Source organism: Mercenaria mercenaria, chromosome 7 (genome assembly GCF_021730395.1).
Source record: "Mercenaria mercenaria strain notata chromosome 7, MADL_Memer_1, whole genome shotgun sequence".
Classification (NCBI taxonomy): domain Eukaryota; kingdom Metazoa; phylum Mollusca; class Bivalvia; order Venerida; family Veneridae; genus Mercenaria; species Mercenaria mercenaria.
The window spans coordinates 37,460,168-37,531,790 of NC_069367.1; the positions used below are offsets into that span (position 1 = coordinate 37,460,168).

General features: G+C 34.1%; 1 protein-coding gene across 1 annotated transcript; it reads right to left on the reverse strand.

The window, feature by feature from the left end:
- Window positions 1–4,212: 4,212 nt before the first annotated feature.
- LOC123555487 (uncharacterized) lies at window positions 4,213–43,318 on the reverse strand. Its single transcript, XM_045346094.2, has 4 exons — window positions 42,947–43,318; window positions 19,254–19,375; window positions 17,886–18,105; window positions 4,213–6,247 (listed from the first exon to the last, which is right to left on the reverse strand). The coding sequence occupies exons 1-4, from the start codon at window positions 43,241–43,243 to the stop codon at window positions 6,113–6,115; spliced, it is 774 nt and encodes a 257-aa protein (XP_045202029.2). The 5' UTR covers window positions 43,244–43,318; the 3' UTR covers window positions 4,213–6,112.
- Window positions 43,319–71,623: the final 28,305 nt, after the last annotated feature.

Sequence of the window (71,623 nt, forward strand, 5' to 3'; positions counted from 1 at the left end):
TAATTTTTTCCATGAAAATCGCTCTTCAAACGGACGAATTGTGCGAAAATCACGAAACGTTGCATGGTACATGTAGAACATATATTTGTGAAGCTCACTCCTAAAACAAGTTTTCATGTTCTTTATCTCTGCTTAGCCCGTCCGCTTAGCTCAGTAGGGAGAGCGTTGGACTATGGATCGCGGGGTTTCGAGTTCGATCCCCGGGCTGGGCATATGTTCTCCGTGACGATTTGATAAAAGACATTGTGTCTGAAATCATTCGTCCTCCACCTCTGATAATTCATGTGGGGAAGTTGGCAGTTACTTGTGGAGAACAGGTTTGTACTGGTACAGAATCCAGGAACACTGGTTAGGTTAACTGCCTGCCGTTGCATGACTAAAATACTGTTGAAAAACGGCGTTAAACCCAAAACAAACAAAATATCTCTGCTTAACTCGATGTATTGGCTTCAAATTTTAAACTTTCCCTCATGAAGAATTCATATCATATGATTCAAATGCCTTAACTCTTGTATCAATATTTCATGAAATATGCACCCCCTGTTACTTAAATGTTCAGGCTAATGTTTTGATGCACTTCTACTAATATCTGTTATAACTCTATGGATTTGATTCAAATTTAAAACAGATGTTCTACATAATCACATTACTGATATTAGACAAGTTCTATAACAGTTGCGTCAGCATTTCATGAACTATGTACCTTTTATTTAGAATTTCACGTTAAAGTTTTGATGTCTTTCACCTTATCAATGTTACTAGTATTACTTAATGGATTGAAATACAAACTTAAAATTAAGTTTGTTCATAATTATTTCCCACATCATATGATACAATTACATAACTTTGGCTTGAATATTCCATGCATTATGATCCTGTGTACAGATTTAGACGCATTTTCACTGTATCTCTGTTATTACTGAATACTTTTGATTCAACCGTCAAATAAATGTTCCACATCTTCACACACATAGGACACAAGGTCCGGTGAAGTGCAGATATGCATGATGAACAAATGTTAGGGGCAACCATACCTTAGTCCCTACTTTAAATAAACATGTACAGTAGTGAAAATCTATGCAGATAAAATATATACATCTGTTATACATGTAAATGTGAAAATCAATGCAAATCTTTGTATATAATTTATCAGATGTAAAGCTGAAATAAATCATTCCAAATTGGCTAGTTTGCTCTTACTTAAAAGTGACAATACGATGGCAAAATTCAACAACAACACGTGAATATTTATCTTTTATCAACGTTTCGGCGCTTACGCCTTCATCAGGATAAATACATAATAAAACAACGGACGTGACGTCATGAAGTAAACGTTACGTTGAATGGCGGAAAAACGTATACTGTTTTTTTAAAATATTACATAAATTAATGTGAATAACAGATAGCAAGTTTAGTACATTACGGATATAAGAATACAGGATTTCCTATAGCAGTATATATAAAAAAAAACATAAATAGGAAAAAACGCAATAGTACTAAACAAACACATATACATGTAAAATTCATTACACATTAAACAATGTTTTTGAATTAAGTCCATCAGGATTGAGTGTTTTTAACTTTTGAATCCAGAATGTTTCCTTGCATAACCGGTTAATTTGATTATTTACCACATCAATAGGCATAAATGTGAAGTCATCAATACTATGGTCATCTTGATTAAAATGACCAGCAACCAACGTGGAATATGCAGGATCTGTAAAATTAGATATGTCAAATTTATGGCTATTCATACGCCGTGAAACCTGTTGCATAGTCTGCCCAACATATTGCATATTGCATCTTTTACACGTTATTAAGTATACAACATCTTTAGATTGACAGTTTGTATCATATCGTAAAGAAAATGTTTCTCCTGTAACTGTACTGCTAAATGAGGATCCAGAGTTGATTCGTAGACAGTGGGAACATCGTTTCCTGTTACATTTCTGCGTGATGTATGTTTCAGTGTTCAATTTGAAGTCGGAACTTACTAAGTAGTCGCTTAAATTTGTACGTCTGTACGCCACTATATGTTTGTATTCGTCATGAACAAATTTAACATTTGTATTCTTTGCAATGTTCAGAAGATCCCAATACTTGTGAATTGTTCCACCTATATTTGGTAATGATGGATTATATTCTACGGTGAATGGAATAACACTTGTTTTATTTTTATCTGAAGGCGTCAGGGCTTCGTTTTGTGACGACCTCGACACCTTATTGAATACACTGTCTATCACAGAAGCCGGAAAATTTCTATCTTTGAAGTAGCTCCGTAAATCATTAAGAGATGAGTTGAATTGTTCGTCATTAGAAATAATTCTCCTGTACCGCTTTGCCTGACTGTATGGGATTCCATCTTTTCATTGTTTCGGATGACAAGTGGTGTAATCTGGGTATTGATGGGTATTTGTTTCTTTCACGTAAATATCAGTGTCAATTCCTAGCGATTTGTTTTTGGATACTTGTACATCTAAGAACGAAACAGGACTTTCTGATATTGTAGTAGTAAATTTGATATTTGGATGAAATTTGTTAAGATCGTCGATAAAGGACTCTAACTCTTCTAACGAGTGGTTCCAAATCATAAAAATGTCATCTAGGAACCGTAACCACAGAGATGGCTTAACTCCCCTTGAGTGAAGGAAATCCTGTTCGAGTTTTCCCATGAAGAGAGATGCATATGATGGTGCCATGGAACTCCCCATTACTGTACCCATCTTTTGTAAATAAAACTGTTCACAGAATTTGAAGTAGTTATTTTCAAGTACAAGTCTTATTAAACGGGCGATTTCATCAGTTGATAAATTTCTACCATGTATATTTTGTTGTAAAAATGACTTACAGGCGTTTATACCGTCATCATGAGGGATGTTTGTATAAAGTGATGTTACGTCAAGCGTTACTAAATATGATTTAGTTTCAAGTTTAATATCCTTCACTTTATTTATGAAATCTGCCGTGTCTTTTACATATGAAGGCAAACCGATCACGTATGGCTTTAATATACGCCATACTCTTCAGTATTTTTTTTTTTTTTTTTTTTTTTTTTTTTTTTTTTTTTTTGTTTTTTTAAAGTGACAAAGCATGCAACTTTTGCAGTCAATTTATTTCTACGATTTTAGGCAAAATTTAGGCTGACTTTATGAAAAATAGTAAAAGCGGTCCGTCCCCACTGGTTTCTTAATGATGAACTATTTTTCGGTGTATCTTATACGGTGTCTCGTTAGGGTCATTGTTGCATATTGTGTGCTCGAAAGAAAGATACCGTGGTGTTGAAAAATCGAAATTGCGAAACTACCTGGTGAAAAGTCGGAACCACAACGATGAAAACATAAATCTCTGATGGCGAAAAGTGGAGACAGCGAATGTACGATGGTGAAAGTCGAATTTACTTCGTTCTTTCATCATTGTATGTTCGTCTTTTCTTTTTTTAAAACCTTGTAACTTTTATTAATTAATAGCCTATCAAAGAATACTTGAAGCGCTTGCAACGGTTTTCCCTTAATTTTCTCCCTGTTTTAACTTTGACTCGGCATCAACTGCGTATAAAGGTATCAGGATGTTCTTGTCACATAATCATCTAGCTGGTAACTGACGTCTGAAGGTAAAACCCATAATAAGTTATTATGTAGGAGAAATTGTAAGTGTAAAATGATCATTTATCATGCAGAAGGGATAATTCCGTGATTTTAGGTCCAGTCTAGATATGCCGGACAAAATCACCGAATCACCGGTGTTTTGACTGATCGACAGCAATTTTCTTGCGAACAAAAATAATTTTTCAGCATTTGTAATCAGTCAAAACTGCCTGAATTTCTCTGACGTCGTTTGGTATAAACGTACTGGCTTACATTGCCAGTAAAATATAACTTATACCGAGTCTTTGATATTTGCCTTTTTGACAGCAGGCGAACGGGGCTAAGACGCTTTCCTACGGAGGTGAAGACACCTGGTTCGATTCCTGGCTACTCCTTTTGCGGCGTGTCCATGGACAAGGCCCTTTATCACGATTGACTCAGTCGACCCAGCTGTAAATGGATACCAGCAAATTGCAGGGGACAAGGTATAATTGGTTTTAACTGTTCTTAAAACAGGGTCGCTCACAAAGCGACGGTATATAGAATTACCTTTACCTTTCGATAGGCTGTAACACCACACGCTTCTTAGCAGGTTGAATAGATTAAGAAGTCGACAGTTTTTGCCAACAAACAGATGTTTATTTACAACATGAACTATACTAAAACTCGATCCAGGTATAAATACACCAGCTTCTTAAACGATTTTGTTCCACGCCATACTCTTCAGTAATTTATTCTTCAAACCCGAAAATTCCATACTCTTTAACCAACTCGAGCTCGAGAGTTTTCGCTTAGTATTTATACCCTTCTCTGCGTCGCAATAACATGTTTACAACATTTTAACACGACAATAAAAACATTCAATATAAGCACACAAAAAACATAAATAACAGCTATATAATCTATCGCTTCTGCATAATTTTGTAAGAAATGACTGGTACTGACATAAATAAAGTAATTAAGATGAATCATTTTGCTGTTACTCAGATTCCTTAAGTAGTTAAACATTAAGTGGCTGACCACGTAAACAAAGTACTTATCATTGCTAATCAACTCCAACACTATAACAAAACAAACTGAGTCTTACAATGCTAAATTTCTATAATGATCTTGTCCGTCTTTCAATTTGGACAGTACCATTAGCTCTTTAAAGGGGTGCATACCAAAAAGATACAGACTGAATAACGAACAGTGCACATCTTGATCAAACTGCACGGATGTTCAGGCTGATCATGATCATGAAGATATCAACAGTGGTCCGATCAGGTACAATGACAATTCTTAGATGTTACACTGATTGTAGTAAATGGAAACACAAGATAATTTTGATAAAACAAATTAGAAAGGAAATATTAATTGCAGGAGAAAACTTCCTTGTAGAAAGGTTAACTCTTACCCCGCTAAATTTCTATAATGAACTTGTCCATCTTTCAATTTGGACAGTACCATTAACTGTTGGAAAGGGTGATTACCAAAACGATACTGACTGAATAGCGAACAGTTTAGATCTTGATCAGACTGCATGGATGTGCAGGCTGGTCATGATGTACACTGGTCGCAAAGGCAGAATCAATCCTGTCCAGCATAATAAGGGTTTACACATTTAGAGATAAGCAACAAAGCGTACTTCATTTATGTCATTGGATAAAAGGTTATTCAAACAAAACTAAATCCTTTTATCCGAAACACACACACACACACACACACACACACACACACACACACATACGCGCGCGCACGCACACACGCACATATGCACACACACAGAATATATCACAAAACCCAACATAAAACTAAAAATCGCAGAATGAATTCAGAATTTTAAATTTTGACATTTTTTTGTTTTTAAAATTAGTTATATAGCATCCTAGTTTGCTTTCCATAGACCTACACACCTACACAACGAAGAGAAAGTCACTATGTTTCTAATATAATTCTTGCACATCTTAGCTCCAGACAACGATACCATTACACGTTTGGATATATAATTTCTTAAATCTTTGACGATTCCCACACTCAGCATCTTCAGCCATTGTCTTTGCGCCAAAGCCTGATTGAAAATCGTATGTTTTCAAGAGCTGTTCAAATTGTAGACTTAACGGCATCACTTCAGTTGTGATGGCTCCGTTGTCGGGCACCATCAAATACTCTAGCAGTTATCTCGTATGTTGTTTTAGTTATCAAATTATAGACGTTATTAAAACTGGGATTCTGATGTTACTTGTTAGTTTGTTTCGTACAAAAAAAAAATCAACAATATGAAAGTTGAGTTTATTAATTCTGAATCTTGCTATGAAAGGATTTTAGAATGCATACTTTACACGGGTTTTCCATTTGTTGTAGTCTAGTGAAGTTTTATTCTCAAAAGATTTTTCTCCCTCTTAACAGGAGCATGGAAACCCACGTGTTGTTGTCAACACATGATTAGCCACACCGTAAAAAGTGTTTAAAAAAGAAAGTGTGCACACAATAAATGAAATTGTCGACTATTGTCTTCTTAAAGATGTGACTACTGGGATGAAGATCATTTATACAACACCATTCATGGTGATGTTGTGAATATATAATGGTGATGATCCCGTCATTCTTATTTCCAGTATTGCGGCTGATTTTGGTGGAACCGCGTGTTCCAATGTCAAGGTTGGAGTTCCATCAATGACAGTCTAAAATACATAGAAGATATACTTGCTGTTGAAATACATTTCTTCTGAAACACATGAAGACATTGCTACGACCTAAGAACGCAATCCCCACAAAACAAAATTCTACAGAATTGTATTGCAAATGAATGGCAGACATAGATAGAAAAAGTAAAACAAATAGATAACAAGGAGAGAAAGACACATGAAGCTGAAGAAGATACAATGCAGCGCCATCTAGAGGAACCACAAGAATGACGATTGACGTCGTCACGTAATTACGTTCTTTACGTCGTTTGTTCAAGAACAGCTTAAGGTATTGGACCCTTAAAAGTAATGTTTAAAAATGGTATTTGCTAGGTATATTCTTAAAGTTGACTGTCGTTTGTATTGTGTTGCAAATTTTAAACAACTTTTACTGGCCGTTCTTTTTTTATAAATTTTGTATAATTTATGGTATTTCCTCGGGCTGAAGTAGAGACAAATTGCAAAGTGATGGCCACTGTCTAAAACGTTTGCAGAGAATTTATTATAACATTACTCACCAACTATAGGTAAATAATAATAAAACAATAATAAGATAATAAAACTTTCAATATCATTGTTTCTCTAGTATGCCTCAAGTAAACGGATCCAATCAGACAGAATTCTAACTGCAATATTGAAAAATCATGGTCGAGTCCTGTGGGACTGTTTTAAATTTTGCTCACTTCATTCAAAAATAATTCCGTATGTTCCAAACAAGGTCAAACTGTTACAATTTTTCATACAAATGTATTAAGTAGCGCAATGGTATGGAACGTCGGTACTCTCAGCTGTAGTCATAAAGAACTGTTATTACCTGTGGTTTTTTTTTATATGGCGTACAAAGTTCTTTACATGTTATGCAAACATATCTAGGTTATGTCATATTATAGTTACCCATTAATTTCCGTTCGCACTCTTCGTAAGAATTTCGACTAGCGGCAAACATTTTATCTGTTCTATTAAGCTTCGTAATGTAGTGTTTTTAATTTATAAAAGTTTATCAGCAATATATCAATACAATAATACTACACTGCCGAACACTGGAGAAGTTTTGTTGGTGCAGTGTAAATCTGGTCGGACAATATCATAAATGAAAATTAGCATTTTACTATTGTGTTTAAGATAAGGATATATTCTAACCATATGTTGATCAACCCCTCATGTATATAGATATTAAGTGTTAACTGTGAAGCAGTACAAAATATAGTTCCTTGATGTCGCCAAAACACAACAGAAATTAGTTAAATATGATCTGACAGTTACTGTTTCAGTTCAGTTTGATCGCTGATTGTATAGATTCTACCAGTGTGCATTTCCATGTTTTAGTATAATTATTATGCAAAAATCTAAGTGCAATTTTTATACATTATTGAATAATCAAATATCATGTTATAACTTTTTAAATTGAAAATCTATTTGTCATTTTTACTTTTTTTAAGTTTTGAAAAAAAAAAACCACTAATCTAGGCATAAAGGTGCGTTGCTCCTTAAAACTGTAGTCTGTTTTAATACCATTTAATTTTAATCAGGAAACAGCTTTTAGCAGGTATTGCTACTTCTTCTTTATGAATGTCTACAGCCGGAGTAAGTGATAGTTTTATCACCTAAGTTTTTAGGCTACTTTTTGCTGATTGATTATCAAATTTTATTTTAGTTGTTTTTCCTTTAGTTACACTTTTCTCATGTCACTTTGCGTAAATGTTTTTAAGCATTACCTATAAAAAGCTATTGCAGAAATCATTTGAATACTTATATATCTTGGAACTACCTTATTGGCTGGATCTACCATCTTACACTAAATTTGATATTCGCTTTTTAAGACTGGATTCATCCATCATTACTTAAGTTTTGGACTAATTTTGTATTTGCAAATTTATACTGGAATAATAGTTACTGTATCATTACAATACTGAAGACACCGGTGTTACTTTATTACACTCGAAAAACTATTGTGTTGATATATTTAGTTTGTGATCTAATTCGTCATCTATAATTAAAGTAAATAGACTTCAGATCATCAACTGGACTAAGTATTTACTGCAAACAGCAGTCACACACACACATCACGCGCTACTATACAAGAACCAGTACTGAACATCAGAAGACAGCTATGGAGTTCCATAAGAACCGGTATAGAAGAGTTATGCCTCTCTGTTCGACAAATATTTTAGTAGCAGCATTTTAAAACGGTGCTGTAATTCAGAACAAATTATTTTTCTCAAATAGAACAGTTTAAATTTTTGGATTTTTTAAGTAGATAGGTTATACAAATATTTTATATCTAGAAAGTTTAAAGCCATTCTTTTTTTAAGTATTCTATATAAATATAATGGAAGGGTCACCTTTATCAATATGACCTTTTTCATAATAATTATGATATCGGAAAATATTGTTTGTCAACACAAAGAACTAATTGAGTTTTCACTATACCTGTGTTTTATTATCATTATTATTTTCAATGTTATTACTGTATCTTTTATTATTTTATATGTAATATATAATAATAATAATAATAATTAGTATTATTATTATTATTATCAATATAACATTAAAATAATAATTATTATTATTTATATAATGTAAAAATAATAATAATTTTTATTATTATTCCACATTCACTGAAGCAAAGATAATTTCTTTCAGCTCCACTGCACACATCTTCATGGTCTAGTTGGGACCCCTGCTGTGCTTATTGCCCTCTAATCAGTTACTGTTACATAATCGCTGATAAGCAGCAGATAAGATGGGAGTTGTATATTAGATTTGGGAGTGGGAGCACTTATATAGTAGTGGATCTAGGCCTTTAATAGAAGGAGGAATAATAATGTAACATACATTACACATGTTACGTTACCATTTCAACAACCTTGTTTTATTGCAGCAATAATTTAGAAAATATTCTAGAAACATAATTACTATTAGTTATTTTGTACTATAAGAATACAATATACCTCTTTTCTTGTCAGACAGTGAGATTTTCCGTAACAAACGTTAAGATACATTACCACCACCATTGCTTTTCAAAAAGATATTTAAGAAGAAATTTAGTTATAATTATCACATACTGATTTATTTAAATTGTTAGGGGTATATTTTAAGATATTATTCTTAGAAATTGCCTAAAATATATATTGCATCCGCTATGTAACTACTATTTTAGATGACATTTCAATAAAACACACACCACTATCATTCTGTGCATTCATATGACCATACAGCCGATATATGAGTGCAGTCATTCCTGTCAGTAAAAATCAAGTTTTGTAAAAATTATTTTTTGAATTTTAGAAATAGTAACATTATAAGGACATATACAAAACCAACCCATAGCTCAATAGGAGGAATCATAGGGTATTGAACCAGATATCTGGATGAGGCCTTTGTTCTCCACGGCGATTTGATAAACACATCATGTCTGAAGTCATTCGCCTTTCACCTGTTTAATACGGAGATCTAAACACTTACTTATAGAGAACAATTAGTGCTGGTACATAATCCACGACTGCTCAACATTACTGACGTGACATGACTTAATTTTTGTTGCAAAGCGGTGCTAAAACCAAATATAACAAGCAAATTCGATGAATTGGTATCCCCCGCGAATGGGTTTGTGGTGAGGATTGGCAAAGAAATATATCCGGCAAAAAGTAAAGGATGTTACTAAGAAGCAAATAATTTCATTAGTCGGAATAAATTTAACAGAAAACAAATGTTTTAAGTATACATAATAAATGTATGTTACATTTTGATCCGGACTAATGAAATTATTTTGAATGGAATATGTTTACTGTAATAGGCTTAGCTTTTAGAATTATATGGAGTTATTTGAAATGTGAGCTTGAAGTGTAACTAGAACGAAATATTGTATTCGAGTAGTTTGGCACCAAGTGTCGCTGTTTAACATGTACATTTGAACATAGAAGAACAGATGTCCTTTAAAGAGAGCACACTCAAGTAAGAAATCTGGAACGTGCGTGGTCTTGGGGCTTTGTGGTTACAGCTTCACATGCTGATAAATATTCATGGAAGGTTTAAAAACAAATAAAAACTATTGATATTAAAAAGGAAGGATTTTTTAGGGGGAGGAGGTGTTGGGGGATGGGGGTGACAGGGTGAGGGTAAAAAACTTTACAGGTTGATAATAAATATTGAATGAAAGAAAATGTTTGGGGAGGAATGCTGCGTGGTCGGGGTGGTAGGGGTGACTGGGTGGAGGAGCTAGATGGGGGAAGGGTGCAACTTTGCATGTTAATAAATATTAATGGAACGTTTGAATTATTTTAAAAGGAATGAGAAAAAATGGGGGGAGGGGGTGGAGGAGGTGACCAAGACGAAGGGGTTGACCGGGTGTGGGTACATAACTTCACATGTTAACAATAAATGTTCATAGAAAAAAATGAAAGAAGTTTAATGAGATTCTACTGGTTGGTTAGTTTGTTTAGTACAACTATGTGGATTTAAAAAAAATTAAAGGGCAACGACTCTGAAGTTACTAAAGAAGTCCTAACGAAATTGTGTCTGCATTACCATATTATAGTGATCTAAATTCAATTTAAGTTTCATAGTTCTAGGTCAAATCTGTCACAAGTTACGAAACTGAAATTGCCATATTTATAGTACCCTATATAGTTAACACTAGAAACTCCTAAGGGCCATAACTCTGGTGTTACTCGGGCAATCTGACTGAAACTTGACAGGCCGCATTTCCCTGTAGTGATGTATATGTATATGAACTTTTATTCAAATATCCCAACCACTTCCCAGATATGTCTCCGGACGTACGGACGGACGGAAAAGCGGACGGAAGGAAGGACAGGCGGACAACGCCAAAACTATATCCCTCCACCTTCGGCTGGAGATAACAAACAAAAGAAAATACGCAGGTATTTAAAGTAAGAACTTTAGATGTAAAACTTTCACTAGGTTGACAAAACTATTACCTTTTAGTGATACCAAATCAAGAAATAAGAAATATTTTTAACTTGATAGATATGAAATAAAAGTCTGTTGTAGTCATTATGAAACATTTACAAGAATGACAGAATGTACAAAATATTTGTTTAATATTTCACATTGTACAGACAAAGACTAAATTATACTATGTAGTGGAATATTCCTGGATATATTGGAACATTTAGAGAAACACTAAGAGAAACTATGCATCAATCGTTATTAATAAAGTTTGAATATCAAATAAATTAGGTATCAAAGGCTATGATAAAGGCATGACCTGTCTTTGTTTAAAGTCCAAACTGTAGCAATAGACTTGAGAACATTTATAATAAAATGGCATTGCTTCAAAATCAGTGTGTAATTAAATGTCATTCATAAAAAAAAAATAATGATTTTTGGATAGCGAATGATCTTCTTTTATCAGTAACTTGCTTTCTATTTTATAAATAATATATTATAAAGCAACATAATATTAATAACAACTAACTAAAACATAGCAAATATGCTATAGTAGGTAACATTAAAGTGAAAATACTGTAAGTCACATCTTAATCAAGACGTGCAGAATGTGATTCTTGTAACACTGTTGCCTCAGATTGTGTGCAGTTTATATTATTCACACATTTCATCATGATTTTAGATTTAGATTTTAACTAATCCCATCCCTAGCTTTTATTATATTTGTCTGGCATATCCTAGTAGGTTATCCCCCTTGAAAATTGTTCGATAATCAATATTGGTTTACCTAGTGGTGTCACTTTGAGCAATAGATTATATATGAAATTTATTTTCAATGATTAATTTCAAATATAAATTTAAGTTTGTGAATATTTTAACACTTATGGCAGTATACATCAATTTCTCCTCTTCAATTTCATTTGAAGATATTTATTCTAACTGAACATTTTCTTGCTTTCAATTTTGTTTTAAAAGTACCACCACCGCTTATATTGAACATATAGTGGAAATCACTAAACTTTTCAATTTCTTTTACTTTAGAGGCAAATAGGAGAGATCGCCCTGACGTCACGCATCAACACCTGTTTATCTGGCGGTGGGCAAAACAAAATGTTTTTACACTGTTTGTGTATGGATCAGAATTTTCAATTTTAAATAACTTTTTCGTTCATATATGGATTTTTAAAATTTAAAAAGTTTTGAAATGCTTACGATTTTCATATTTTCTTATTTAAATATTTTTTGAAAAAGAATAACCGTTTTAAATGACATTTGATTTTAATAGCGGCGTAGCGATGCTCCAAACTTTTAGAAAAAAACACTGTAAGTTAAGCGTTCGTAATAAATCCATTTTATATCAAAATAATATTTAAAAGTTATCAATAAATTGCTTGTTTTATATTCTTTCCATTGATCAAAAAATTATTGATATCATTTATGTTTTAAGAAAGTTTAAGCCGTTAGAAAAACATCACTGTTAACAGAAAAACATGGACGCTCGGCGTCTGACCACCCGATCTTTGTCTTATCAGTTCTAAAAATAGAATATACAACGGATTTGTATACAAACACGATCACTCCTATAATATTTTCCAAAACATGACAACTTATTAACACATATGTAGGTGTTCTTGACTTTATAAACAATACAATGGTATATTTATAATTGTAATAGGGTAAAAGCTTCTTGCTTCCATTTAACGTCAAAGTGTCTGAAGAAATTAAAAACTGTTGGATTTCTTAAGTTATGTTACTTAAATGGTGATAATTTACAGAAGTCATATACCAGCACATGACCTACGGTTCAATATAGATTTTGGAAATAATAACGTTCATATTTGTCTCATTAGTCAAAAATAGACAAAAATGAACAGAACAGAATAGAACAGAGATTTAATTTTTCACCCAACTGTTTAAGTGATTGCAACTGTGTGGTATGAGAACAATACAAATCAACATAAATTACATTATTTCCGACCGAAAGCTAAATATCTTTTGAATATTGAAACATTCGACGACAGGAGAAGAAGTACGTCAAAAAATAATTTTCCTATGAAATAGTGTAATTTGCAAGTTAGGCGCTCATTGAAAGCTGGCGAGAGGGGGAGAGAATGTGTACATTTATCTAAACAAAAGACACAGCATGGTTTCCACGCTGTGCAAAGAAAGGGTGAAATTAACAGACACGCAATAGCATGTATATTTTAGAAATGAAATCCAAGCTTAAGAACAAAACAAAACACAAAAACAACAACAACAACAAGAAAAAAAACCCACACATTTATGATAGCATGCTTTCCATGAGTTTGCACGGTAGGATTATCTCTTTAGTACGACCTACATTTTTGTCACGGTTTTGTTCGTGGAAAGCATGCAAAATAGCCACCTTTACAGCTAAAGACTTTAGTTTACACAATAAATTTGATTATAGTTCGATTACTAGGTCATACGTGTTTACACGTTTTCAATCCAAAATTTCTCTACTTGCAAAATGACCATTGTACTTTTTGATTATGTTTTGTTTTAGCTTGAGCTCGCGTGTTTCTTATACAAGACACTAAAATATGGAACCCTGAGTTAAGGTTACAAAACGCAATCTTTAATGTTTATAAACATGATGTTTACGAAAACGAACTGTACATGATTGAATTGTACAGTATGTACAAACACATATCTGAATGGCATATTTGATTTATGTATATCATTATCATCATTGATTTTACAAGTAATTTAGACACTATAAATAAGTAGACAAGGGTGAATTAGAGCTTTTTTTTAAACAAAAAGTGAGTTCGGATACATATACACCAATGCTGATAAGAAAATTCAGAAATTTGATTCATAATGAAATAGATTCTTTCTTTTCTTGATTTCTATGGAAAACCTAGGATCAAGGCCAGTTAATAAAACGTGTGTGCGTGTCTTAGTAACATGTATGTTTTTTAAGTTTGTAAAATTGCTCGGGTTTTTTTTTTTTTTTTTTTTTTTTTTTTTTTTTTTTTTTTTTTTTTTCGTTTGTTTTGCCATTGCCTGTCAAATACAGTGATTGCATAGTTTATTACATTATTTTATCATGTTTTAAAGAGTAAACTTCTAGGCATGAAAATTAATCAAAAGTACCGTTATATGGACAAGAACAATCAAACAAAATGGGAATACATGTATCTTCACACAAGTTTCGTTTCATCTCGAGGAAAACTATTATACATGCTTTTGTGGGAAAGCTCGTTTATGGAATAATTCTTGGATTTCAGTATTTAACGGTATTCAAAGTTTCCAAAGAAAAGAAAAGAAATTTATCTAGGCCCCTAAATGTTTTCATTTTCTGTTACATGACAACACGAATTTCGCTATATCATAAGCTAACATAATGTCGTTTTTTTACAGACATGTTTTATATCTTTACAATAATAATATTTCTATATGAATCTATAAAACATGATTTATATCAAAAACTGGCAACATGTTTTGTTGCTTTCTATGGAGTAACATGCGAGCTTAATTGCCGTGTATTACCTAAAGCAAAATTTCAGATCAATGCAAAATCCATGACAAAGAGTTATTGACTTGGGTCATGATTGACACGACTTTAGCTAATGTAAGGGAGAAAATCCAGTTTGAAGGGAATTGCTTTAACACAGTCAATAATTAAGGGAGAGAGTTCTTGCAAGTTCTCTTTAAAAGCTGACCATGCATGATTCCATTTTACAGTAACAGAACACTGTTTTAGCTGTTTATGCTAGTGCTAGGGCATTGATTCTACGTTAACTCGTCACATTACGTTTTTCACTTGTCCTAAGCTTATATAAAGAAATAAGTTATTGGTATTAGTGCTTATATATTTATAGTGTAGAACAATAATGAGGTGACACATTGGCGCCACTATTGGCGCGGTATGTTTAGTCATTTATCAACAACAGCTCCAATACAGCCCAGTTTTGACCATTTTTGCCTGTTCCTAGCATAGGTGTGTATAATGCAAACTATTTTCAAAGTCAGTGCGTACTGTACACTTGCGTACAAAGCCTGAATCAAAAGAACTAGGGTAAGTGTAGATTTTAATACACAAAATCTAACTGTATTGAGTGATATCTTTTTGAATTGTCCAATAGTCCTTTATTCTGATTTTCAAGTAAGATACGTTATGCGAATTTAACTGACAAAAAAACCAATGGTTTAAGTTTTATGGAACTTCATATAAGTTTTAAATACTTTCTACACCTAAGAAAGTTTATCAACCGCGACTGGAATTCTTAGATAGAAACACAAGATACGTTATGCAGAGTTTGCAAGAAAATGAAAATATCTTTTGGAAATGATTTTGATTTAATCATATTTTATATCTTCTGAACACATAATACATAGCACATATACATAATAAGTATCAAAAGCAATGATATCATAATATTGATAACAATGATTCGAATTTCTCCCTACATACAAATGTATTTCTAAAGACAACAAAATATAGAGGTAAAGTATTTTAAAGCGCCATTACGGAAAAAAATCTCATTGCTTGAGAAGTATGAACTACACTACTTTGTAATTTAATAACTTGTTAACTAAATATTCCAATACATTTTTTTTGTAAGAAATTAACAATAAAATAAAACAAGATTACTAAAAAATGTAACGTAACATGTGTAAAGTATGTTACAAACAGTTTCCTCCTTCAAATAAGTATTAGCACTACATTTTCATATGATGCAGCTCAAATAATCACCAGTTGATTGATCACAGTTTATTTCATCGTGTTCCTATGTTTTAGCATAGGTTCATTTCAATATGCAAATTAGCTAAATTATCTAATGTAGAAAAAATTACCTTCAGAGTAACAAAATTCAAACTTTAAGAACAGATCAAACTGTCTGAAATATATTGTCTAAATAATTGATGTAATAAAACAAGGTATCTGAAATGGTAACGTAACATGTGTAAAGTATGTCACATACTGATTCCTACATTAAACGTGTTTTTAATCATATTTCCAAGCAATATAGCTCACAAAATTCTTGATTTATTGATAACAATTGATAAAATCATTTTATTCAATTTTAGTGGTATTTTGTTTCCCTGAGACGTTGGTTGTGGCAGTGGTTCATTTTATGAAAATTAGCTAAACATATCAATTTTGGAGTAAAAATAACACCTGAGTCACAAAATACTATCTAAGAAAACACTAAGAGACTTTAAGATCAGATATAAAAGGTTTGGTACATTTAAAATAAAACTTTGTCATTTTGTTATATTCTAATTAATATTCATGAATATGCAAATTAGTTAATTAACAAAAGATATTGCTATCTAAAGGCAACTATCTTAGCTCCATTTTGATACCATTTATATTGTTTTATCAACAAAACTGACCAAGATATGACTGAGCATCATCTATATGGTTGTTCTTTCCAAAAATGAACGGTTACCATGGAAACAGTAAAATAATATATAGTTCAAAAGAGGTTTTGTTTCATGAGAACATCTTTTATTTCGAAAGAGTTGGTCCTACCGAACAGTTCAGTACCTACAAAAAAAAGTCTAGGGGATGCATAGTAGCCGCTTTTGTTCCCCCCCCCCCCCCCCCCCCCCCCCCCCCCCCACACACACACCTACTACTTAGTGTTTTAGTATTAACAACACTAAGGATGTATATGTTTATGTCACTGAAAGGTGTAGAAAAAATAGAAAAATAAGTTTCTGCGCGGGTTGCGGTTTCATACGCTTGCTTAGTAATTTTCAAGTTTGTTTACCTTCACAGATTGCAGTATCATTGATTGGTCATCCCATCCACCCCATTAAGACCCCTGATACAACCCTGAAAAATAATCTGACATTCCTAGGCGTTCCTTAAATATTCACACCCTACAAGACCTGACACTACCCAAAAAAATCCCAACTATCAAAACAGTGACTTATAAGAAGATATAAAGTCTGCTACTAATAAACTTTGATAATGTGGCAGTTGAGGCCATTAAGTCCAGGGGTGTTCAAAGATAATCTATTATGAAATTATCTTGGGGCTATATTGCAAAGTAATTATTAGTTTCCTGTATTGGGAAAATAAACAATGTCGACTGTATTAAGGTCAACTGCCACATTATCAAAGTTTATTAGTATATATCCTTTTTCCAAACAATGTGGAACATAGGAAATCCTCCTTTCGGCGACTCAGACGCATTTTGACTGCATATCGCTACACCTATCATTCACTTAAATAAAAAGGTCTGCAATGCCAAAGTTCATCTAATTCAGATGCAACGAATGACTATATATCAGCAAATTATTTCTCTTTCACTGTATTTTGCTTTGTTGAAAACATCTTGAAACTGAAATCAGATCGCGTGTTACAACGCAGGTACTGCCAACTCCAAGATGACGTCCTTTAACTTGAAATACAAGGATGATAGGTGCAGCGATATGACGTCAGAATGCGTCGACGATATCCTATGCTCCACATTGTATGTATGGAAAATGGATATATAGCAGACTTTATACCTTCTAATATAATTACGGTTTTGATAATTGGATTTTTTTCACGGTTGTATCAGGGGTCTTGTAGGGTGGGGATATATAGGAACTCCTGAGAATGTCAGATTATTTTTTCAGGATTGTATCAGGGGTCTTAGGGGACGGGAGTGGGGAGGGGTGACCGATCAATGATACTGCCACCTGTGTTTACATGTTCCTGTCATTATAACGTCATTATGATAAATAAAATGTTTCATACCCTGATAAAATCTGCATGTGCTTCAAACGTTATGGCGTGAGTCTTTCCATTCGTTATTGGTTGTGGTGTCACGGAAGAACCAGCAGTCCCCCATTCATTCTTGAAATAGTTTACATGTGCGTTATTATGACGAAACACCAAATGGTGCAACACGATTTCCGGATCAGAATCAGTGATGTCGAGGTTCTCTTTGATGGTATCAACGATGTTCATTTTAATTCTGCAAAATGCATATAGAGTGTTAGGGTATTGGACTCGTAAGTATACTCGGCATTCTCCGTATGATTCGCTATTCTCATTCGGCATTCTTCGGATGTAAATATCGCTGCACACACATATGACTTTCCGTTAAAAATCGGAGAATGCCGAAATCGCATACGGAGAATACGTGTTTTACCAATGGTCATTACAGAGCCAATGCCTATAAGTTCGACACTATAACTGTATTTATTGAATAGCACTCTAGATACAGAAAAGGCATTTTTGGACACATGATCTGTTTTGTCTTACCTGTCAGAAAACTGTATTTACAAACTATATGACTGGGATACATGTTCAAGAGAAACGATAAACCTTTAAATCATGTTTACGGTATCATCTTCTTAATGACATTAGTCAGGCTGGCTGGAATTTTACAGTGGCTAGTTTTGTAATGAATATGTAAAAGACATGAGTTATTCATCAAAAATAATCATAATGATTGATAATGGATTAATACTTCTCAGTAACCAGTCTTAATCAGGATTATTTTGCGATTACTTTAAGCTTACTTTTTGTTTGTAATTATTCTGTTTTGTACCAAGCAGATGTTTTGAATTGTGGGAAACATAGCTACAGTAAACATTGACGCTATAGCGTTGCTTCAGAAATTTAGCAGGGTAAAGGTTACAGACGTGACCACATTTTAACGTGTGAAAATACCAGTGGATGATTCAGTTAAAAGAGGGATTTATAAAACAAATACTCAATATCTAGATGCATTTAACCGAAATGGGTTACCATAACAGAATCGATAAAGACAGGGGTGGGAGCATGGGGTGGCATAATGACTGTATAAAACATAAGAAGAAAAAATAAACAAAAAGTTAAACCGTGATGCAAGTTAGAGTTAGAACGTAGCCCTGGAACCGTCTGTAACCTGGAAAGAATGCAAATATGGAGTTACAACGCATATGTGGCTAGTCAACTTAATACGCATCCTAAAATACCTTGATAGTTAACAAAACATTTCCACACTGTATTAAGCTCCAACTCTAGTGACAAAGCACCATATTGTATAAAATTAAAGAGAAAATGGTTTATGTCAATACACCAAAAAAAAAAAAACAACAACACTTAATATATGAAATTTTATATTTAAATACTTACTGATCAAAGGGTTGAATTGGAATTGTGACATACAGTGTCAAACTGGCACCGACGTCAAATGAAGACGGAAGTATCCATTTGTAAGTGTCAGTAGGATCTATTTCAACAAAGTCGATCTCTTGCTGAAAATCATAAAATGAATACAAAACTGATAGGCATAACCAGATCTACATATAGGTCGTTCCTTGACAATATCTGTATTAGGAATATAGATAACAAAATATTCACGAAGAACATTCTTTTGCCTTTCTAACCTGAAAATTTAAAGAAACCATCTTCACTCTTTTAAGAGTTACAATGCTTAAGGAGGGTCTGGACCTTAGACAAAAATATCAAATATTAACGCACACAATTCAATAGCCTAGTGGTAGAGCGTCCGCTTCCAGCGCGTGAAGTCGTGGGTTCGATCCCCGGCCGCGTCATACCAAAGACGTGAAAAATGGTACCAATAGCTCCCTTGCTTGGCACTCGGCATTAGAAGGGAAACTGGCTTCTTCTCTCATACCATCGTGGCGATGGATTCCATCAGGAATGAGGTGCCGAGAGTGATTAACATAAGTTGTAGAACTTCCTTCACAATCTACCTAAAGTAAATTCTGAACGGTATAAACTAACACACACAAATGACATTATATCTCAATAAAGATTGAATACTGTATTTTCGGAAAACACAGATATTTTTAGTAATTCCCGTGTTTATTTTATTTATTTATTTTATTTTTTTTTATTTTTTTTTTTTATTTTTTTTTTTTAATTTTTATTTTCTTTTGGTAGGAAGATGGCAAAAATATACGTATGCGTAAATGTATTTAGTTATTTTTTGTGTCCAACACAATTTATCCTGAGTTAAAATATAATGAAACTTGTACCTACATGCTATACTCTTAATAATTTACGTTGAAATAAGTTATATCACAAATTATTTCAAAATGGCAAAAACACTCTATGAAGGGCATACATCATAGCAAAGTATTTGTCAAAAAATACAACAATAATGTTAAAACGGGCGTCTTGTCCTTTTTTTAATATTATTTTGTTTGTTAATTAATTGGATATATTATAGATTTTGTTTCCAGATTTGTTTTTCAAAAACCAAACTGATTTAGTTAATTACGCGTTTCAATTAACCTTAGTCTAAACTAGAAGATGCTTTTCTATAAGATGCTTTTATAGAAAAGCATATGTCTCCCTAAAGCAAAGTAGTAAATAAGTAAGAAGTATATATAGAGGACAGGAACGATAGTCAAACAACCACTGGTGGTTGGCTTGGTAACTGAAATGCAATGCAGATCATCCACCATCCTATGAGGCTTCAACGATATGAGTCAAGTGGATTGGAAACGGTTTTCTGTATTCTGGACCCTGTGACATTGACCTCTGAACGAATGGCCGCAAGATCAATAGGGGTCATCTATTAAGCATGTCTAATCATCCTGTTAAATTTCAACGTTCTGGGTCAAGTGGTTCTCAAGTTATGGATAGGTAGCGGTTTCCTATGCTCCGGCCTCTCGCCGGTTTGCCTTGTTCTGGCCCCGTGGTCTTAAGTTTTGACTGAGTAACCCCAAAAACAATAGGGATCATCTACACCTGTAAGTCCTATCACCCTATGAAGTTTGAAGGTTCTGGGTCAAATGGTTCTCAAGTTATTGATCCGAAATGGTTTTCATGTTCTTATCCCTGTGACCTTGACCTTTGATCGAGTGACCCCAAAATCAATAAGAGTCATTTACTCTGCATGTCTAATCATCATATGAAGTTTCAACATTTTGGGGTCAAGTAGTTCTTAAGTTATTAATCGGAAACGGTTTTCCATGCTCAAGCCACTGTGACCCTCAAAACAACAGGAGTCATCTACTCAGTAAGTCGTATCACCCTATGAAGTTTGAAGGTTCTAGGTCAAATTATTCTCCAGGTATTGATCGAGATTGAAATAAAGTATGACAGACGGACGAACGGACGGACAGGACAGGGCAAAAACAATTTGTTTTACCTCCCATAAGATTCTGGCATTTTTTGTTTAAACATATTTTATTTGCGAAATACATAGTTTACAAATTGTATACAGTCTAACAAATTCAGAAATACGCTTATGATAGGATCGAAAGCCGATGGCTTATATAGACCTTTTCCTGTGTGAAACAATTACACATTCAGGGTAGTATATGAGATTACTGAAGTCAATTTTACATGAATGCCATGAAGTACAATTATTGATTATAATTGTAGAAAAGTGAAAATAATGATAATGACACACAAAGACTTGACGAAAATGGGCAGATGGTTGATTTTAAGTATCATTCAAAACTAAAAATAGAAGGAGGGGGGTTTTGTTCCGAAGTAAGAAAAGGTCAATAATGGATGATGAATGTTCTGTAAAGTGTGTCGGTTCATCAATACATTGTGTAAGCCCGAACTGGATACATAAAGCAGTAAGTTTCCTAGCCGAAGTAGTATTGGCTGAATTTAAATTATTGTACCCGGTTATAACTTAGTCTTCACTGTTTCACTGTTTGCCTTGTTCTCGGTGTTTCCGAGGGATCTACTTTCCAGATTTTGTTCAATTCCAGTATTATACGCTAAGTCAGTAGATTCTTCAATACGTTGATCTGTAAAAGCATTTGAATTAGGTGGGCGATAAAACAAGCCAAGAAGAAGTTTCTTTATTATGAACTGAGATTTCAATCCATATACACTCAATTCCAATAATGTCAAGGTCGTGTCGGCGTTTATACGACAAGCAAGTTTTCACATATAAAATAATTTCAAGAGTTCGAAGATACAAAACGTCAAAGAGCCATCCAGCTGGCTTACGGAAGGTCGGTGGTTCTACCCAGGTACCCGCTCGTGATGAAATAATACACGAAGCGGCACCTGGGGTCTTCCTCCACCATCAAAGCTGGAACGTTGCCTTATGACCTATAATTGTGTCGGTGCGACGTTAAACCCAACAAAGCCAAACAGAACGTCAAAGATACGCTGTACGTATCACCCTGCTTGTAAATCCTAAAATATAGTTGAATATTGAAAAGTTTATATAACCTTTAGATGTTATACAACTAAAGAAGCAATATCAGAAAGATTTGTTTGGGCATGTAACAGTCGAATTAGTCACCATGAAAGCCAGTGTAAACTGTTTTCTGATTGCATTGGTCGGACAGTTTAATTTGTAGAAATGAATTTATCATTTTTAGTAACGTAACTACTTAATATGTTGCTAAGACTACAATAAGAGTCAGAGAGCAATACAAAGTTCCTTTATTGCAGGAAATATAAGGTATCTTGTTACTTTGGGACTGGGTTATACCTTCTGAATTCAAGTATCATCCGAGGGTGATTCAATAAAATCTGGAAAGTAGATCCCTCGGAAGCACCGAGAACAAGGCAAACAGTGAAAATTGAAAAATAAATTCTGTCACTTATGGCCTTACATAGAAACCACATTGAACATAACAGCATGGGAATACCAGATGTTTGAAATATCGATTTAATTCTGTAGCAACTGACAAAGGCATGCATAGGCGAATAATACACTCTCATATGCATTGGCTTGATTCAATGCTATAATGAAACAAAAGAAAAAAGAAAATCAGAGCTTACATGAAGGACAGGGATTTATTGCGGGTATCTCCAGAAGAGAACTTTTCTGAATTTTGTCATATCCATGGTAATTCTTTAGTGACATAAGAACAGTTTTTCGTTGTTCTGAAACATTTCAAGGGCGTCAAAATAGTCTTCAAGACAATAACCGTCCAGACAGGCCCGTTGTTGCAGCAACAAATAAAAACAAAAAACAAAAACCCATTTCTGTCATTAGGAGTATGGCAGAAGAAGGTGGTCGATATACTATTTCTCAAATAGCTCACGTACTAGGTATTTCAGAGGGATTGTCCATCATATTTTGACAAACCGTTTAAAGATTGAAGAAGGTTTGTACTGGATGGGCTCCCCATTTGTTGACAACAGACCAAAAGTCCAGGCGTTTAGACTTCGCTAATAAACAGCTGAAAGAATACAACAAAAATGTTTGAGTTGCTCACTGGGGATGAAACTTGGGTTTATTATTGTGAGCCCCAGCGACGCATATATAACATACAATGATTGAGTTAAAGTCAGGCAAGGCTGGTCGCTGCAGAAAGGACAAACATGCCAAGAAGGTTTTATATGCCATTTTCTTCAAATCTAGCGGCTCTGTTTTACACATTCCTTGCAAAGAAATTAAAACCAAGATCTACAAAAATAAAGTACTTACAGCTGTCAAATTTTTTTTATCAAAATAAACGCCAAAGTAGACGTTTGAAAGGCATACGACCTTTTCATGACAAGGCGCCGGCCCACAAAAGTTAAATTGTATAGTACAGTCTTTCTTAAAACAAGTAAATGTTACTTAAGCTGAGCAAGGAGCTAAGTCCCTGTGACTTTTTCCTATTTCCCTTGCTAAAGAAATTGCTTGCATTTAAACACTATGCCTTTAATATAAAAGTGCTCTTTGTTATGCAGTTTTCAAGTGCCTCAATGGTGTACTAAAAGGGACACTTCTTTGCAGAATTTAGGTCAGTGATAGCAAGACTCCAAAAGTTTGTTTCTTTGCGGGGAGAATACTTTGAAAGGATGTCGCGAAAATTGCCTTGATCTGATTACGAAGACCAATAACAAAAAAAAAAAAAAATGAATCGTTAACTTTACACAGTGTTTTCAAATATTCTGAAATTATTCTTAAATTAGTCTTATACACAAGAGGAATTACGTGTGTATTATTAAATTATATCGGTTCAAAGCTGTCTGGTCTATAAATGCAACTCTTGCGCATATTAAACTTTAATATTCATACCGGAGAGATGCCTCATTTATTGCGCATTCTAAATGTTGCCGTTTTATATTGAACTATCCTGTACTCTTAGAGCAGTATGTTATCTAAAAGATTTCTAAACAGTAAATTCAAACTATACTATCAGATAAATTTATTCATTTTATGCCTTCAGCCCATTTTTTAAAAAAGTCACAAAGAATGTTTAATATTCACACACACGCACACACACATACCACCACACACACACGCACGCGCACACGCACACGCACGCATACACACACACACGCACGCACGCACACACAAACACACACACACACACACATTTTATGCGTACATTTTTGACTTTAAAAAGATGATGATATATATTTATATCTTTGTGTAATTTGACATTTCTGAAATTTCGACACGTTAATAACAACATGTTGATGTAAAAGTATACTTAATTGATAAAAAAAAAACGTCAGTAATGTTTAATTGACAAAATAGCAAATGGTGGTTCAGCTATTTTTTGTTCAGTATATTTGTTGAAGCTCAGTCTACTCTTTTGCTAGCGTTCTGATAAACTAGCGTTGGTAGCACTCCATGTCGTAAAATAGCGCAACACTTCCGAACTCAAATTCATTTTCACAAAATGTACGTTCCTGTCTGTTTCTTCAACACGCAGACATTTTAAATTATGGGAAACATAACTACAGTAAACATTTCAAGTACATTTCCTGATTACAAATTGATTTTCAAATCAAAAATGGGTATTTTTATCTTGAACTATCCTGTACTTGCATTCAATTACATTCTGATCTAAACTATACTGTACCAGCATTCAGTATTATCCCGATCTAGGCTCTGGAAATTTCTGAGATGCTCTTGAGTGCATGTCTCCCACCTAACGGAGAGGTCAGCACTGGTTCTTCCCATAAAAGACAGCTTCGCGTGTATTTGTGCTAGACATCGGATACGCTAAAGCACCAGACTGCTTATTTGCAAACAGCTATATATCTAGGATAACTTGACCTGACCTGAGCTATCCTGTACCAGCATTCAGTATTACTCTGACCAAAAGTATCATGTACAAGCATTCAGTATTATTCTGACCTGAACTATCCTGTACCAGCATTCAATTTTAATCTGACCAGAAGTATCATGTACCAGCATTCAGTATTACTTTGACCTGGACTATTCTGTACCAGCATTCAATTTTAATCTGACCAGAAGTATCATGTACCAGCATTCAGTATTACTTTGACCTGAACTATCCTGTACCAGCATTCAGTATTACTTTGACCTGGACTATTCTGTACCAGCATTTGGTATCACTCTGACCAGAAGTATCATGTACCGGCATACAGTATTACTCTGACCTGGACTATTCTGTACCAGCATTCAGTATTACTCTGACCAGAAGTATCATGTACAAGCATTCAGTATTACTCTGACCAGAAGTATCATGTACAAGCATTCAGTATTACTCTGACCTGAACTACCCTGTACCAGCATTCAATTTTAATCTGACCAGAAGTATCATGTACCAGCATTCAGTATTACTTTGACCTGGACTATTCTGTACCAGCATTCAATTTTAATCTGACCAGAAGTATCATGTACCAGCATTCAGTATTACTTTGACCTGAACTATCCTGTACCAGCATTCAGTATTACTTTGACCTGGACTATTCTGTACCAGCATTCGGTATCACTCTGACCAGAAGTATCATGTACCGGCATACAGTATTACTCTGACCTGGACTATTCTGTACCAGCATTCAGTATTACTCTGACCAGAAGTATCATGTACAAGCATTCAGTATTACTCTGACCTGGACTATCCTGTACCAGCATTCAATTTTAATCTGACCTGAAGTATCCTGTACTTGCATTCAGTATTACACTGACCTGGATTATCCTGTACCAGCATTCAGTTTTAATCTGACCTGAAGTATCCTGTACTTGCATTCAGTATTACTCTGACCTGGACTATCCTGCACCAGCACTCAGTTTTACACTGACCAGACGTATTCTGTACTAGTTTTCAATATTATTCTAACCTTAAGTATCATGTACCAGTGTTCTATAACACTCTGACCTAAACATTTCTGTACTATTATTCGAAAAGGGTGTCACTCTGATGTGAACTGCTTTGTACTAGCGTCCAATTATGCTCTGACCTGGACTGTTATGTACTAGTAAAGTAGAATTTGACTTAAACCTGAGTTTTCAAAACTTCAGAATAATTATACATCTGTACCTAGAAAATTCGGCAAATAAAAATATAGGGCGTATGCTTGATTTTTTGCAAATCTGATATGAAAAGTTTGACCTAATACCACAGTCACACATACAGCGCGGATAGCTACGTCTAGCTACGGATAGAAACGTAGTAATCCGTATTGATCCGTACCTGAGTCGTACGGATTGATACGGATTACTACTTTAAGGTACGGCTCAGGTATGGGTCGATACGGATTACTACGTTTCTATCCGTGGCTAGACGTACCTATCCGCGCTGTAAGTGTGACTGGGGTATAAACTTTTTCATGATGGTCAACTATTGGAAAACAACAATTTTGATAACATTTTCAGGAATAAAAAATTTCTGCAATTTGTATTTTGATTAAAGTTTTCACAGCCGTAAATAAACATATGGACTATAATATGGTGAAATAAAATATATAGGTCCGTGTGCTTGTTTTTGGGATATCTGACAATGATTAAAGAGATCACACATTACACTCTTATCTTAAAACATAATTTCGAATTATATATATTAAAATTTCAAAGATTTTCTTTCATATTTGATCTTTAGAACAATAGTAATATAGCTGTTTAATGAATTTAATGACGAGTTGCCATTAACTCATACAGCGACTTTCATATGCCTTAAATGGAAACCCTGGAAGGCCATTTAAAATTAATCTTAACATTTACAACTTAAAAGTAAATTATTAATATTAAATAATTAAAACTTAATTTTAATATTGCATACTAAGTAAAATAAACGCTAGAAGTGGTGACAGTTTTCAAACGGTACGTGCATGGCCAAGTGAATAATACTGACCAGGTAAATTGATTTTGTAATATTGTTATATGTACATAACGTTTTTCAACGCTACGATTGGTTGTATAGATGAGAATGAAATAATATTACCAAAAATATCCCAAGTGTGTATACTAATAAACTTTGATAATGTGGCAGTTGACCTCAGTACAATCGACACTGTTATTTTCCAGTACAGGTAAATCCGATATTTGCTTTACAATAAATCTATGACGGATTATCTTTGAACACCCCTGGACTTACTGGACTCAACTGCCACATTATCAAAGTTTATTAGTAGTGGACGCAACTTGACCCAGATGATTGACCTTTGTAGTATAATACACAATGAGGCACAACCTATTATTGAAAAGGAGTTCACGTAAAACACGAGGTGCACGAGAAAAAGGAAATATAAATTTGTGTAAATATAAATTAGTGTATTGGAAAGTTTTATCGGATCAAATGTAAGTGTATATACTTTGATACTGCACTGTATACAAACTAATTCCATATAATTATACACGGCTACCCTAAGCACCCTTGATTTCTATAATGAAATAATCGATATGAATAATCAGCCTAAGGTCAACCATTGCGGTCAAGTTGCGACTACTATAACATTTACTAATCCACCGACAATTTTTGACAGTGACGTCATTTTGCCAACAAACTATAAATACCAAAGATATATCCCCAAACAAATGTATTCTTATAATAAATAGAAATATGTCCTTATCATATGAGAAACTCTAAGTGAAGTATGGCCCAGTGGATGCGTTGGCTACTTGTCACGCAGGCGATGTAAGTTCGAGACCAGTTGTAGACGAGGTATATGTTATGTATTTTTTGTAGCAAAAACATATATTGTTTGAAAGACCAGTTACATTAATTTTGCTTTCCTTCATTTGGAAAATTGTTGTTTTTATATGTTTTCCTTGTTAGTTTTTTTTTAAATTATTTATTTTATTATGAAGTATACCAAATGCAACATATGCCTGTCTCACCATCAGTCCATTGTGTTTTAGAATAGATATTGCTTTCTCGTTATTTTCCAAAGGCTCGTAAGAGTTAAAAACGTGTTCATAGCCATTTTAGCTATAGTAGTCGCAACTTGACCGCGATGGTTGACCTTAGGCTGATTATTCATATCGATTATTTTATTATAGAAATCAAGGGTGCTTAGGGTAGCCGTGTATAATTTTATGGAATTAGTTTGTATACAGTGCAGTATCAAAGTATATACACTTACATTTGATCAGTTAAAACTTTCCAATACACTGATTTATATTTACACAAATTTATATTTCCTTTTTCTCGTGCAGCTCGTGTTTTACGTACACTCCTTTTCAATAATAGGTTGTGACTCATTGTGTATTATAATACAAAGGTCAACCATCGGGGTCAAGTTGCGTCCACTATATTTTATGGGGAGTGGAATGGACGTTTTATACACAATTCTGTACGCATAATTCGTGAATCACTAGAAAATCAAGATAACTATATAGTTGAATAAGAAAATACCGTGCGGGAAAAAAGTTCCGCCGACCGGATTCGAACTTTCGAACTCGGTACCTTTCGGTTACTACGACAACTTCGTTATCCTCTGGGCTACGTATCCATTTTAACGCACTTTATCCAAATAATTTTATAAACATATTTTTAACATCACTATTCCACCAGTTTTAAACAATGACCGTTAATAGTGTGTGTATAAGAATCGGGTTAACAAGAGCTATCTCTGGCTGAAATTGCATGATACCAATACTTCATCAGTTGAGAATTGGATGCTTTGTCACAGCGGTTCCTGCAAAATCTAGTGCGTCCAGTAGATGGAGATGTATGATTTTGTTACAAAAAAAATGCAAAATAAAATACAACTGTCGATTTATGTGTTAAACTGAGATGGACTGTGTTGCTAAACATTTGCATAAAATCTTTATGTTTGGATATAGTGTGTTAATTAATTGATTTGACTATAACATAATTTCAGTTCAACAGTCGATATACATTGTCTTTGATCCTTTTAAAAACTTTTGTTTTTGAATAAATTTATGGAGATTTAAGAATTCACTAACAAATTTCAAAATTTAAAATATCTATTCTAACTTAATGTTTTCAGGTCAAATGTGATAAGGGTTAAATAGATAATATTAGAAGAGTACATGCTTTTTAGGCTGGCGATATTCGCCAGACTATTATAACCATATATCGAGTTCCCACAAAGTTAAACAGGTGCTGAGACTGACAACACAAAATATAATTTCATGCGCAATTCAAATAGTCCGCCACGTTTATCAGTTTTGCCATAGAGTTGTATAAAGATTGTTAAACTTTCCTGTTTCAATAGATCTATTTGTTCAAACATGTTATAATAATGTTTTATTTTTCCAACGTAAATACATGAAAGATAACATTAGAAAATATTACATAATGATGGTAAATTAATTCGCCTCTATGAATGAAATGTCCGTATGAATGGAACTTTTTCGTAACTCAACACTGTTGACCGCTTTGTTATAGATTATGACCCCGGTCTATAAATGCTAATCAAACAAACGCTGGTTCCGAGAAACAATTGTCGATATGGGTTATATATTTGTATACTGCGCATTATCCGACGACCTCACAAGAAATATGAAATATCAATTAAAATGATCTTATAGTGATATGAGTTATGTCAGGTCTTATATTGTGGGCTTTAAGAATCTATTCTTTCAGATCATTTGCTATTGGTACTACGGGACGAAATCGTTACGTGGAATTGCCACAGTAACATGAGAAGAAACAAATGACCACATTCTACGTGCTATATACCTAAACAGCGTACATGCTATATTTTGCTATAGAAATAATGTTTACATTTACAATAGAAACTATAACATTACTTGATTTAACAGCAGTTTTTAAGGCCATTTTAAGTATTTTTATACTAAATTCGTTTTAAACATTTTGACGAATACTGAAAGATATAATGCAAAAAGTATTTTATCACCAATTTCCTTAAAGGGTGGGAGCGTAGATGTAAGCGAGTTTTGTTCAAACACACGTTTTCATCTGTTTTCAGGTTATATTAAGATAGTGGACCCGTATTAATAATGTTTAACAATTACATGAACTTGATACAGCCCTGAAGTTAACATATTTTTGCACTGTGATTCATCTTTAAACGACTTTTACCGTGTCGTTGATGTTTTTCTTTTATTTGTTAATTTTGTATAAATTATGTTGTTATTTTTTTCCTCCAGCTGAAACAGACAAATTTAGGATGGGGGCGTAGATTATTGCGTAACAATATTAAGACACAAAATAAAATTTCGATAACAATTTTTCTAGGAAGCCTCGAGTAAAAAGGATTTAATCGGACAGAAATTAAGCTCCAACTCCAACAAAAAATTATGGCCTCATAAATAACCATAGGGCAGAAGTAAAACCTACCTACCTACATTTCTTCCAAACTTTGTAAACTAAAGAATAAACGTAAAATTAAGAACTGTTATAAAACATTTCCGCTTTTGTACGACAGATCAGTGATAATAAGTCTTGAAAAAAAAAAGCAAAAAAAAACAACAGGTTATCTTACTTTAGTCTGGCTACCGACTAGATAATGTTTTTTTTTTTTTTTTTTTTTTTAGAAAAAAATAATTCTGTAAAAATTCTGACTTCACCAGTCCTGGCTCTGCTGATCTATGTTATATGTTTTGAGAAGACAAGGGACATAATTATATAAGATTTGAATAGCCTCAGGAATTCTTCTTTGAACAAACATACGGTCTGAACACAGACTAATCTTACTTGAAAAAAGAAATATAATGAACAAAGTTTGATCATAGTGGGGTTTGAACCTACGCCCTCCTGAAAAAATAGTTAAAGTAATCTCATGGTAGGAATTGAATACTCTTCTAAAAAGGAGTACATTATTACGGGTAAGTCAATTTTCCTAACCATCGTATTAAGGAAGGAACATGACTAGACAGTAATCATTAACAGCCCGGTTTGAAGCGGGATTCGAGCCCTAAATTTCCCTCATACCGACAAGAAAATCGCCCCATCTGATCAGTGTTCATACATTTATACTAGTACATGATTTATGTCGTGGAGGGGAGCGGGGATTGCATACCGAAATAAAGTTGTTGTGTTTTTTACCTTTATATTTTCTCTGATAATATATGTCTCTCAATGTTTATTATCGCTTCTTTGGAAACCTATATAAACGGTTATGGCACGCGAATTGTCCAACAATAACGTGAACGCAGGTTTAAGGTCGAAAAGCTAGGATTAACAATCGATAAACTAGGTTTTTGAAACGTATAATCAGATTTTTCAAATACTTACCCATATTTTAGAGCGAAAACACGCCCAGATTTCAACTAGGGTTTTTCAATTGAACTTTGAATTTCGGCTGTTATTCTAAGTTCACGAGCGTGAACCTATGTTTACGGGAGTAAACCAGGGTTCACGAATGTAAAGCATAGTTTACGAATGTGAACCACCGTGAACATGGATTTACGACCGTAAACATAGGTTCACGCTCGTGAACATAGGATAATGACCAAAAATCATAGTTTTGTATGAGAAACCAAGTTTATCGAATGTAAACCTAGGTTCACGTACTTAAACTATGGTTAACACTCGTAAAATCAAGTTCATGGTCGTAAACATAGGTTCACGTCCGTTTACAATGGTTCTCGGCAATCAAATTATCAAATAATTACATTCTTGGTCGAAAAACTAGGATAATTGAATACTTACATAAATTTTCGAGCGAACTAACAAGATAACGGAAGTAAACTATAGTTTTCTCTCTTGAACCCATGTTTACGTCCAATAAACTAGGTTTATCGATTGAACTTTAACTTGGATGTACTATCTGAACCTACACTTACAAGAATGAACTATGGTTTACGAAGTAATCCTATGTTTTTGCTCGAAAGAATAGGTTTACATGCTTTTACGTTTGAAAAACCTAGTTTATCCATCGTTTAAACCTAGTTTTTCGACTGTGAAGCTGCGTTCATGTTATTATTGGACAATTTCCATACATTTCACGTCCGTAAACTATGGTTCACGATCATAAATCTAGGCCCACGGTCGTAAACAGGGGTTCATATTCGTAAACTCGTAAATATAGGTTCACGGCCGTGAACAATAGTCGATCTTTTAATTCTAATATATCGACCGTACACCATGGTTAACATTTGAAAAACTAGGTTTTCTTGAATAAACAATGAATTTCGCTCGTTATTCTATGTGGTTTGATTGGATTACGTTCTCGGAACCTGACCTTTTGGTTTCAGTTTCCCAAGTGAGAATTATGTGCCGTTTGTATCACTAATGAAGCAAACACAATGTATTTTTTTCACACCAGCTATAGTCTGTAATACCCTTACACTACCTTCACAAGTTAACCAAGATGGTTCATCACAACAATATCCTATGCCCGCATTGGTTTGATATGGAGAACCAATAATATCTAAGATTTTGCAAAACACTTTCCCGCACAGTTTTCATTCAGTGTTTTAGTGGTAGCCAGCCTTACTGTACTTTCAGTACTTTGATTAACTGTATATAGTGAACATTTAAGATTCCAACAGGAATATTCCTTGCTTCTCTTAATATCATTGACATAAGAGTTATGTTTTAAAAGATGATAGAGTGTTTATTTCAGAAATAGTCTCATGTCATTCCATTTTGAATGTTTTTGTGCACTTAAAACTATTTTATTATGTATATATAATTGGTGTACATTAATGAGACGTAAATAAATAAATAAATCTTCTAATATTTAAGAATAAAATTTAGATACATGTATTTAAGAATTAAATTTAAGTTTTTAACATTTTAGTATTAAATTTTAATATTTAAGATTAAAATTTTAAGATTTTAGTTTTAATATTTAATATCTAAAGTTTAAGAGTTCATCATTAAATTTTGATTTTAAGACTTAAATTTGACGATTTAAAAGAATTTTACTTTTAAGGTTCATACATTCATTACGGGGCACTCAGTTCTCTTGATGGACTGCAGATGCTAAATGCGAAAAACACACGAGGAAACATGGTTTTAAAACCGTTGTATTGCGTTATAGATCAACTAAGCACCTCAAGTCCTCCGTGTGTGCTTTTAGGGTAATAACTGATTGTCGTTCAAAGACAGTCAGTTGGTTCGTGAACTTTTTCTTCGAACATTTTTATTTTCTCCTCAATGCTTTGTCAGGTTTAAACATATTTATTAACGCATATTGATCAATATACAAGTATACATGTTAAGCAGAGGACTACTTGTTTGATCTTCGTGAACTGGAGATAAATGATTTATATTTGAGTTATATTTGCAGTGCAACAAGAAAGGGCCAGAAAAAAGGAGTTTAAGACACAAATTGAATGATTGAATTACAGAGACTGAAAGTAAAATACTGTGTAAGTACAAAGGCAATGGAGGAGAAGTGGAGTGATTCCATAATTAGAAAGTAGAGAGCAGAAAGACTCAAAGTATTGCTTACTGTTTCCAGATGACAAACATCTATAAAGTGCCAAGGAAACCATCTATTGATTATTCTTCTTCTTCTTTCAATCTTTCAAATATTCAGTTAAGTTCAGTATGCCTTCCCGTGTTTATCTTTCATTTGTAATTTAGGGTGAAAATCGTAAAGCCATTGGGTTTTTTTCTTTATTGTTATGATATTGATTTGTTTTCACTTTTGGGGAGATATTTCTTCAGTTTTTATGTTGAACACAGCTACAACATTATATTTCAACTAACCGTGTTAACGTAGTTTGACTGTTTAAACATTTTTTGAAATAAAATTACACAGATGAGCAAAAAAGGCTATTTAGACCAACAGTTCTAAACCAAACTTGATTGTTGATATAATATACTTTTTCCAATAAATATAATAGCTGATATACCTTTGTTAGTCTTTGGTCCATTTTATACTGCATTAACATAAGTATGTGACGCGACGGGTAAATTTGCAGACGATTGCTTACTGTATAGACCAATAAGAAACCAAAGTGATCATCAAATCCTACAGAACGATCTATCCAACCTAGAGAACTGGGCAAAAGATTGGGGAATGCGTTTTAATGCTAAAAAGTGCTATGTATTAAGTGTAAAGTCACGCACTTCATTTTTCTATCAACTCGACAATACAATTCTGAAAGAGGTTGAAACAAACCGGTATCTAGGAATTACTATTTTAAATGACTTACAGTGGTGCACCCATATAAGAAACATCTCTAAGAAAGCAAACTCAACCCTTGAGTACTTAAAAAGAAACTTGAAGCATGCTCCTAGGGATAGTAAAAGATTAGCATATGTTGCATTAATTAGGTCAACGCTCGAATATGCGGCTATAGTATTGGACCCTTATAAACAAAGTGATATTACTTATCTTGAAAAAATTCAACGACAAGTAGCTAGGTTTATTAAAAATGATTATAAATTTCGACACGATGGTTGTGTAACTGAAATGCTTAAAGAACTTGGTTTACCACCTCTTCAAGATAGAAGGAAAGAAAAACGACTTATAATGCTGTTCAAGATCGCTAGGGGTATGGTACCAGCAATCAATGCTGACGAGTTCCTTCAAAAAAAATCCAGCTAAAAAGCAAATCAAAGTGAAAAATTTTGACGATTTTAAAACCAGCAATATTGTGACAAATTCCAAACACATAACTCTCAGTGCTATATAAAGCTGAACTTGCCCAAACTGAAGTATATAAAAATAGTTTCTTTTTAAAAACAATACCTGACTGGAACGCCTTTAATGACAATCAAATACGTGCACTAAACGGCTCTAAATGTACAGTACATAAAAGGGACTAAATTACCTACGCGCAAACCCGTAGTTAATGTACCAGAATTGGACTTCTACTACGTATACATACAATTACATAAAAGGACAATAAGGGCAAAATTACAAAACAGATAATTCTATTTATCACATAAACATGCATTAAGAAAAATTTCTATCTGAAATGTATTCATTGTTTTGCTTACGTCATCAATGATTCAGTCATTCAACCTGACCATTAAAATGCACAACGATGTTAACTCGTTAATTTAAAGTTATTTGCCCTTTAGTACCATTTTTACACACTTCGCGTCAGGTATAATTAATTACGACCCTTTCCGCATTCCATCCTTCACCACACATGCACCCGATTGAAGATTGGGTATTAAACATCGAAGTGCAAAAGAAACGGTGGTGCGTTTCCTTTACACATTGGAGTGGGTTATTTGGTTGTCGGAAGACAAAATAGTATTCGAAAATTTATTGGAGAATGATTGAGCCTCGGGTCCTTCAAGCTAGTAGGGAGTTGGTCATGACAAGTAGATAACGCGTATTGATAACGGGATTAAAAGTTTCTCTTACTAATTAGAGTATCATGGCTTAGTCAAGAGTCCTTAGACTTGGTAGGTGGTTGGCCGTGACCATTAGATGGTAAATACTAGTTTTTGGTTTCAAAGATCAAAGGCCAAACTCTCCTAGACCTTGAACAATATTTTCTTGTCCGAACATTTACCAGCGAACGCCTAAGCCTTAGGCCAACAGTCCTCAAATTTGGTATGGATGTCTGGATGTTCTTCATGATTAGTAAATCGTTCATCTTTAGTTTTGGGTTAGGAGATAAATGATCATTATGAATTTGCATATCAGAAAATCCTTGCCCATCCAATTACCAGACCAATGCTTAAACCTAGAGTCCTCGAACATGGTACGGATGTAGGTTAATATCAATACAGGACCTCTATTTTGGTAGAGAAAGGTCACTGAAAACATCAAATTGTCTGACAAAATTCTAGACATGGTTAGGCCAAGAACATTCAAACTTTTAGAGACGTTCGTCATAATCATATGATGTATATGATTGGGTATAAGATTAATAGTCAAAGTCACTGAGGATCTTGTCCGACAAATTTCCTGAGACCGCTTAGCTTAGGGTCATTAAATTTCGTGGACAAGCTCCCCATGAGTTCATTACAAGATAACCCCTAAATATTTCTTGGTTGAAAGATCATAGGTCAACGTCAAATTGATCTTGAAAAGCAAAACCTCATTCCAGTAATCAAAGTGACTGTAGAACTATTAATCCCAGAGTCTTCAGATGTTTGAAGAGGTTCGCCATGACCATTCAATTATTAATTTTAGGGATTTAAGGGAGAATACTCAGTTTAAAATAAAATTTCACTTAAAATAAGACCATTAGATCTATTTCCTGTTGACCTAATACCAACAAAAAGACATACGTCTGAATAAAGTTATTTCAGCACTGAAAATGGTTAAAATGTAATCAAACACGTTTGGTGTTACCAATAATTGTCATTACTGTTAAAATGTGCATATTTGGGAAACTTGTTCTTTAACACAACTTAAATATGCGTATAGGAGATTTTCATTTTAAACAACACTATCAACTTTGCATATTTCTTGTATATGTATATGCAGAAACGCAGAACATAATATCGTAAAACTTGTACTTTCAAAACATTCTTTCTCACAATATTTTGGGTATTTTTTCAAACTTTCTATCCCCACATCATAAACCAAAAAAAATTTAAGTCTTATCAGATTACACACTATATTAATATTGGTATATTATGTTATTACATATATCATAAGATTACTATTTATTGTCTGATTTTGTGTAACTTTAGGTGCGTGAAAAGCATACGAATCTAACTTTATCTACTAAATATTCAATTTTCCGCGAATGATTACAAAACTTACCGTCTAGATTATCAATTGAGCAAGTTATAGATTATCACAAATCAAACATACAGATCTTATTCATAGACTGTCATTAATATTTCATGTAATTCTAATATTTTAGCAGTATGAGGCATTTGGAATGTTAGCCAAATCGCTGAACGTGTCTGCATATTTGTTGTGGTATGGTGTAAACGTACTTGCAAATTTTAACACCTTGAAAATTGGCCTTGATTCCGTTTATCACCAGTACCTAATTGTTCTGTGACATAGGCATTTCTGTTTAAAGTATAAGCTTCTATATATTTCTGTGGTCGTACATTGTGTGAGTTCTAGTGAAAATCAATGCGATAAAGTTCTGATTGAATCATATCTGTTACACAAAACCGCATTTTACATGGTGCGGATTTAATATCAAGTTGTCCTCGAGCACACAAGTCCTTCAATGCGTTTATCAACCAGCTCATTCCAGTTGTTTCCAGTCAAGTATCTCCACCAACGTTATATCCGCTGGTTTTATGGTACTTTTTTCATACACGAAACTGTCCAACCCAACCATGATTATGCCTGAAATTGTTGTAGAATGTGCGTTTGCATTTTCTTTTCCGCGGTCTTTGCGCCATACTCAGGTGAAAAACCTGTGACTTGAAACCCTGTCAAGGTAATACTTGCTATCGTCTTCGGATTGTTTAAGTAGAACCAACAACAATATAATAAGATGATAAGAAAATGTATTTTCCTCTTGTAAGCTTATACGCTTTTCTTAATTGGATACTTTCTGGGTCCAGCTTTTTCAGCAACTTCACGCCATCTTTCTATTCACTTTTAAATAATAACAATGTGATAGACGCTGCCACATGATTCGGTATCCTAAGTATTCTATGATTAACTTTCTATGATTAACTGTTATTCTTTTTCTAGTGTGTTTTCCGCATGGTCTAATGTAGTATATGTGACTTAGCTTTGACTGAAGTTGTTATCTCTCGGTATATGCTTAATAACAAAGATCCTAACGGATGTTTCGCCGGAAAAGTAGAAGTTAAACTCTTTCTGTATACTTCAAGTCTTCACGAAAGTAACCTATGATCAGTTCCAGTCTTGTGTTTCCGTTCTCTTGCTGAACTGGCAATAGCACAAATCCTAACAAGAGAGTCACTTTTACTGGATGGTTCAAGTCGATGGTGGCCAACTAAAATAAACTAGTTCGTTAATATCCCTTACAGTTGCCACTAAAACGCCAATTCATGCATCTGCCTTTTGAAAACCGTCGGCGAATGCATGCGTCGTGTTCTCTCTCTCTCTCTACTTAATATTACCTGAAGAAGCTTTCGCATGTACGGGCCCCACTCAAGGATTGAGTGTCGTAGAGGTCGTAGAAATTTAGCGGTATGCCGTAACAATGGAAATGTCTACTGAAGCTAGTAACCGCGGAAACTCAAAAAACTTTCCGTTGTCATATTTCAAAAGGTAGTAGTATTAGAAACTTGATTTTTTTTCATATTTTCATTAAGTTATGAATACCTATCGTTTGCAGTGATTATATTCTAAATATCTTATCAAATTTCATAATTGTCGTCCGCTCGTGCATTTTAGTAATTAGCACGTGCATTCAATTGTGAACCAAAAATGTGCCTTTTTTAATCAGACAATAAATATTTTTTAGACTTTATTACAATATGGCTGATTTTTGGCTTGAAAATGTTGTATAATACGCATGTAATTAAAATTCTAAAATTTTGGATACTCAATTTTACATCATTTTATACATTAATATGTAGCGGATTACAGGCCCTATAGGTTCTTGATTCGCTTCCTTTTTCAATACATATGGACAATGAAGTTAAGGAATAACTCGTTAAATCTTGACTTGGAATTGTTAACGTATACTATATGAAAAAAAATGTTTATTAAATAAATTGTTGGAAAACATGTGAATAATTTGTGTTTTTTTCGGTGACACTGCTTTTGTTAGCTGTCATGATTGTATAGATACGCTAAACATATAATGCATGCATAAATCTTTTCTCTTTTTTGTTGCTTTTTTATTATTACTGTTACGAAATCAACTATTTTAGATTTGATACTTCTAACACTTTAATAATTAATCATATACCGGATTTCTCTCCTTAATTCAGCGGTACCATGATGGGAGTAAAGACTCCGAGTGTGTGTACAGCGGTTCTACAAAAGTGATGCTAATATTCATGTACATGGCTCTATGGAAACGAGGTGCGCCATGTTAATTGCCAATTGCTAAATATCAGATATCAATGCTAAATGCCAAATACCTTATGCAAAATGTTTTGAAAACGAAATGATATATATTACTATGGAAGACTATGGAAGGCCGGTGCGCCATGCTATTTGCCAAATACTTAATTACAAATAGTTATTGCAAAATGCTAACTGCTATATTCTTAGTGTCAAATATTGCCTGTTAAATGGTAATTGTCAAACGATAAATGATAATTGTTAATTGCGAAGTACGAAACAATAAATGCCAAATGCATATTGCTAAGTACTTATTCAGATAAAGAGCTGAATATATCAGTATATGAATGCATCCTTAAAAGAGTCGTTTGCCTTTGATACATAACTTTGTCTCTATTAAAACTACTTTCCTAACACTTTAGAATGAAAAGTTTCGGTCACATAATATCATAACTTTTAGAACATGTTATTGCTTCAAACCAGACTGATAGAACTTAATATGTTTTCACGTGATTAATAGGAACAGTCATTTGTTTAAGGGATACAGATCATTAACTCATAAAGTTAAAGCATTTGACGATTATCAATTATCATTTGGCAATAAGCATAGGCTATCTGACATTTAGCATTTGACATCTAGCATAAAGGATATGGCATATGGCATTTGATGTATGGAAGGCCGGTGCGCCATGCTTATTGCCAAATGCTAAATGACAAATATTTAATGCTAAATGCCAATTACCTAATGCTAAACATCAAATACTTCATGCTAAATGCCAATAACTTAATGCAAAATGCCAAATACTTGATATGAAGTGCAACATACCAAATGCTATATGCCTATGGAAGGCCAATGCGCCATGCTAACTGCAAAATTGTTAATGCAAAATGCTATTTACGAACTGCTTAATGTCAAATATTGGCTTTCAAACGGTAATTGTCAATGATAAATGTTAAACCAATAAATGCTCGTTGCTAAGTTTTCATTGAAATAAAGAACTGAATATATCAGTGGATGAATGCATCCGTTATTTAATCATTGGCCTTCGTTACATATCTGTTACATAATTTTGCCTCTGTTAAATATTTTAGTCTAAACATTGTACGGTAAAATGTTTCAGTTCCATGTCCTGTAACAGGTGCAACGTTATTGCTTCAAATTAGACTGGCAGAACATTTTATTTTATTTTTCAAATGAGTAAAGGTTACATTCATAAGGATACGTCCCTGCTCAAATTGTGTAAGGGGTAGTGGTGGTAGGGGTCCGGAGGAGGGCACCCGGAGTTATTCATTAACACTCGGAATTCGTCTTTACACACTTTCTGTTTGCTTCTCAAAACGAGATTTTGGTATATATGTGTTTTTCAATGTTTAGAATGAAAGTCATCATGGTAAAAAGATCATTTGGATTTATTTTTTTATCATTTTTGTCAATATAAAGTGTTTTTGTATATAAAATAACTAAAATGCGATTTATTGAAGTAACGGAGCCGGGATGAAAATGTATAAAGATAACATTTACTGAGCATCCTTTTGCAAACTGACACTTTAACATAAAGATATTTTCTTCGTAACCGCATACAGAGGATGTATACTGCTACTACATGAAAGAAATATCAGAAAAGCTGTACAGACATACTCATTCAAAAACTTCGTATATTCCTTTGATTTTCCATCCGAGCTATAAACAAAATATGAGGTGTACTTGGAAACATACCCGCCAATGGTAATGATATCTCCTGAAAGTTGATTGCATAATACGAGATATCAACAGAGTAACAATAAGTGACCCACCCCCAAAATAAAAAATACGCAAAGCATTATTATTCTTTAGCAAATGTGATTGCACATTCTTGGCAATCGTTTGCAGCATTTGCATGTGTACGTATATCATCAAACTGAATTAAAATAGACATTTCCCAACCAAACTGATTGGAATTACACGTTCAAACACTTGGATTGGCGCCGAAAGAGCAGTTGCTTCAAGTGCCCTTTTCAGTAGTTTACAATGTGCAAACGCATCGACTTTTTCGAAAGTTAAACCAATTCAAATCAAATCTGATAATTATTTGAAAAGGTACTTTCAGCACAGATTTAGGTAGTAAAATATTATTTTACAAACCCTTCTCGCTGTACAAAAACTGTAATTTCAAACTTATCATATGCAGTTTAGATATCCATTCTTGTTTTCTTGTTTTATATAAAAAGAGGTAATTTGATTTTTTTTACATTTCAGAACGCTCCAGGAGAATGCCTCAGTAGTGTTGTAATACAATGACTATGTTTTTTTCCAATTAAATAACTAATTATCAATTCATTTCTGTGGAAAGTGTACTTTGATATAATAGGTTGGCATGCGTTTTACTGTTTCAGTACAATAAGCGATAACACTATTACGAGTATAGTGATCATAGCATGCAAGTGATTATTTTGCAGAATCCATCAACATACAAGAAAAATACAATTGATCTATACAAATGAAGCATGCATCCTCTGAAATAACTATTTTCGATTTTAAAGTGGCCAGTTGATATTTTTTTAAGTGCGCTGTGATCAAATATGAACGAAAAGACAAATGGACTGGGAAGTAATTTTTATGATATTCTTTTCTGTCAGTTTTAATAGAGATTTTAGCATACAAAAAATAGCAATAACATAAAATAACGCTATAAATCTAATTTTGAAGAAGAAATCCTTTACAAAAACAAATTAATAATTATGCATGTGCCAACTATGTAATTTTGTACGTGCGCCCAAAATCTTGGTCATTGAGATAGTAATTTCCATTATATTATATCAGTGTGATAAGTACTGATGTAATAATACTGTATGTCATGTTTTCACTAAAAATATTCAATAGTTTTAGTTTAAAATCATTTTTCAAAATCTGAACTTTCGAACTTGACCAGTTTCATCAACCGTTGCCATGGTAACGCAAACCGCTACATTTCTACGACCGATCTTTAAAGTCAGTTCTTATTTTACTTAATTGTTTTATCATAGTAAAATGTTTTGTATGATGTGTAAATTAAGTGTAGCAGATATTTTGAAAGATTCCTTGTATATATTCAATATTTAGATATTAAGTTTTAATCAATTAATATTAAAAATGTTAAACTTTTAAGTCTTGAATTTTGAGTACATGTAATAGTTTTAAATGGCCTTCCAGGGCTTCCATTGCCGAGTCCAGACCCCATTTTCACAAATTAATTTCAGCCTCAGCTAAGTTTGATGATGAAATTTTATTTGTCATACATGTCAAAATTGCATGTTTAAAACCAAATATTAAATCAATCACTATTTCAAGTGACTATCCAGTCTTATGGTAAGTTTAAAATGGAATTTACTCTTGAAATTTCAGCAAAAATTGCAATTAAAATTTCGATGTCAAAATCAGATGAGACGGGAAAATGTTTCATGAACATGGGGCCAGGCTTTATTCTACATTATTATATACCATACTAAATATAATAACAAAAAAGCCTTTAAAACGGTCATCATGGTCGCCGTTGGAGAATCCATGATGGCGCAGTGTGCCTCACTCGCCATAATCGTAAGGGTCACGCGTAACCGGAACGTTTCAGCACGTTCTGACGTTGAAGTCATATAGCAACGTCAGTATGGCGGGTGAAAGGGCTGAATCATTTTCAGGCCGATTGTCAAATAATGATTGCATAGCTGATGATAAAAGCAATACAAATGATGCTTATTTATTTGCGGAAAATAAAGGCTTTATTCTTCATTATCAGGATAAATGACGTTACGCCATTACCTCCGTTAAGGTAGTGGGCCAATAATGACAACCGGTATTTTCTGTTCGATTACGTAACTCTCCGTACGCTTTCGGCATTCTCCGTTGTTATTAAAAATCGAAAACTATAAAACAAGACTTCACACGGAAAATTCCGATTGTCACTACGGTCTTAACTTACCGGCGGATTGAAGATTTCCACTACTTTTTCCTTCTCGATGTAGTCATATCCGCTGTCGTATTGTTTGTTGAGTAGCCAGTCACGTTCTAAAGCTTGACACTGTCCGTTACTATCTTGAGAAATTTTCACTGCCACAAATATATTTTCACTTTTTTCTGCGCCACAAATTATATCATTATAATTGTCGTTACCGAATGTGCGTTTGTACTCTATATTTTTCACGTTCGCGAACACTTTCAATGAAAAGAGATCTATCGATGTAAGAAATAAAAAACGGAATGCCAGCTGAAGTTCCATAGCTGCGTCTCAATTAAGTGAAAGTGGGGAGTTCGCGAAACTGTGAACTGTTCAACACGGAATCTTGTACCAGAATGAATGATATCGTTATGTTATTTAGGATAGGATATAGTCTGCACTGAACAAAGTTCCTTCCTGATTTGTCATTTATTATTCATTGAATAATAACTGACAGTCTCTATCTCTGTGCATTTATTCCCGCTTTAAAAGCTGAATTGCAAAATTTAATACAATAGCTGACGTACTGTAGAACAGTTCTCGGAAGATGCGCTTAACTGTAATTTAAAAACATATTCAAGAAACGTGACATCATTTTCTGCGGAATGTTGTCAACTTAATACTATCTTAATAATACTGGATTTGGACTTTTTATATGATTTTTTTTTTCACCTTTATTCATTTTGCTATAGATTGCTGTTAAAGGTCCATGGCTCTAGATTAACTGGATAATGTCCACCCACTAATCGATAAGCATTCTTCTATCCGCCATAATCAGTCGTATAGTGGCTCAGTTGCCCCTGATTACGGAAGATACTAGTATTTGGTCTTTTATAGATCTTACAATTGGTTTAAAATGTACAACCGGGACTTTTAACTAGGCCCTGCTGGGTTCCACTGTGAAGCAATGAGAAAATCCACTGGTATTACCTCGGATTCCATAGTGTCTGTCTGGGGCCTTCTGTCAAGCGATGATGCTAGTTCGTGGGTGAGTGCGAGTAGCTGGATTTCGCAGCTGCCTCTAATCCTGAATCCATTATGGCAGTCATGCAAACTGTTGTGCCTGTCCAGATGCTTACCATAACATTTTCGAGGAGTTTACAACAGAGACTAGTGTGTGAAACTGGTCGATAGCTGGCAGGGCCTTGGTCGGTTCCTTACTTGTTAATTGCTGTGGCATTTACATGACGCCAGTCTTCAGGCACTTTTCCTTCCCTCAAGGTGGTGATCAAATATCAGAGTCAAGTCAGAATGCGAGCTAAAATAGTGTGTGTACCTGATGCTTTGTTTGGGTTGAGGTTACACAGCAGTTTCTTAGTCGCAGCTTCATCTAGCTGAATAGGCTTTATTTCTTACAGAATACAGCCTCTTGTCCTTCATTGGAGAAATACGTCTTTACGTAGGGCTTTAATGAAGCTTCAAAATTTCTTCTGTTTAGGGTGTGGTATCGTCATCGGACTAGCTGGCTTCTGTTATGTTATTGAAATACTTATGAAATGCTTGTCTTTCATATTTCTGCGTTCAAAAGGTCGGAGGTTCAATCCTTGATAAGGTGTCGACATTTTTTTTTCTCTTTTTTCCAAACCAGTTTTTAATTTTTTCACGTTTGGATTATTGTAACTCTCTTCTATATGGGATTTCAAAACAGTCAATAAACAAACTATAATATGTCCAAAATACGGCAGCTAGAATCGTAACCAGAACATCCAGATACGGCCTCTACAGTGTTAACAAGTTTTTTGATCTGACCGGGCTACCTAGTTTTTTACCAATATGACCAAGTTTTGAACCTAGGAATCATCAAGGTAAACATTCTTACCATGTTTCATAAAGTTCATCAGGTCATCAATGTGGCCTTTAGAGTGCTGACAAGTTTTTTCTTTAATTTGACCTAGTGATCTAGTTTTTGACCCTATATGACTCAGTTTTAAACTTGGCGTAGGAATTATCAAGATAAATATTCTAACCAAGTTTCATGAAGAAAGAGTCAAAAAAGTAGCCTCTAGGGTGTTAACAAGTTTTTCCTTTGATTTGACCTGGTGACCTAGTTTTTGACGCCACAAGACCCAGTTTCGAACTTAACCTAAAGATCATCAAGATAAACATTCTGTGGAATTTTGTATCAAATCAAAACATAAATAAACCTCTATATGGCTGAAAGGGCCAAAATAGAAAAATTTGCCCCTTTCAGGCGCAGTAACTCTAGAACACATGAAGAAATATAACCGGTTTTCGAAAGGAACCGAGATCTTATTGTGACTTAAATTGTGTATAAGTGTGGTAAAAATTGAATGTAATATGTCACTTCTATCGTGTTCACAATGTAAAAATGAACTTTGGCTCTTTTAGGGGTCAATCAGTGGCCGTAACTCCGAAACCTGAAACATGGAATCCAAGATATATTGCTGTTAGAGATATTTTGCAAGTTTGTGTCAAATAAAACCATGAATGAAGTCTCTATATGGCTGCAAAAGCCAAAATAGCAAATTTTGGTCCTTTAAGGGGCCATAACTTTGGAACCCATGATGGTATCTGCCAGTTTTCGAAAATAACAGATATTATACCAATATAAGTTATGTTTGATTAGAATCGATTTCAAAATGTGGTCTATATCGTGTTCACAAGAAATGGACCGACGACGGACGAAGTGACCTTGTCACTACGTGACAGGTTGGCTAAAAACACTGACTTTATCATAAGAATGTTCTTATTATTTTAGTAAGAAATTGGTTTGATACATTATGAGAAAAAAACAACACATAAAATGTAGGTGAGGGATAAAATGGCAGAAGTAATTAGTTTATTCGACGTTCGTCTTCCGATATTTTGGTATGTAACAAAATGGTATTCGGCCAAAATATACATATAATTTAAGTCAATTTATATTCTTAGACTTACATTTTCTGGTTGTTTTGGCATATTTTTGCATGCATTTGTGTTGTGTTCAGTTCAGTACGTGTTGTGCGCATGTCTAACGGAAGGCGCCAAAATGAAAGCACGAAAACTCGACAAATAATGTATTTGTCGTGATTTCGTGTTTTCGTGTTGGCGGGGCGAAAACACGAAACTCGACAAATAAGGTATTTGTCGTGTTTTCGTGTCAGCAGGGCGTAGTCACGACAACACAACAGCATGACAAATAAAGGGCGCCAACACGACATATTCATACCTGCCAACACGAAAACTCGACAAATAAATATGTCCTGTCGGCGCCCTCTAAACGTCGTGTTTTCGTGTAAAATGTGTCGTGTTAACGTTTTTTTGTGTTGTCGTGTTTTCGCTTACCAACACGCCAACACGACATGGCAGAAATAAGCCACCATACCCATTTAAATAAATTTGGGAGAGGACTTTATAATGATGCTACAGATCAATTCTGATGACGATCCAGCAAGCGGTCCATGAGAAGAATTTCCAATTAAACTTCACGTGTATACTTGATTTGCACTAACATGATAATTGTTCTCATGGACCGCTTGCTGGATCGTCATCAGAATTGATACTGATCGAGAAATTTAGGGGATGCTCTCGGGTGTATCCAACCAAACTAAAATGTTATTACTGTCTAATAAATTTCTCGATCAGTATTCAAACCACAGGCTACTAGACCACTGCATAATTTAAAAAAAAAGTTATGAGGAAATGAACACTTACAGACCTATACAGACCTATTGTTCATGTAATTTAGTTTTTCCGAAATTTAGTGCTAAATAATAGCATAAACACATGCTTGTTTCCTGTTACAGCATTTTATTTTCAAATTTCAGACTGGCCCGTGTACAGCCAGTGCCAAACAGTCCCTTCCTATCTTCAGCACGAAAATACATGTATCATTCATACAAAACAATTCATTTTTGGATCAAGTTATCCTGAATAACTGCTATGGTTTAAATGAAGCTGTATATGAATGATCAATACCAGTTGTTGTTGTTGTTGTATATTATTTTTAGGTTAACACTGCCAGAACCAGGGGCCGTATTCATAAAGCATCTTAAGTATAAGTATAAGAAATTGATTATTTACTTAAGTATTACTTAAGTAAGAAATTTATTTTACTTAAGTATATTTGTTATTCATAAAACAACTTAATAAGTAATTCTGGCTTTTATTGTGGACGAAAACATTAAAAAACAACAACATTAATTTCAGACAGATACAACATGCACAATTATGTTTAAAGTGCTTTTATCTGAAAAACAACACTTTAATCGTACTCACGACGCTATTTTGTTTTCTGACTTAAGTCATTTTTTACATATCTTAAGTTTAAGCTGTTTTATAATTTGGTTTTTACTTAGACTTAAGCTGAAATCACTACAAACTTAAGTAAAATCTTCAACTTAAGTCAAAACTTATACTTAAGATGCTTTATGAATACGGCCCCAGATGTAAAAAGTGAAAATTGAGAACATACTGTTACTTAGTTGTGCTTTGATAATGTAGGAAATACTTTAAAAGTTATCAGATAAGTTTTATCATACTTAAAGGTGTTTGTATTTCTTGGCAAATATAAACATTATATTTTGAGATATGTCCTTCCTTTGCATAAAGGACAGTTAAACCATAAAACAGTCTACTGGTCTTTTTTTTTGTAAACTTATAATAATTATACCCCCTGATGCAATGTATGTAAGGGCTATATTGGAATCACGCATGTCCGTTGGTTCGTCAGCTAAGTGCAAGGTCTAAGTTACACTTGGAAGTCTAAGGTCAAATAGATTATGTTCGTGTCTATTCGAAGTATATGCTTCAGACTTTTACATATGAATGAGCTTGATGTTCAGATGACCATTAGTTTTTATCGCAGTTATGGCCCTTTGATAGTTTTGCTTTATAGAGTATAGAGCAAAACTCCTGTGTGTCCAACTCCTTAAACGCTACTGAAAGGATATGCTTTAAAGTTTGACAGGACCTTGAGATGAAGATGACCATAAAGAACAGACATTTTCTGTGGCTATTTTTTCTAGGACTATGACCCTTTCTTACTTAATTCAACAAACTAGGCCATACTGAAGAAATTTTGACTGTTCAACTCATCATGCACTTTTTGAAGGAATGAATTCAAAGCTGGTCAGATGCACAACATTATCTGAATACAATTTGCTTCAAATCTTTAGAACATCGTTCATGTGAAGATGGTTAGTACTAAAAACTTTGCTATTAAGAGGATGGCGCAGTATGTCAGGCATCCGTGTTTTATGGACAGAATTCTAGCTAACTTTTCAGATAGTTGAAATATCCAAGTATCTACATTATGCAAACATAAAACTAGAAATAATATTGGAATCAAAAGAAAGGTATACTTTTTAAATGATTTTTAATTAATTTGAGGTTATTACAAGATTTTACGAAAAAAAAAATAAAACATACATTTTTAACAGGGAAGTAACTTAATGAAATGGGCATTTCTATTCATTAAATGAATCTCTAGCAGAATATACAGATACTGATGAATATCTTACAGTTCGCCTAAGTTGCTCTGCCAATGCAATCGCTCCATTTTGTTCAAATCTGGCCATTCTATTTCACATACAGTTGTCACATCAATTGTATGTGTTAAAGTTAATTGTTAAATATCACGATTTAATAGACTCTGCCTGGGCTAACTGTAAGACGGTTATAAGTTGTATACAGCAGTTTTAAGATATTGATTTCGAGCGAGTGCTAGCGAAGCTTGAAATTAATATTTTAAAACTGTTGTATTCAACTTATAACCTACACTTATAACCTATACAACTTATAACCTATATAACCTATACAACGTATAACCTATACAACCTATACAACTAATAACCTATACAACCTATGCAACTTATAACCTATACAACATATAACCTTTAACCTATACAACTTTAACCTATACAACCTATTCAAGTTATAACCTATACACATATAGTCTATATAACCTATACAACTTATAACCTATATACCTATTCAAGTTATAACCTATACAACTTATAATCGATATAACCTATACAACTTTTAACCTATACAACCTTTTCAAGTTATAACCTATACAACTTATAATCTATATAACCTATACAGCTTATAACCTATACAGCTTATAACCTATACAACTTATAATCCATATAACCTATACAACTTATAATCTATATAACCTATACAGCTTATAACCTATACAACCTATTCAAATTATAACCTATACAACTTATAACCTATACAACCTATTCAAGTTATAACCTATGCAACTTATAATCTATATAACCTATACAACCTATACAACGTATAACCTATACAACTTATAATCTATATAACCTATACAACTTATAACTTATACAACCTATACAACGTATAACCTATACAATTTATAATCTATATAACCTATACAACGTATAACCTATACAAGATATAACCTATACAACTTATAACCTATACATAAAGTGTTTTTGAAATATGACTGACCACCTTTATAGGCAAATTTCTATAATAAAATCATAATACAATGCCGAAAATTGATATAAATATTGGTTGAGAAAATTTGCTGCCTTACATTTTCACGCCTGAAAGCTTTTGAATAGAATACATTGCCGAGGCGTATAACACTGCAGGCGTAATTTGTCTCGCATGATAATTCATTATATTATTTTCAGATCTTATAATTGTACTTAAAATACATCATAATTCTTCATTATTCCATGGTCACAAGGTTGTATGAAGCAATTAAAAACGAATGTAGGCATAGCACAAGGGATCAAATAATTACTGTGTAACATTAAATTACCAGTAATACGACATGCAAGTATTTGAGTGGTATATGTTCTTTCTTTATCATTGGTGATTACATATTTTCAATGACCTAATATGTAACTATCTTATATGTATTATATTTCAGAAGATATTAAACAACATTCATAAAAACAAGAATTTGTTACAGAGTTACCAACGTCCCCCGCCTAAGAACATTTTTCATAAAACATTCTGCATGGCATCTTCTAAATAATAGGACAACATACCAACAATGTATGTAATACATAACTATATAGCATATCATTCATGAAGACATTATATAGTTTGAAAATGTCTGGAAATATAAAAAAAAGGTGAATGCTCTCAAATGCTCATGTCTGTATTTTAAAGATTTAATTTTATTTTATTTTTAAATTGGTTAGGAAAAATAAATAAATTATTTTAACATATTATAGGGAGGTAGTTAATGAACAAATGAAATGCATGACACTTACGTAATACTAAAACTTGTTTTTTAAGGTACACACCAGAAAATTGTTATACTTCTGTTGGTCAATGCAGAGCTGCACTATACATCAACCTAATGTTTTGCAACCATAGTAATGCTGCATTTACCTATATACCATTAAATTATAACTTATGCCTGGGTTTGCATTTTACAACTCTACTTGTTAATAGCTTATATCTATCAATACCAATGTTATTTTAAACATAATTTCATTTTTAGATTAGTAGGAAAAGTGATATAAAAATACATGTATTGTACTTCATCATATAAAAGGGAGGTAATTTTATGAACAAACAAAATAAAAAAAATGTAAGTTAACTTGGGTGCTGTGACCTTGACCTTTGCACATGACACAATGTCTTATAACTGTGAATATTTATGCCAAATTATTTGAATATACAACAATGCATAAAAAAAGTATCAGACAAGACAAAAAAATACCAAAAAATGTCCAAGGTGACCTTGACCTTGGAGCTAGGGATCAGGGTCTTGCATATAATAAATTAACTCATTATGGGGAACATTTTTGCCAAGTAAATTTAAGTAATCCCCTTCGTGAATGACAGCGTTATGGACCGGACAAGAAACAAACCATGTTAACCTTTAACCTCTAAGTGTGAGCTTGACTTTAGAGCTACAGGTCTGGATCTTGCGCGTAACGCATCATCTCATTATGGGGAACATTTTGCCATGTAATTTCTAAATCCCTTGATAAATGGCAAAGGTATGAACCGGACACGAAACAGACCCTGTTAACATTTGACTGCCAATTGTGAGTCTTGCCCTTGGAGCTAGGGGTCTGGGTCTTGCGCATGACACATCGTCTCATTATGGTTAACTTTTATGCCGAGTTCTTTCAAAATCACTTCATGGATGGCAGAGTTATGAACCGGACACGAAACAGACCGTGTTAACCTTTGACCTCTGTGTGATCTTGACCTTGGAGCAACTAGGGGTCTGAGTCTTGCGCATGACGTGTCCTCTCATTATGGTGAACATTTATGCCAAGTGATTTCAAAATCACTTATTGTACAGAAGGAGGGAAGGGTAAGGCCTATTTCTATGTCCCCCTATTTTTCTTCGAAAAAGGCGGGGGAAAATAATTGGATCAAGATTTCAGTGTTACAATTATTTGGTTTTAAATGTCATTGAGATACATTATGTATATCAACAATCAGTAATGTCTTTAAAATTTGTCTCAAGATTCAGAAAAGGTTGTTAGTACACTTACACTGTCAACTGAATGCTAATATAAAATCCTTCTATAAACATTCTGAAAATGACTTTTTGGGTTTCGCTTTAGCCTATGTTATTTCAACGTATTATAAGCATTGGGGTATGGAAATGTGTTCCAGTCTGACTAAAATACACGATCTTCTTAAGTGTGAGATCTGATGGCTCCCTTTCTATATAATCGGATTTCCAATATTGCTATTTCTATTTCAATCTATCTATTTTTATTTGAACCAATTAGACGTTTTGTTTCAACAATACTTTAGCTTGACTAATTTTGGCTAACATCATCTTTAGAATTGAAGTTTTGTCATATTATGATCTTTTGTTTCTTAACTATCTGCAAAATTAAAAAGAAAATGCGAAATCAAGAAAACATCAAGCCCTAGTCGGGAATCGAACCCGGGCCGCCGCGGCAATAAAAAAACTTCCCACGTTCTTGGCCAATACATCACAGAGAAATGCATACTTACCGTTGGTTAAATATGAAGCTTTATAATTAAGGCAGTTAATTACACACTTTTTCGTCCGCCCGTCCGTCCGTCATTCCGGCCTGGTCGGCAGTTGACCCCCAAATGTGACCTTGACCTTTGAGCTAAGTGTCCGGGTTTTGCGCATGACAAATTGTCTCATCCAGGGAAGAATTTGTGCTAACAAATATTTAAATCCTATGATGGCATATTTCTGTATTCACTTAAGCAGATAGTTTTTGCGAAAATTCGTACGGTTTTCGTGAAAATTTACAGACTTTTCACGAAAAGAATCTCTTGTTCTAAGTGGAAAAAAATCACGATAGTGCCAACTACTGCATACGATAACAGATACGGAATGAACAGAAATAACAAAGGGAGTTTTAAAAAAATACGTTGATTTTGAAACCCATCTGAATGTTATAATTAAATATCTATAAGTTCAAGACACTCCTAGGGCTGGTGGTTGGGGACTGAGGTGGATATAGCACACTTCATTCCGTAGAGGGGACTATTGGGTTATCTTTATGCAGTTCAAGGCACTACTTTGACATACTGTCTCGTTAACCAGAAAAAATTTTCACGAAAACTTTCTCCTACTTTCACTATAGTTTGTTCAATTTTTCGCGAAAAGTATTGGGGTTTTTTCACGAAAGTTCATAAACTTTTCATGCAAACTTTATGATTATGGTATGCAGAAATATGCCACCATAAAACCCTGTTTTCATTACAAATTTATGGACCGGACAGGAAAAACGCTATTGAAAGTGTGACTTTGAACTAGGGTTCTGGATGTTGCGCATGACACGTCCTGGATTTCGGGGGACATTTGTACCAAGTAATATGTAATCCCTTGATGGATGACAGAGTTCTGGACCGGACACGAAACAGGCCCTGGTTCATGCCTTGACTGCCAAGTGTGACCTTGACAGGGATCTGAAAGTTGTGCATGACACATCGTCTTATATTGGGGTACATTTACGCAAAGTAATATTAAAAACTTTTCATGGATTATTGAGTTACAGACCACACAAGGAAAAAAGCCTTGTTGACATTTGACCGCCTGGTGTGACCTTGATCTGAGTTTTACGCATCTCATTATGGGAAATATTTGTGCCAAGTAATATTTAAATCCATTGATGAATGACAGAGTTATGGACCGGACACAAAATTGCAGACGGACGGAATTGACGGACGATATGACGGAATGACGGACGCAATAATATTATAGTCCCCGAAACTGGTTTTCAACCAGTAACTTGTAAGATGGTTATAGCATGGATTGTAACTAAACAATCCTTAAAAGGAGTTTAATATTACTTGCCACAAATGTACCCCGTAATATATTGTCTCTCCCTGTTCAGGTTTTTAAAAAATGTTATTGTAAGCTCGTGCGTATTATGGACTCAATTAAAAAAATAGTGCTTTTTCTTCAGAATTACTTCCCTTTGATATGATGATTTCTACATTTTTCTCATATTTTCCCACCAACTTCAAAATGAAATGTTATCAAAATTGAAATTAAATACTTTTATATAATATAGATGTCATCTGAGTGAATTACAAGGTAGAATGGCAGACCAAACATGTATACTTTTCTTCAAACACTTCACCCAAAATGTTTTCTTCATGGACGAAATGTGTAGGTAACCCTGCACATTGGAATCTGTGCAAAGTGTTTGAAGAAACTATTGAAAATGTGTGGCAGACGCTTTGTGTGGAAGAAAGCACAGATCTACAGATCATTAGGTTGTGAGTTCGATCCCCGGGCGAGGTGTATATTCTCCTTGACGATTTGATAAAAGACTTTGTGTCTGAGATCATTCGTTCTCCACCTCTGATTCATGTTAGGAAGTTGGCAGTTACTTGCGGAGAATAGGTTTGTTCTGGGACAGAATCCAGGAACACTGGTTAGGTTAACTGCCCGCAGTTACATAACCGAAACACTAGTGAATAACGGTGTTAAGCTCAAAAACAAACAAACCAAACAAAGTATTAAGAAAAATATTAGCAAAACTGTTACCTGAATTGAGTTCATTCTTTCCCATGGGTGCAGTACCAAACTATCACGTGGGTTGGGCACCCTGCATCTTGAGTGTGTGAAGGATTATTGGAGCCACATTATTACTCAAATCTGACTAAAGTACTTGATCTTCTAAACGAAGATCTGAGAATGACCCATTCACATTCGTCTTCTGTATACTGTGAAATCATTAATATTCGTGGGGGACTAATTTTCGTGGATTTCGTGGTTGAATCAATCCATGAAATTTAATCCCAACGTACAAGTGAAATTCCCATTCATTTTATGTTCAAATGTTGATACCCACGAATTCATATCCCCATGAAATTGCCTCTTTTACCAAAACCACGAAATTTCATGTCCACGAAATTAAATGATTTAAAGGAATTTTGGATTTCCGATATTGCTATTTTTATTTTCGCAAACCTATTTTTATTTGAACCAATCAGACGGCTTGTTTCAACAAGCATTTGGCTGAACATTCAAAATGTGACCGTCGAATGTCAAAGGGTGAGAAAAATGTGCAGTCAGTCCGGGGCTCGAACTCGGAACCTCTCGCTTGCAGGGTGAGTGCCCTACCGACTGAGCTAACCGGCTGTCTGACACCTTACGTGACTGAGTCCATACCATGACATATGATTTCTCTCAAAACACGAAGGCGTAGTCACGATGTTGTCGCCATAAAAATTATTGTAAATATGAAAAACCCAGGCTAAACATAGATTTTTTAAACTTCTACTTTCGCTTACAAATTGTTGTAAGTAGGCTCTGACTGGCTACCGTAACAGTCCTCAGAACGAGGCTATCAATAGCACGTCTTCAGATCCTATGTGCGTAGCGTTAATTGGAGCTGCACTTTAGTCAGATTGCTTCTTACTCTTGCGTAACTGGAACAGCAAGTGAACACTTGTTGTTGTTGTTTTTTTCTGTATCTGTGATACTAGCAGATATAAAAGTTTTGATTCCATGTCTCATATCTTTGTTTTATAAATGAGATGCGAAACCAAGCATTTTAGTGCCAGGTAATCTTTACTGTGATGGTGCCATGTATCAAATCAATAAACGAGAAAACTGTTTAGTAATAGCACCAGTATCAAATTAATATATTTTGTTTAACATGAAAAAAGATTAATGACACAAACAAAGCATTCATGATTAAATCATTTATCTGTTTTAAACGTCTAAAGAATACATTTATCATAGTCTTTATTGTGTGAATAATTCATGAAAAGTACAAACATTTCATTTAAGTCTTTTGTTATCCTTGTTCACATGGGTATTATTGCCATTTCCTATTCTACGCAGTGAAGATGCAAATTTTAGTATAGAATATTTTATGAACGATTACATTCAAAATGAAACGTGTGTTTGTTCCATTTAGGAATAAATGATAACACCCACTTATCTCTTTTCTCCTTGACCTCGAATCTCTTGAAAACAAATTTTATGTTTACATTGGTTACTATGTCTGCACATTGGCTACTAAGTCTATGAACTTATATGGTAAGGCATGTCACCTTCTCAACTTGAAACTTGAAACCGGTACATGTTGCCTTCATCTGAATACGGGGAACCTATCAAGGTCGAGAGAAAAAAGAAACTTGAGGAAGTTGTATATTTCTTGTAGAGAATCTAAATTGGGTCAGAAATCTATGAACATGCTTGGCAGAGCAACAGATAAGATGCATAGTTGTGTAAAGAGGCAATACAATTTATTACAATTTGTATCAAACTACATATACTTCTAGAATATGCCGTTTTTGGTTTTATGCATGTATATAGGCTTTGGACTTCAATAGTCTATGTCATATATACCAGTTGAGTTTGTTATATCGGAAAGTTATGTCACACTTACTTTTTAGATTCCATGTAATTAAGGTTGAAATGGCAAGAAATACACAGTTTATTACACTTGACTGTTAACCAAGTTGATAACTGACTTTATCGATCATAAGTGGTAATGTATGTGACTTAATTTGTTAAGCTCAGGACAATCTTTTTTTGTTGGGTTTAACGTCACACCGACACAATTATAGGTCATAGAGCGACTTTCCAGCTTTGATGGTGGAGGAAGACCGTGCATTATTTCATCACGAGCGGGCACCTGGATAGAACTTCTTGGGACAATCAAGATAATTAAATGTTTAAAGTAACAGATTTACATCAAACAGTTTCTTTTGCTAACACATTTTAAATGAATTTTTCCTCTATAATAAAAAGTACAACAATAAAATTGAAAAGTGATAAAATATTGTCAGCAGATAGGAAAACAAAATGTTTTAGGCAGATACCTTTGTTAGCCAGAAAACCTCTCTCTGACACATTTTCTGTGAAAGTTACAAATTAATATTAATTCTAATTTAACCCCATGTTGTATTTTTTATACCTGGGGGAAATGAAAGGTTTGCTCTGATCTGTTCTATTAGCATTGCAAATTAAGTAATTGTTTGGAAATTCAAAATGAAATGTATTAATATGTGACTGAAGTAAAAATCATGGAGTAATGCAGTTCAAACCAAAAGAAAACAAGGGAACAATATAGTGTCGGTGACTCCGCCGTTCCGTTATAACTGAATGCTTCAGGAAATATTTTTGAAAAATGCCTAATTTGGACATTAGTGAAAATGGATACAATTTTTATAAACTGCGCTAATATTTTGAAAAGTTGGGTGATTTCGAAGAAATGTAGTTCATGAGTTTGATTTTGACTTAATTTCTAACATTCAATAACATTTGATTTTTGTAAATATATTCCATTGAATTCTGTATTATAACAAGTGAAAACATGAAATTTAAAGGTTATTTCAAAATGAAGATTATTTGACTGATTTCTTATTTACCTTTTAGTCTGACTTCATTGTAAATAAACAATGTATTTGCAGGTATGTGCAATCTTGTGGTCCAAAGAGAATAAAGAACTTACATCTGGTCACGGTTTCTTTCAGAATCAGCTGTCCATCTGGAAATATCCCGATCTCACAAAAACTTACTGATCTTGAAGGTAAAATATGATAACTGAACCGCAACATGAGAAAACCAATTTAGTGCATTTGCGACCAGTATAGATCCGCGCAGTCTGGTCAGGATCCATATTGTTCGCTTTCAAAACATTTTGCAATTAGAGAAACCATTAGCGAAGAGTATGGATCCTGACCAGACTGCGCGAATTCGCAGGCAGGTCTGGAACTATGTTAGTCGCAAATACACTATGTTGGTTTTCACATGTTGCGGCTCAATTATGTGTAATGTGATACATTTTATACGTATTTTGTTTTGCAGTATTTATAGTCCAGTCTGTTTATAACAGTCACAGGACAAAGGGATTGACTCAAAGTATGTTACACGTACTTTGTATAGGTAGACTGATAGACTACATGAACCTGTTTACACAGGTACAGGAGAAAAAATACCAAAAATATTTTTTAGGAAATTCTGCCTATTGTACTGGAAGGTGACCATTCTAAGCATGGTCGTGTTATATACTGGTGATGAACATGTTTGTTAGACTATAGTGAATTTATGTGTGTCAATCAGTTGACATATACCAGTCTTTCTAGATTTTCTGTCAGAAATAACGTGCTGTCAACAAATATCTATGTCAACTTCCCAACGTGTATCAGAACTAGATAGCAAATGACTGTAGAAATTGCGTCATTTAAATCATAGTACGAAGAAAAAACAACGATGTGTAGATTCTGATAGTGTTTAGTTAATTGCCTTTAAGACTCTAGCAAAAATAATTGTGTCTTCTGTTAAAACAGGTCACAAGGCTCGAGTCTTGAACCTTGCCATGTCTCCTGACAACACGATGGTGGCAAGCGCTGCGGCTGATGAAAAAATACGTATCTGGAACTGTTTTGCTGCAGACAAAACAAAGAAGACTGTAACAACTAAACCGGGCAAACAAAAGACAGAGCATGTCTTACTCAAGGCTTCACATATCAGATAAAAAGAGACATATTTTTGAAAGTTGATGCAAATTATTAAGTGATTTACTACATGCATATTCAGACCAACCTCTGTAGAGCAGGATCGCTGGGTAAACCAATGTTTTGTTGCTTAGAGGTTTCTGCTCTGGAGAGGTTGTTTTTCGCTACAAAACTTGTCTAGTCAAAAAGAAAACACTGTCCTTTAGGGAGGTGTTATCTCTGTAGGGGTGATTGTAAATATGATATTGTAAATGTGAAAATGGATGTAAATCTTGCAGGAAATCATTTTCTATTGAAAGGCGTATATGTGAAAATGGATGCAAATCAAGAAATGAGTTACTTTTGAAAGGCGTGTATGTGAAAATGGATTATTTTCTCTAGAAAGGTATGTATGAAAATGTATGCTATTCAGGAAGCAAGTTACTTTTGAAAGGTGTGTATGTGAAAATGGATGCAAATTAGAAAATCGGTTACTTTTGAAAGGTGTATATGTGACAATGGATGCAAATCAGGAAATTGTTTACTTTTAAAAAGTGTATTTGTGAAAATGTATGCAAATTAGTTGAAAGGCGTATATGTGAAAATGGGTGTTTATTACGAAATGAGTTACCTTTTGAAAGGCGTATGTGTGAAAATGGATGCAAATCCGGAAATTAGTTACTGTTGAAGGCGTAGATGTGAATATGCAAATCAGAAAATCTGTGATCTTAAGTTGGACTCTGTGGAAAGCTGTTCCACACCCATTGCGTCGATCGCGTCCATATTCCTGGGTTGTTCACGTCTATCACTGTTAACTTAGTTGCTTTTTCATCGATCTTATCAGTTTTACAAATGTTAAATTTTAAACAGATTGTTCTTAAATTATCACCTAACTGATATTAGACAAGTTTTACAACTGTTGTATCAACATTTTATGAACTATGTACCTTTGTCTTAGAATTTCCCGTTAAAGTTTGATGCTTTTTCACCTTATCACTTTTATTACTTCATGGATTGTATTGAAACCTAAAATTATAGTTGTTCAGAATTATTTCCCACATCATATGATTCAAGGTAAATAACTCTGGCTGGAATATTCCATGGATTAGGATCCTGTCTTACAACTTCATGTTCAGATTTAGACGCAGTTTCACTGTATCTCTGTTATTACTGAATGCATTTGGTTCAACCGTAAAATAAGTGTTCCACATCTTCACACACATATGACACAATGTCCATGAAGTGCAGATATGCGTGATGAACAAATGTTAGGGGCAACCATACCTTGGTCCCTACTTTCGATAAACATGTACAATAGTGAAAATCTATGCAGATAAAGTACATACTTTTATCATACATGTATATGTGAAAATCAATGCAAATCTTTGTATATAATTTATCAGATGTAAAGCTGAATTAAACCATTCCAAATTGGCTAGCTAGTTTGCTCTTACTTAAAAGTGACAAATCATGCGACTTTTGCAGTCAATTTATTCCTACGATTCTTACGAAAAAATAGTAGAAGTGGTCCGTCCCTACTGGTTTCTTAATGGTGAACTATTTTTTGGTGTATCTTATACAGTTTTTCTCGTTAGGGTCATCGCTGCATATTGTGTGCTCGAAAAAAAGATACCGTGATGTTGAAAAGTCGTGATTGCAAAATTACGGTGGTGAAAAGTCGGAACCACAACGATGAAAACATTGAACTGCAATAGACATTTAAAAGCAGTTATTAAGCTTACAGAAAGCCTTAATCATGATAATAGGTACAAAACTGCATCAGCCTAGTCATCTAATGTAAGGTGATTTTTCAGTCATAATAGACAGTTGCATATTGAATCACCAATGTATTGTTTTTGTTACTGCTTGAAGGCAATTTTCTTACAAATAAAAATTTAATCTAGTTTCTTTTTTCAGCATTTGTATTCAGTCAGAACTGCCAAAATTTCTCTGATGCAGTTTGATATGAACGTACTGATTCGCAGTAACAGTAAAACGTAACTTGCACCGAATCTTTTATTAGCCCTTTAGCAGCAGGCGAACGGCATAGACAACGAGCTTTGTTCAAATTTCAACAACGATTTTGTTTTTCGGTAGGCTATAATACCACACGCCTCTTTGCTGGTAGCATAAATTAAGAAGTCAGCAGTTTTTGCTAACACACACACATGTTTATTTACAGGATGAACTATACAAAAACTCGATCCAGGTATAAATACACCAGCTTCTTAAACGATTTTGCTCCATGCCATACACTTAAGTAAGTAAATTTTATTCTTCAAGGCCGAAAACTCTATATTATGTAACCGCTCTAACTATTCCAAATCTTCCATACTCGCTGAGTATTTATACCCTTCTCTTCGTTGCAATAACATGTTTACAGCATTTTAAGATGTTTTAAACAATTTCAAAAATCAAAACAATTAAAATCAGGGTTGTGCCTAATTATTTTATAAAATAATTAATTAATTACAATTATTTTGACAATCTTATCAATTAAATTACAATTACTTACTTGGTTTTTGGGACAAATAATTAATTAATTACAATTATTCAGGACAAGTAATTAATTATAGTTAATTTACATCAAATCATGCCTTGAAATTTCCACTGGTATCTTTCAACAAAAAAAAAAACGTTTCAATGCAGCCTAGTTTATGAAGTGCCTAAGTAAAAAAGACTAATAATGCATTTCCTACAAGTTGGCCTCTGTAATATATGAGGTGACACTACTTTTTTCACTCAAAAATCACTTTTCAGTTGTATAAAGTCATTTTAAATTGGTAAACAGTACTAGACAAAAACAAAATCTTGTTTGAACCCTGTTGTCATTTTAATAGACTGAAAAAGGGCAAGAATGAATAACCATCAGATACCGTTACATTATTTTATCAATACAATATTTTCTAAAGAAAAATAATGCAAATGACAGCTTTTGTGTAGCAACCATAATTAAAGTTATTACAGACCAGAAATGCACCTTAAAGACTTAAAGCTTTAAGCAGCGCCGTAGCCACACTGAGGCAAACCGAGGCAGCTTCCTCGGTTAAAATTTGAAGAGCCAAAAAATAAATGTAAAAAGCAGGCCTATCACACTGATGAAAAATTCAGTTATAAAAAATCAAAAATGTATATTAATATCAATAGAATCAATAGAATATATCAGAATATCATTTGCCTCATTACATCTAAGGTGAGGTACTAGAATAACTGATAGCCTTGCCAGGCCCGGATCCCCCACCCCCAGTTGGCTGAAAAATGACCTATACTCATCAAAGTTAAACCCAATGTTATATCATCATTATCAATTTTAAACCCAAAATCGCACCAGAGGCCACAATTTCATACCAATATGTTAAAATGTTCCAGGGGAAGAGCTCCCCTGACCCCACTACCTCAAAATTTAGACCATAAAATGCACCAGAGGCCACCAAATTCTATCTGTTCTTCATTTTTTTCAGTGGGGAGAGACCCTTGATCTCCTAACATGAGAGGGTTCCCCGTTCAGTACCTAAACAATTACACCAAACAATGCCACAAAAATGTCTAGGGGGAGATCCACTGACCCCCAACCCTCCCCTCTAACATGGACAGAACCCCCTCCGTACCTAATCCCTCTCAGGCTATAAACTAATAAACTACTAGTAAACTGATAAATTGCATGTTCTTGTATGTCTTTACTGATGGTTTTCTGATTTTATTGCCTTTTAATTACAAAAATGATTGTATCCGACCATATTAGACTAGGATAAATCCACAATTATCCTTGTTATGAATGTTGTTTTTTTTATTTGTTTTTTTTTTTTTAAATATGAAAATAACTTAATAAATAGGGCTAAAATGACGACTTTTACTGTGATATAGCACAGTCTGAGAGGGCTCCAGAATGCAGCAAATACTTCCTGGGGACTAAAATTCCAGGGAGAGGGGAGGGATTATGCCCTCCGGATCCCCCTAGATTGCCTCGGTTAAAATTTGTGTCTGGCTACGGCACTGCTTTAAGTGATGAAAGAATACAAAGGTGTTGACACTTTGTTATTTAAAGAGTAACAGGTATAAACCATGACTGCCATACAGTGTGAAATTTCACCCGAGCACTAACAGTTGAGGCACAATAATTAAGGATAATTAGATTTAATTGACAATTATTGGTCAAATTTGAGTCAATAATTAATTAATTACAATTACTTTAATTGACTGTTGTCTCAATTATTGATTACTTTCAATTATTTCAAATTTGTTAATTAATTATAAATAATGAAATTATAATTATAATTAGGCACAAGCCTGATCAATATAAACACAGAAAACCGTAAAGTCAGGTGTAAAATCAATCGCTTTTGGACATTTTTGTAATAAATGACTAGTATTGAAATAAACACAATAATTAAGGTCAAACTTAATACTGTTACTCGATTTTCTGAAGTAGTAAAACATCAAGTTGCTGACCATGTAAACAAAGTACTTATCATTTCTGATCAATTGATAAAAGTTCTGTAAAGTTCTATACCAAAATAATTTAAGTCAATGGAGTTAAAATCTACGGAGTATTTTGCTGTAACCAATCAATTATGATGGACACAACATTCTGTTTTTACGAAGGTAAGAGTAACAAACATCAACAATGGTCCGCCCAGGTAAACAGAATAATTAGTACATCAAAGAGTTACTGGAATCCTACATCAAAAACAATAAACAGTTTTTTTGAAAAAACAAACAAACAATATATTTATTGTTAATTGATTTAGCAAAGAAGTTATTGCTACTTGTATTATCATTGTGTAACATAATATTCCTTATGAATGAAGAATATTCATAGGATGGAGTTTCAAATGTTGTGCTGACTGCATTAAAGGGAAACAAAGGACAGTTTTAATCAAGGTAATTAGAAAGGAAACAATAACTACAGGATATGTTACTAGCATGGAGGTTAACACAATAGGATATAAGCTATAACTGATTGGGTTTTAAGTGTTCTTCATTAGAAAATTTAATTGGAAAATTTAATTCAAACAAAGCACAATATATATCAGAAAACCCATCATAAAACCGAAAAACGCAGAATGAATTTGGAATTTAGAATTTTTACATTATTTTGCCTTAGTTCTATAGCATCCTAGAGCGAAGAACAAAATTAAATAATTAGTCAATAAAAATCCCTAGTTACGTATCATAATGTCTTGGGAAAATCTATCAAATATAATTATTCAAGGAACAAACTTTATACATATGTTAAGAAAATGTGAACAAAAAATCATATCAAATAAAAGAACCAGTATCAGAAAACAAGTATTTATAACAATAAGAGAGGGAAATCTAAGATAAACATACGATACCTTCACTTTATTACAAAACAAGAGGATCATGATGGCCTTATGTTGCTCACCTGAGTAGAGTTGTTTGCTTGAACAAATTTCTTAGCTAAAGCTTTAAAAAAATATATAAAAAAATTAGGACGGTGGGTAAAATTAAGATTATGCAAGATTACTTTTGAAATCTGTAAAAAAATATAACATGTGGTCCAAATCTTTTTGCTGTTACTAAGAAAACAAGAAAGTAGGTCAGTAGGTCACACTGATGATCACTGAAAGTCTGTTTTAAGATCGGTGTGCAAAACTGTACATGTCATCCAAATTTCATGGCTGTATCTTAAAAAAAAACAAGGAAGTAGGTCAGTAGGCAAAGGTTAAAGTCCAGTGACACCTAACTGAATGAGATCATAAGGTAATTATAACAAAACAGTCTAGGAAATATGATCAATATTTTTTTAAGCATTTTTTTCCTATATAAATCATATAAAAACTACGTGACCCTCGGGGCGGGGCCTCTTTTCACCCCAGGGCCTTAATTTGAACAATCTTGTTAGAGAGCCGCTAGGAAATGCTGCAAACTGAATATCAAGAGCCTAGGCCTTGAACTTTCAGTCAAGAACATTTTTAAATTTTATTCCTATGTAAGATTATGTAAAACTTGGGACCCCAAGGGCAGGGCCTCTCTTTACCCCTGAGGCATTATTTGAACAGTCTTGGCAAAGGACCACTAGACAATGCAACAAGAGGGCCATGAAAGCCCTGTATCGCTCACCTGTCCATTTGACCGAGATATCATCAAGATTAACATTCTGACTAAGTTTCATTAAGATTTGGTCATAAATCATAAATGTGGCCTCTACAGTATTAACATTCATTTCCTTTGATTTGACCTGGTGACCTAGTTTTTGATCCCACAAGAAACATATTCAAAGCTGACATTGAAATCATCAAGATTAACATTCTGACCAAGTTTCATGAAGATACAGTCATAAATGTGGCCTCTTCAGTGTTAACATGCGTTTCTTTTGATTTGATCTTGTGATCTAGTTTTTAACCCCAGATAACTCAATACCAAAGTCATCTAAGATTTTATTTAGGGTAACATTCTGACCAAGTTTTATTAAGATTGGGCCAAAATTGTGACCTCTAGAGTATTAACAAGCTTTTCATTTGTTTTGACATAGTGACGTAGTTTTTTACCCAAGATAATCCGATATCAGATATTTACACGATTTTATTGAGGGTAACACTCTATCCAAGTTTCATTAGGATTGGGCCAAAATTGTGACCTCTAGAGTGTTAACAAGCTTTTTCTTTGATTAAACCTGGTTACCTAGTTTTTGGACCCAGATAACCCAATATCAAACTCGTACAAGATTTTATAAGGGGTAACATTCTGACCAAGTTTCATTAAGATTGGACCAAAATTGTGATCCCTATAGTGTTAACAAGCTTTTCATTTGATTTGACCTGGTGACCTAGTTTTTACCCCAGATGGCCCAATATCAAACTGGTTCAGGATTTTATCAAGGGTAATATTCTGACCAAGTTTCATTAAGATTGGGCCAAAATTGTGATCTCTAGAGTTTTAACATGCTTTTCCTTTTATTTAAACTGGTGACCTAGTTTTTGGCCCCAGATAAATTAAAATCCAGCTCGTCCAAGATTTTATTGACAGTAACATTCTGACTAAGTTTCATTTAGATTGGGCCAAAATTATGACCTCTAGAGTGTTAACAGTCAAATTGCTGACTACGACGGACGACGATGGACGATGGATACAGAGCGATCACAAAAGCTCACCATTGAGCCCTTTGTGCTCAGGTGAGCTAAAAATCAAGAGCCTAGGCCTTGCAGTTTCAGACAAGAAGATTTGTTTCCTGTATTAGTCTATGTAAAACTTTGGACTCCCGTGCGTGGCCTCTTTTCATCCCAGGACAAAATTTGAACAATCTTGGTAGAGAACCACAAGGCAATACTACAAAACAAACATCAAAGGCCTAGGTCTTGTGGTTTCAGACAAGAAGATTTTAAGAAAAATTTCCTATTTAAGTTTTTGTTCACTTGAGACCACCGGAACGGGGCCTCTTTTCACATCAGAGACATAATTTGAACAATTTTGGTAGGGAACTAAAAGGCAATGCTACATACAAAATATCAAAGGTCTAGATCTTGTGGTTTCAGACAAGAAGATCTTTTTCCTATGTAAATCTATGTAAAACTTGAGACCCCGGGACGGGGCCTCTTTCCATCCCAGGGGCATAATTTGAATTCCTTACAGAGGACCATTAGATGATGTCACATGTCAAATATTGAGGCTCTTTGCTTTGCTGTTTTGGACAAGAAGGTTTTCAAAGTTTTCCCTACATAAGTCTATGTAAACAATGTGACCCCAAGGGCGGGGCCATATTTGACCCAAGGGAGAGATTATTTGAACAAGCTTGGTAGATACCACTAGATAATGCTACATACCAAATATAAAAGCCCTATGACCTGTGGTTTTGAACAAGAAGATTTTTAAATTTTTCCTTTCGGTTGCCATGGCAAATAGAGTTTTACATGGAACATCCCTGTGAAGTTTCATCAAAATTGGCTTGATTGTTATGAAGAAGATGTTATTCAAATGGAAAGTGTGGACTTACGGATGGATGGACGTCGGTGCGCGATCACAATAGCTCACCCTAAACCTTTGGCTCAGGTGAGTTTAAACTATATTGAAACTGAATTCAGAATGATGAAAGCTACTGAATCTGTCAAATACTTCCACAAAAAGTCACTATTCCTGTTTCACAATCACTACAAAGAATCTTTTCAGAGCCTAAAAATGTATAATTTTCCAACGTTATAAGCACAGACCTTCACGTCCGGCTTGTGAAGGTGAATCTGAAACGTCTACCTTTTCACACCTACTGTCCCCTTATGTTCATTGGCAGTTCTGGCCAGGGATTACATTCTATAAAACCGGTATGACCGCAATACTCTTCGAAGTTGCACGTAACTGGCCATAGAAAAGATACTGTCCGATGGTGGTTGTTGTAAGTTTATTTCTATTACCTAACCGCTCCACTCCTTCAAATTGCTCGAACTAGATCTCTTTCTGAGTATTTCTACCCTTAATACGTCACAATAACTTTTAAAATATTTTCAGCAATTTCAAAAAGCATTCAATATAAAAAACAAATATTATAATCAATCGCAACTGGACACTTTTGTAATCAATGACTGGTACTGGTGTAACAATCTCATTGTTTGACCAAATGACAGTTCGAGCTGGAAATATAAGGTCAATCTTTTCTTTGCAAGATTGTATCAAATCAAAGCATAAATGAAACTTTTTTTGACTGAAACGGCCAAATAGAAAAAAGTACCTTGTGTGTAAGTGTGGTTCAAATCAAATGTAAAATTTCACTTGTATCAAGGTAAAATGTTACAAATTTTGGCTCTTGAAGGGGTCAATCAGGGGTCGTAACTCCGGAACGTATGATTCGATCTAAAGGATTTATCATGGAATCCAAGATCTACTGTTGTTAAAGATATCTTGCAAGTTTGTATCAAATCAAACTATAAATGAAGTCTCTATAAGGCTGCAAATAAAACCAAAACAGATTGCACTTTAAGGGGCATTTCTCTGGAACCCAGGATGGGATCTAACCAGTTTTCTAACCAAGTTGTGTGCAAGTTTGATTAAAATTGATTGTAAAAATTGTGGTCTCTATTGTGTTCTATGGCCAAAATAGCAAGTTTTTGGCCCCTTAAGGGGCGGGCCGGTGGTCTAATGGTAACACGCTTGACTGTCAATCCAGAGATCCGGGGTTCGAATCCCGGTCCATACACTGGAAATTTCTGAGATGCTCTTGACTGTCTCCCACCTTACTAGAGGCCTGTACTGGTTTTTCCCAGGAAAGACGGCTTCGCGTGTATCGGTGCTATACACCGGGCATGTTAAAGAACCAGACTGTCTATTCGAAAAGAGCTAAGCTAAGATAGCCGGACACGTCTGTATCTGAAAAGTTCTCTCTTTCTGTTCTGGGGGCCTTATCTCACTCTGTCCCTCTGGTCAGATCGCTCTGTGACTGTACTAGTAGAGGATGACTTCGCGCTCTGTGTGGCTGCAGTTGCTGTAAATCGCCTTTGAACGTGTTTATCATGAAAAGGGCGCTATATAAATCTGGTATAATAATAATAATTATTATTAAGGGGCCATAACTCTGGAACCAATAATGGGATATGGCCAGTTTTCGAAAAGAACCGAGCTACTATGCCAATACGATTTGTGTGCAAGTTTGATTTAAACCACTCGCAAAGTGTTGTCTCTATCGTATTCACGAGAAATTGTGGACGGACGCCGACGGACGACAAACGAAGGGCAATCAGAAAAGCTCATCTTGTCACTACGTGACAGTTTAGCTAAACACAGTAGTAGTTGGAGACAAAACATATTTCATGCCAATGGAACATCTTCTTAGTAATAGGGCAAAATACGAACTATGTACATAAATCATATATATCGTATAATTCTTGAAGATACTTGAAGTTTGAATATGTCTGGAAATCTATAATCGGTGAATGTTTTCATTTGCTTTAAAAATTCATAATATCTGTGTTTTAAAGGTTTAAAGTGATTTTATTTTCAGATTGTTAAGGAAGAATAAGTAAACTATAATGAAATTTATCATCTTCAAATGAGGTAATTGATAAATAAATGAGATGCATGTTGTTTTAAATTACACATCAGAAAAAGTTAATTCAACTGTTGGCCAATGCAGAGCTGCATTACACATCAACTTAATGTGTTTCACTAATAGTAATGCTGCATTTACCTATATATAGCATTAAGTTATAACTTGTGCCTGGGTTTGCTTTCTATTAGTCTGCAATAGTTTTTTAGATTTATCAATACCAGTCATCTTACCTAAAACATAATTTTATCTTTAAGTTAGTGGGATAACTGATGTAAAAACACACATATGATACTTTATAAAAGGGTGGTAATTTCATGTACAAAAAATCCCTTGATGTTTTTGACCTTGACCCCTGCACGTGACACAATGTCTTGTAATGAATTTTTATGCAAAGTTATTTGAATACACACAAATGCATAAAAAGTTACATACCAGACAAATTAAAAACAAACCAAATATGTTCTATCTCAAAAGGTGAACTTGACCTTAGAGCTAGAGGTCTGTGTCTTGCGCATGACACATCGTCTCATTTTGGAAAAATCTGTGTAAAGTAACTTCAAAATCTCTTGATGAATGGCAGATTTACGGTACGGACATGAAAACAGACATTTGACCTCTAACTTTAACCTGGGAGCTAGGGGTATGGGTCTTGTGCATCGTCTCATTATGGGGAACATTTATGCAATGTAATTTCAAAGTGGATTTAGTCAATTCTAAAACTTGCAATGAAAGGATTTTAGAATACATACTTTAAACGAGTTTTCCATTATGCCGAAAAGTTTTGTTATAGTCTTCTCAAAAGATTTTTATCCGTCTAAACAGGAGCATGAACACCCATGCGTTGTTGTCAAACATGATTAGCCACTCAGTGAAAAAGTGTTTAAAAACAAAGTGTGCGCATATTAAATAAAAATGTCGACTATTGTCTTCTAAAAGATGTGACTAGGATGAAGATCATTTATACAACACCATTCATGGTGATGTTGTGAATGTATAATGGTGATGACCCGGCCAATGTTATTTCCAGTAATGCGGCTGATTTTGGTGGCACCACGTGTTCCAGAGTAAAGGTTGGGGTTCCATCAATGACAGTCTGAAATACATAGAAGATGCAGTTGCTGTTGAAATATCTTTCTTACGAAATATATTGTGGAAATAAATTTCTAATGAAACATACTGAAGACATGGTTACTGTCGAAATACATAATGAAGACACGGTGAGTGTTGACTTACTTTTCTGCTGAAACATACGAAGACACTGGTATTGTTGAAATACATTTCTGCTGTTAATACATTGAAGACAGAAACGACATAAGAACACAACCCTCATAAAATAAAACTCTACAGAAGTGTATTGCAAATGAATGGCATATATAGATACAGAAAAACACATTAAGCTGAAAAAGACGCAATGCAGCGTCATCTAGAGGAACCACAAGACTGACGCTTGATGTCGTCACGTACTCACGTTTTTAACGTCATTTGTTCAAGAACAGCTTATTTCAAAATCATTTGTTTTCAGCACAATTTATCATAGATCCATTAAATCGCAAAAGCAACAACTGAAAGTTATATAGGTCAAATGAGGGATTTTCTTCATATTCAAAACAAGATCAAAATATTTCAATTTTTCATACAATTGTACAAAGTAGCGCAATAGCATAGAACGTCGGTACTCTCAGCTGTAGTCATGAACATCTGTCAGCACCTGACTGTATTTTATCATGTGGCGTACAGAGTTCTTTACATGTTATGCAAACATATTTATGTTATGTACTTTGTTGTGTTTTTGTACGTATATTGTGAAATATTTGTTATATTATGGACTTTGGCTTGGTGAACTCCTTGTTAAGTGTGAAGTAGCACAAATATAGCTTCTTGCTGTTGAGTTGATAAAATGCCTTTAGAATGAGTCAAATATGATGTGACAGTTACATTTTTACCTGAGTTTGATCGCTGATTGTATAGCTTCTACCGTTGTGCATTTCCATGTTTTAGTATTATTCAAAGGGTAAATGTCTACTTATGCGTATTTGCTCGAAAAACATTTTATTAAACCATTCAGAGCGTAGTCCTTGATACTTAGCGTAACTCGTCATATTTGTGTACACTGCTTGGACTGATTTATAAGATGTGGCATCAATTTTGTACTCATTTAACAGTTTATACTGCATTCCTGAATGCCACACAGTGTCGAAGGCTTTGCGACCGTCCATAAAACATACGTAGACACTGGAGCCATTTTCTCTAGGAAGGAAAATACTTTCCCGTAGTACAAATGACGTCATTATGCTCCCCAGACCTTCTTGGAAGCCACCCTGTTGTACATTTACAGTATCTTAAATATTTTCTCGACACCTGTTTAATACTACAGTTTCAAATAACTTCACCAAAACAGAAGTCAGGGTTATGGCTCGGTAGTTGGATTGTCTTTCCGTTTGTTGGAACTTTATGGAGCGTAACAATAACATCATGTTTCATAACATCAGGAACATACCCATGATGTAACATAAACGAGAAGACATTAGCAAAGATAGGCGATAAAACATGCTCAGCCAATATTAAATGTTCATACTGTAGATCATCATTTCCACCAGCCTTGATCCTTGGGCATGCACTAAAAGCAGCGTTAACAACTTCCGGTAATACGACGGCATTCGGGTCCGGTCGGATGCTGCCAGACGACCGAATTTCACGTTCAACAGTACAGCACCAATCTTCATCAAAAAGCGGACTACTTGTCGCCAAATACAATTTTTTAAAAAATTGACCCCATCCAATTATTATTTCACCCGGATCTCTTACTGTAAAACAAATGAAATTTATACCAGCACATATATAAGACTGATTGTTTTTGCGTCTGGCCTTTACCTTTTTCCAGAATGTCCCCGAATCTAACTCTGCTGTTCGATCTAACTCTTCATTCTGTTTTATTAGATACTCATTAACCACTTTCTATGAAGATGACAGAAATTACACTTTGCTTCTTTATAGTTATGGAACATCGGATGGGAGTTATTTCGTGGAAGATCCTCTGCACCATATTGTTCTTACTGTTCACGATGTGCAGCATCCAATTCAGCATTCCAATAGGGCTTCAGATATTCAGCTAATCGTTTTAGTGGAAACACCTTTGATGCATACTCGGAGACATTAGACACAATAATCTCGTATGCATGATCAATGTCACTTGGGTCAAGGTCATAGTACATTAGATTTACAAGGTCATCATCATTCCTTAACAACATGTTTTATTGCATCTTTTGCTTTTTTTTTAATTTATGCAATTTTCATCCCGTAAAACAATATCTGAATTAAACGCAATACATGGTAAAGACAGTTGTGCAATTATAGGTCTATGCCTTGAAACATTAAGACAATGGTCATCTACAATTTGGCAATACTTTACACAATCAATCATCTCAATAGGAACAAATATATAATCAATCAGGGTGTAATACCTTTTATCGTAAGAAACATACGAGAATTGTGCACCTGAACACATCTGCAAAGTATTAATAGCAGTGAAATTTGTATCATTAACGAATTGACATAAGAGTTTGTCGCGAACACTGTTGAAATAGTTAACTTATTTCAAATTAAAGTCACCCATCAATACAACTATGCCTTGACTGGAATATAGATTCCATAAATCGTACAACTTTTCAATGTAGTCACTGTACACCGAAACAGCATGGTTACAACACGGCATATATAAGTGAAGAAATAAGAATATGTATTGTCCACGTGAAATTTACAACTGTATGCCACATATACGATCATTGTCTATTTGAAGGGCATAATGAAATTATCAAAAG

Bases quoted from the DNA above. Each gene is read 5' to 3' on its own strand.
- LOC123555487 (XM_045346094.2), bottom strand. From the start codon at position 43,243: ATGGAACTTCAGCTGGCATTCCGTTTTTTATTTCTTACATCGATAGAT. The intron at 19,376-42,946 runs GTAAGTTAAGAC...TATGATTTTCAG, and splicing joins TGGAAATCTTCAATCCGCCG to CAAGAGATCGACTTTGTTGA. The intron at 18,106-19,253 runs GTAAGTATTTAA...TGCATTTTGCAG, and splicing joins CCAATTCAACCCTTTGATCA to AATTAAAATGAACATCGTTG.